Source organism: Hordeum vulgare, chromosome 2H (assembly GCF_904849725.1).
Source record: "Hordeum vulgare subsp. vulgare chromosome 2H, MorexV3_pseudomolecules_assembly, whole genome shotgun sequence".
NCBI classification, from domain to species: Eukaryota; Viridiplantae; Streptophyta; class Magnoliopsida; order Poales; family Poaceae; genus Hordeum; species Hordeum vulgare.
Window position 1 is genome coordinate 24879614 of NC_058519.1, and position 72089 is coordinate 24951702.

General features: G+C 43.1%; 2 protein-coding genes across 3 annotated transcripts; both read right to left on the minus strand.

The window, feature by feature from the left end:
* Nucleotides 1-30880: 30880 nt before the first annotated feature.
* On the minus strand, nt 30881-40199 carry LOC123424570 (NAD-dependent protein deacetylase SRT1). Of its 2 annotated transcripts, none has more exons than XM_045108202.1 (15): nt 40054-40199; nt 38813-38960; nt 37877-37906; nt 37689-37781; nt 37127-37246; nt 36572-36672; nt 36230-36338; nt 35664-35743; nt 34134-34212; nt 33347-33400; nt 33179-33272; nt 32720-32799; nt 32343-32410; nt 32116-32218; nt 30881-31467 (listed from the first exon to the last, which is right to left on the minus strand). In XM_045108202.1, exons 2-15 carry the CDS (start codon nt 38909-38911, stop codon nt 31165-31167), a joined length of 1413 nt encoding a protein of 470 aa, XP_044964137.1. In that variant the 5' UTR covers nt 38912-38960; nt 40054-40199; the 3' UTR covers nt 30881-31164. The 2 variants fall into 2 exon arrangements, with proteins under 2 accessions (XP_044964137.1, XP_044964136.1); XM_045108201.1 differs by lacking the exon at nt 40054-40199 and adding an exon at nt 39243-39850.
* Nucleotides 40200-46554: 6355 nt separating this feature from the next.
* Nucleotides 46555-50701, minus strand: LOC123425106. The gene is made up of 6 exons (XM_045108775.1): nt 50514-50701; nt 49081-49461; nt 48479-48562; nt 47650-47923; nt 47356-47566; nt 46555-46679 (listed from the first exon to the last, which is right to left on the minus strand). Exons 1-6 carry the CDS (start codon nt 50699-50701, stop codon nt 46555-46557), a joined length of 1263 nt encoding a protein of 420 aa, XP_044964710.1.
* Between the last annotated feature and the right edge of the window lie 21388 nt (nt 50702-72089).

The window sequence follows — 72089 nt, forward strand, 5'->3', positions numbered from 1 at the left end:
ATGCTGCGCTAGGAGATGAACCACCCGCTACGGCTGATCAGGATGTTAAGAACGCTTGGTTAGCACGTAAGGAGGACTACTCAATAGTTCAATGTGCAGTCTTGTATGGCTTAGAACCGGGACTTCAACGTTGCTTTGAGCGTCATGGAGCATTTGAGATGTTCCAGGAGTTGAAGTTTATCTTTCAGAAGAACGCCCGGATCGAGAGGTATGAGACCTCTGATAAATTCTATGCTTGCAAGATGGAGGAAAACTCGTCTGTCAGTGAACATGTGCTCAAAATGTCTGGGTACTCAAACCGTCTAGCTGAGCTGGGGATTGAACTCCCGCAAGAGGCTATCACTGACAGAATCCTTCAATCACTGCCGCCAAGCTATAAAGGCTTTGTGTTGAACTACAACATGCAAGGGATGAACAAGTCTCCCGGCGAGTTGTTTGCGATGCTGAAAGTCGCAGAGTCTGAACTCCGTAAAGAGCATCAAGTGTTGATGGTGAATAAGACCACTAGTTTCAAGAGAAACGGCAAAGGCAAGAAGGGCAATTCGAAGAAGAGCGGCAAGCATGTTGCCAATCCGTCGAAGAAACCCAAAGCTGGACCTAAGCCTGAAACGGAGTGTTACTATTGCAAGGGTATGGGTCACTGGAAGCGCAATTGCCCCAAGTATCTGGCAGATAAGAAGGCGGGCAAAGAAAAATCAGGTATATTTGATATACATGTTATTGATGTGTACTTAACCGGCTCTCGTAGTAGTGCCTGGGTATTCGATACCGGTTCTGTTGCTCATATTTGCAACTCGAAACAGGAACTGCGGAATAGACGAAGGCTGGCGAAAGATGAAGTGACGATGCGCGTAGGAAATGGTTCCAAGGTTGATGCAATCGCCGTCAGCACAGTGTCACTTCAGCTACCGTCGGGATTAGTGATGAACTTAAATCATTGTTATTTAGTGCCTGCGTTGAGCATGAACATTATATCTGGATCTTGTTTATTGCGAGACGGTTACTCTTTTAAGTGAGAGAATAATGGTTGTTCTATTTCTATGAGTAACATCTTTTATGGTCATGCACCGAATGTGAGAGGATTGTTCATATTGAATCTTGATAGCGATACGCATATACATAACATTGAGACCAAAAGAGTTAGAGTAAACAATGATAGCGCCATATTTTTGTGGCACTGCCGCTTAGGTCATATTGGTGTAAAGCGCATGAAGAAACTCCATGCTGATGGACTTTTGGAGTCACTTGACTTTGATTCACTTGACACGTGCGAACCATGCCTCATGGGCAAGATGACTAAAACTCCGTTCTCCGGAACAATGGAGCGTGCAAGTGACTTATTGGAAATCATACATACCGATGTGTGTGGTCCGATGAGCGTGGAGGCACGAGGCGGATATCGTTATTTTCTCACCTTCACTGACGATTTGAGTAGGTATGGCTATGTCTACTTGATGAAGCACAAGTCTGAAACATTTGAAAAGTTCAAGCAATATCAGAGTGAAGTGGAAAATCATCGTAACAAGAAGATCAAGTTCCTACGGTCTGATCGTGGGGGTGAATATCTGAGTTTCGAGTTTGGTGATCACTTAAGAAAATGTGAAATTATTTCACAGTTGACACCGCCTGGAACACCACAGCGTAATGGTGTGTCCGAACGTCGTAATCGTACTCTATTAGAGATGGTGCGATCTATGATGTCTCTTACTGATTTGCCGTTATCATTTTGGGGTATGCATTAGAAACAGCTGCATTCACTTTAAATAGGGCACCATCAAAATCCGTTGAGACGACACCATACGAACTGTGGTATGGCAAAAGGCCAAAATTGTCGTTTCTTAAAGTTTGGGGATGTGATGCTTATGTCAAAAAGCTTCAGCCTGAAAAGCTGGAACCCAAAGCGGAAAAGTGCGTCTTCATAGGTTACCCAAAAGAGACAGTTGGGTACACCTTCTATCTCAAATCCGAGGGCAAAGTGTTTGTTGCTAAGAACGGAACTTTTCTCGAGAAGGAGTTTCTCTCGAGAGAATTGAGTGGGAGGAAGATAGAACTTGACAAGGTTGTCGAACCTCTAATCCCTCTGGATGGTGGCGCAGGGCAAGGGGAAACCTCTGTCGTTGCGACGCCGGTTGAGGAGGAAGTTAATGATGATGATCATGAAACTCCAGTTCAAGTTTCTATTGAACCACGCAGGTCGACGAGATCACGTGCTGCTCCAGAGTGGTACGGTAATCCCGTCCTATCAATCATGTTGTTAGACAACAATGAACCTGCAAATTATGAAGAAGCAATGGTGGGCCCAGATTCCAACAAATGGCTAGAAGCCATGAAGTCCGAGATAGGATCCATGTATGAGAACAAAGTGTGGACTTTGGAGATACTACCTGAGGGCCGCAAGGCTATTCAGAACAAATGGATCTTTAAGAAGAAGACGGACGCTGACGGCAATGTGACCGTTTATAAAGCTCGACTTGTGGCAAAGGGTTTTTCACAAGTTCCAGGAGTTGACTACGATGAGACTTTCTCACCCGTAGCGATGCTTAAGTCCGTCAGAATCATGTTAGCAATAGCTGCATTTTTCGATTATGAAATCTGGCAGATGGATGTCAAAACGGCGTTCCTTAACGGTTTCCTTAAGGAAGAGTTGTATATGATGCAACCCGAAGGTTTTGTCGATCCTAAGAATGCTAACAAGGTGTGCAAGCTCCAGCGATCCATTTATGGACTGGTGCAAGCATCTCGGAGTTGGAACAAACGCTTTGATGAGGTGATCAAAGCATTTGGGTTTATACAAGTGGTTGGAGAATCTTGTATTTACAAGAAAGTGAGTGGGAGCTCCGTGGCGTTTCTAATATTATATGTGGATGACATATTACTGATTGGAAAAAACGTAGAGCTTTTGGAGAGCATAAAAGGTTACTTGAATAAAAGTTTCTCTATGAAGGACCTAGGAGAAGCTGCTTACATTCTAGGCATTAAGATCTATAGGGATAGATCAAAACGCCTGATAGGACTTTCACAAAGCACATACCTTGATAAAGTTTTGAAGAGGTTCAAAATGGAACAGTCCAAGAAAGGGTTCTTGCCAGTTTTACAAGGTACGAGATTGAGTAAGACTCAGTGCCCAGCAACTGATGAAGATGGAGAGCATATGCGCTCCGTCCCCTATGCTTCAGCCATAGGTTCTATCATGTATGCAATGTTGTGCACTAGACCGGATGTTAGCCTGGCCATAAGTATGGCAGGTAGGTTCTAGAGTAATCCAGGAGTGGATCACTGGACAGCGGTCAAGAATATCCTGAAGTACCTGAAAAGGACTAAGGAGATGTTTCTCGTATATGGAGGTGACGAAGAGCTCGCCGTAAAAGGTTACGTCGATGCAAGCTTTGACACAGATCCGGACGACTCTAAGTCGCAAACCGGATACGTATTTATTCTTAATGGGGGTGCAGTAAGCTGGTGCAGTTCCAAGCAAAGCGCCGTAGCAGATTCTACATGTGAAGCGGAGTACATGGCTGCCTCGGAAGCGGCTAAGGAGGGTGTCTGGATGAAGCAGTTCATGACGGATCTTGGAGTGGTGCCAAGCGCACTGAATCCAATAACCTTGTTCTGTGACAACACGGGTGCCATTGCCTTAGCAAAGGAACCACGGTTTCACAAGAAGACCAGACACATCAAACGACGCTTCAACCTCATCCGCGACTACGTCGAGGAAGAGGACGTAAATATATGCAAAGTGCACACGGATCTGAATGTAGCAGACCCGCTGACTAAACCTCTTCCACGGCCAAAACATGATCGACACCAGAACTGTATGGGTGTTAGATTTATTACAATGTAATTCACATGGTGATGTGAGGGCTAGATTATTGACTCTAGTGCAAGTGGGAGACTGTTGGAATTGTGCCCTAGAGGCAATAATAAATATAGTTATTATTATAATTCCTGTATCAAGATAATCGTTTATTATCCATGCTATAATTGTATTGAATGAAGACTCATTTACATGTGTGGATACATAGACAAAACATCGTCCCTAGCATGCCTCTAGTTGGCTAGCCAGTTGATCAATGATAGTCAGTGTCTTCTGATTATGAACAAGGTGTTGTTGCTTGATAACTGGATCACGTCATTAGGAGAATCACGTGATGGACTAGACCCAAACTAATAGACATAGCATGTTGATCGTGTCATTTTGTTGCTACTGTTTTCTGCGTGTCAAGTATTTATTCCTATGACCATGAGATCATATAACTCACTGACACCGGAGGAATGCTTTGTGTGTATCAAACGTCGCAACGTAACTGGGTGACTATAAAGGTGCTCTACAGGTATCTCCAAAGGTGTTAGTTGAGTTAGTATGGATCAAGACTGGGATTTGTCACTCCGTGTGACGGAGAGGTATCTCGGGGCCCACTCGGTAATACAAAATCCACACAAGCCTTGCAAGCAATGTAACTTAGTGTAAGTTGCGGGATCTTGTATTACGAAACGAGTAAAGAGACTTGCCGGTAAACGAGATTGAAATAGGTATACGGATACTGACGATCGAATCTCGGGCAAGTAACATACCGAAGGACGAAGGGAATGACATACGGGATTATATGAATCCTTGGCACTGAGGTTCAAACGATAAGATCTTCGTAGAATATGTAGGATCCAATATGGGCATCCAGGTCCCGCTATTGGATATTGACCAAGGAGTCTCTCGGGTCATGTCTACATAGTTCTCGAACCCGCAGGGTCTGCACACTTAAGGTTCGACGTTGTTTTATGTGTATTTGAGTTATATGGTTGGTTACCGAATGTTGTTCGGAGTCCCGGATGAGATCACGGACGTCACAAGGGTTTCTGGAATAGTCCAGAAACGAAGATTGATATATAGGATGACCTCATTTGCTTACCGGAAGGTTTTCGGAGTTACCGGGAATGTACCGGGAATGACGAATGGGTTCCGGGAGTTCACCGGGGGGGGCAACCCACCCCGGGGAAGCCCATAGGCCTTGGGGGTGACACACCAGCCCTTAGTGGGCTGGTGGGACAGCCCAAAAGGGTCTATGCGCCAAGGAGAAGAAAATCAAGAGAGAAAAAAAAAGGAGGAAGTGGGAAGGAAGGGGGACTCCCTCCCACCAAACCTAGTCCAACTCGGTTTGGGGGGGAGAGTCCTCCCCCTTGGACTCGGCCGACCCCCTTGGGGCTCCTTGAGCCCCAAGGCAAGGTCCCCTCCCTCCCACCTATATATACGGAGGTTTTAGGGCTGATTTGAGACGACTTTTCCACGGCAGCCCGACCACATACCTCCACGGTTTTTCCTCTAGATCGCGTTTCTGCGGAGCTCGGGCGGAGCCCTGCTGAGACAAGGTCATCACCAACCTCCGGAGCGCCGTCACGCTGCCGGAGAACTCTTCTACCTCTCCATCTCTCTTGCTGGATCAAGAAGGCCGAGATCATCGTCGAGCTGTACGTGTGCTGAACGCGGAGGTGCCGTCCGTTCGGTACTAGATCGTGTGACTGATCGCGGGATTGTTCGCGGGGCGGATCGGGGGACGTGAGGACGTTCCACTACATCAACCGCGTTCTCTAACGCTTCTGCTGTACGGTCTACGAGGGTACGTAGATCACTCATCCCCTCTCGTAGATGGACATCACCATGATAGGTCTTCGTGCGCGTAGGAAAATTTTTGTTTCCCATGCGACGTTCCCCAACATTTTCTATGCAGCATCTCCTCTTTTTTTCTTTCTTAAACATTCTTAGCACCTTGCACTGCTAGTATTCAAATATGAGGTAAACGGCGACTGCTTTGTACCTGCAGATGATTGATGGTAAATTTCTTATCTTCCCGGCTTATGTTTGTACATGGAATGTTTTGGTATTTCTGCAGATGAGCGACAAAAATCACACTGTCACTGACGTTTTTTTTTCACGCTTCCACATAGCATGTAGCAGTTGCATGCATTATCAGGTTTACTATTGAGGCCGTAAGGCTGAGTCCTTTATCTTATAAAACAAGCTCATTTAGTTCAGTTCATTCAGCTTCACTGGTGGTATCTGTAAAATGTGAGAGTGTACAATTTTGTTGTACATGCATTATACATGCATGTCTATTCAGTCAAATTAGATTGTTGTTTTCTTTGTAGCAAATGCCTGGATATTATATTTGGAATTAGGCACTTTCTATGCACCATCTCCTCTTTTTTTCTTTCTTAAACATTCTTAGCACCTTGCACTACTCGTATTCAAATATGAGGTAAATGGTGACTGCTTTGTATCTGCAGATGATTGATGGTAAACTTCTTATCTTTCTGGCCCATGTTTGTACATGGAGTGTTTTGGTATTTCTGCAGATGAGAGACAAAAATCACAAAGTCACTGACGTTTTTTTTTCTACGCTTCCACATAGCATGTAGCAGTTGCATGCATTATCAGGTTTACTATTCAGGCCGTAAGGCTGAGTCCTTTTTCTTATACAACAAGCTCATTTAGTTCAGTTCATTCAGCTTTAGTGGTGGTATCTGTAAAATATGGAAGTGTATAATTTTGTTGTACATGCATTATACATGCATGTCTATTCAATCAAATTAGATTGTTGTTTTTCTTTGTAGCGAATCCATGTATATTCTATTTGGAATTAGGCATTTTCTATGCACCATCTCCTCTTTTTTTCCTTCTTAAACATTCTCAGCACCTTGCACTGCTGGTATTCAAATATGTGATAAACAGTGACTGCTTTGTACCTGCAGATGATTGATGGTAAATTTCTTATCTTTCTGGCTCATGTTTGTACATGGAGTGTTTTGGTATTTCTGCAGATGAGAGACAAAAATCACACTGTCACTGACGTTTTTTTTCTGCGCTTCCACATAGCATGTAGCAGTTGCATGCATTATCAGGTTTACTATTGAGGCCGTAAGGCTAAGTCCTTTTTCTTATACAAAAAGCTCATTTAGTTCAGTTCATTCAGCTTCAGTGGTGGTATCTGTAAAATGTGGAAGGGTACAATTTTGTTGTACATGCATTATACGTGCATGTCTATAAGTCTATTTAGTCAAATTATATTGTTGTTTTTCTTTGTAGCAAATCCCTGGATATTCTATTTGGAATTAGGCATTTTCTGTGCACCATCTCCATCTCCTCTTTTTTTTCTTCCTTAAACATTCTTAGCACCTTGCACTGCTGGTATTCAAATACGAGGTAAACGGTGACTGCTTTGTACCTGCAGATGATTGATGTTAAATTTCTTATCTTTCTGGCTCATGTTTGTAGATGGAGTGTTTTGATATTTCTGCAGATGAGAGGCAAAAATCCCGATGTCACTGACATTTTTTTTCTGCGCTCCTACATAGCATGTAGCAGTTGCCTGCATTATCAGGTTTACTATTGAGGTCGTAAGGCTGAGTCCTTTTTTATACAACAAGCTCATTTAGTTCAGTTCGTTCAGCTTCATTGGTGGTATCTGTAAAATGTGGAAGTGTACAGTTTTGTTGTGCATGCATTATACATGCATGTTATTCAGTCAAATTAGATTGTTGTTTTTCTTTGTAGTGAATCCCTGGATATTCTATTTGGAATTAGGCATTTTCTGTGCACCATCTCCTCTTTTTTTCTGTCTTAAACATTCTTAGTACATTGCACTGCTGGTATTCAAACATGAGGTAAATGGTGACTACTTTATACCTGCAGATAATTGATGGTAATTTTTTTTATCTTTCTGGCTCATGCTTGTACATGGAGTGTTTTGGTACTTCAGCAGATCAGAGACAAAAATCACACTGTTACTGACTTTTTTTTCTCCGCTCCTACATAACATGTAGCAGTTGCCTACATTATCAGGTTTACTATTGAGGCCGTAAGGCTGAGTCCTTTTTCTTATACAACAAGCTCATTTAGTTCAGTTCATTCGGCTTTAGTGGTAGTATCTGTAAAATGTGGAAGTGTACAGTTTTGTTGTACATGCATTATACATTCATGTCTATTCAGTCAATTTAAATTGTTGTTTTTCTTTGTAGCGAATCCTTGGATATTCTATTTGGAATTAGGCATTTTTTGTGCACCATCTCCTCTTTTTTTCTTTCTTAAACATTCTTGCACATTGCACTGCTGGTATTCAAATATGAGGTAAACGATGACCGCTTTGTACCTGCAGATGATTGATGGTAAATTTCTTATCTTTTTGGCTCATGTTTGTACATGGAGTGTTTTAGTACTTCAGCAGATCAGAGACAAAAATCACACTGTCACTGACTCACTATATAACATGTCCGAAGAAATACTTGACCAACAGATTTGGCTCATGTCGGTAACATTATGTCAAGCTTACAAAGGGACTCTCTATGAGAATTAGGTTTTGGACCTCTACTTGCATAATATTATATGCTTCCAGGTAGATCAACAAACATGTTGTCCATCGGCTATCGTTTTCTTTTTTACTTATATGCAACTGAATTTTGTACTTTTTAATATATTTTGTTGCAATATAAAGGGAGTTTCATCAATTATAAAACCATGGTGCAATATATTTTGTACTTTTTAATATATTTTGTTCCATCATATATCCCTCCCCATCATCATTTGTGTTCATGGTGTGTTGTGTTTTTTAGGTATGGGGGATGATGATGCGCCGCGGCGATGGCAGGAACGGCGGGATGTTCGTCGTAGGAAACGTCATGTAGATTCGTCGTTTGGTTGGTATTAGGTGTGCTTCTTTTTTGTCCGTGTTGTGTGGTTGCCTTATTTTTGCACCCTTTTGGTTTAGCTTTTTCTGATTTTTATAATTGACTTTTTGCTTTTTGTAGATGGAAGGAATGTTTGGGCTGCGCTTAAAGAATTGGTTGATCCTTGTCATGTTGTTGTTAGAGTTGCATCTGATGTGGAAGTTCTTTACCGTCCGTATTTTACTACTGGTTGGTTGTATGGTTCGTCACATGGACCAACCCCTTCTGATGTGTTTGTTTATTCCGTTTTTTGCTAGCATTATTCATACGTGTGATGTAGTTGTTTGATTTATTTATTTTTCCTGTTTGTTTTGTATAGTTCTTCCTACACATGTTGTTAGTCGTGTTGATGCTGCTTGGAATCATCGGAAGCGAAGGATTCTTCGAGATTATTACACTGGTAAATATAAAGGTGTGTATTTCTTATTTTCCTTTGTTATGATCTCAAATGTTGATTGTTTTGTTGGCTGTTGGTTTAAGATTGCAAGTATTTGTTGTGTTGTAGTTTGTGCCATGGAGCCATCGTTCGCTAAGGACAATATGTTACTTTGTAAAGGTAGTTAGTTTTATATGTTATTTTTCTTTGGATCCCCTGGTTGCTTTTGGCTCACTTACTATTGTTTTTTGTTATTCCTCTTAGGCATTTCACGTATTCGCTCTTACGATGGCGGTCGTGAGTATGTTTGCCCAACGTGTGGTGCTTTATTTTGGTTTTCGAAAGGTGTAAGAGTTATGTCACTGGTGGTGGTCGCCTTCTAGTGTATACTGGCTGTTGCAAGGGAGGCAAGGTGTCCTTGCCTTCCTTTCCTGATTGGCCATCTCCTCTCAAGGACTTCATCAAATTTGATGGAGGCCTTCTATCTAGCCGTTTTATGCGTTTGATAGACATTACAATTCTAGTTTTATTTCACGACTCTTGGTGCTCGAGTTGATCAGAGTATTAATATTGGTGGAGGTCCCTATGTTTTCAAGATAAATGGCGTGGTTTGTCATCGTATTGGTCCTCTATTTCCTTATGAGAACAGTGCGCCAAAGTATGCTCAGCTTTATATGGTGGAATCTGCTGATGAAGTACACTGCAAAATTAATGTTTGTGATCGTCAGGGAGCTGATTATCTTGATCTTGATCCAGTTATTGTGGCCTCTCTTACTGCTATGTTAAATACGCATCATAAACTGGTCCATAAGTTTAGAATGGCTAGGGAAAATTTGTGTTCTCTTTGTCCTCCTAAGGTGGCCATACGTTTTATGGGTGATGAAGGTGGTGTTCATGGTAACCTTTTTCTGGCCCTACTTCATGTGAGGTGGCTGCTCTTATTGTTGGGGATTACACACCTGAAAAAGATTTGATGTCATTGCTGAAACTCGGTATGGTTTTCTTCAGCATATTTCTTCGTTGAATTCGAGTCTTATGCCCCTAAGTATCCTCTATTATTTCCGTTTGATGACAAAAGGTTTCATCTCGGTATCAAGTATGTTGCTGCTGGTGGTTTTGGTGAAGATGGGTATCATAATATTGGTGTACGTTTACGTGGTTGCTCTTCACGAGGACAAGTATCTATAATGGAATATTATAATTATTATTTTTACTACAGACGTGGGGAGTCAAATCCTTATACTTGTTGTGGTCGTCTGAGCCAGAAGATAAGTGTGAATTCTTATTTCTGCGTGGAAGCTAATCGTTTGGATTTTTACTTTCAGCAGCAAGATAATTTACGTTCTGAGACGTATCAAGGTATTACTGATGCTATCAGACAAGGTGGATCTACTGGTGAGAGTATAAAGATTCAGTATCTAGACGGACCATCTCCTTACACGTATTTCTTGTATTATATGCCTCTTATCTATGTTTCACTTAGATGAACAATTCCTTTTATGCACTAAGTCTTAACGGCTACTCGCCTGTGCATGGACTAAAAATGTATTGTTTTTACATATAAGCTACTTTGTTCTAAGCAAAACCTCAAATAAACTTATCACACATTATAAGACGCACTAAATAGTTAACTGATCTACGTTGATCCCTTTTCCTACCGTTAGGAACCTTGGTGATATGTTGTTATACCCTACCGCAAGGGACCTCGGTGGTAGGAAAATGATAAGATCCCGAATTTTTTGCAAACAAAGGTAAGAAATCGATTAACTTCACTAAAAAGGTCAAAACACGAAATTTTACCGGCATACACTAGTAGAAAACGGGCCTTTGGCCGGGACCATTTAGTCCCGGCATGCCTCTGGGCCGGGACTAAAGGCCCGGCCACGTCGCCCCAATTCTCATATCCTCCCTCGAGGCTTTAGTCCCGGTCCGTAAGGAGCCTTTAGTCCCGGTTCGTGTCCCAAACCGGGACTAAAGGGCTACGCGGTGGGCAGCCCGCATGTGCGCCACCTTTAGTCCCGGTTTGTGTCTCAAACCGGGACTAAAGTCCTCTGCCTATATATAGCACAGCCCCCTCTCCCCTCTTCGTTGCATTTTTCTTGGATGGAGGATTGTGGGTGGGTGCTTGCCCTCCACTTTTTTTGATGCACTAGAGGTGTTTGTTGAAATGTGTGTTAGAGCGATGCCGCTTCAGTTCACCGAACACAACTACGATATGAGATGCCCGAGCCACGCTTAAACCTCTTCCTCTTTATTTCTACTTATTCTAAAAGGTTAGCAACTATATTTCCTCGTTTAGACCGTGCGGTACTAATTTTTAGGATCGTGATTGTATTTGATATACTATCGTATAACGCAGATGAGCCATCCATGGATGTACGGTGATCGACCCACGGCCGCTTACAGAGAAGGCGTGCATTCTTTTTTAGATGCAGCCGATGCGAACAAGCATGGTGGTGGCTATATGTTTTGTCCATGTGTTGAATGTCGGAATGAGAAGGATTACACTTCCTCAAGAGTCATTCAGAGCCACCTGCTTCGGTCCGGTTTTATGTCAGGCTATAATGTTTGGACCAAGCACGGAGAAAGAGGGGTTATGATGGAAGACGACTATGAAGAAGAAGAGAATGATGATGACAGCTACCGATCTATGTTCCCTGAGTATGCTGATACCGCAATGGAAGACAATGAAGAAGAAGATCAGGATGAAGAACGGGAACCAGATGAGCCCGCTGATGATCTTGGCCGGGTCATTTCTGATGCACGGCGAGGTTGCGACACAGAAAAGGAGAGGTTGTAGTTCGAGCAGATGTTACAGGACCACAACAAATTGTTGTACCCAACTTGTGAAGATGGCCAGAAGAAGCTGGGTAGCACACTGGAATTGCTGAAGTGGAAGGCAGAGACCGGTGTGACTGACTCGTCATTCGAAAAGTTGCTGGTACTGATGAAGAAGATGCTTCCAAGAAAGAACGAATTGCCCGCCAGCACGTACGAAGCAAAGAAGCTTGTCTGCCCTCTAGGATTAGACGTGCAGAAGATACATGCATGCCCTAATGACTGCATCCTCTACCGCGGTGAGAAGTACGAGAATATGGATAAATGCCCGGTATGCACTGCATTGCGGTATAAGATCAGAAAAGATGACCCTGGTGATATTGAGGGCGAGCCACCCAGGAAGAGGGTTCCTGCCAAGGTGATGTGGTATGCTCCTATAATACCACGGTTGAAACGTCTGTTCAGAAATAAAGATCATGTGAAGTTGTTGCGATGGCACATGGAAGATCGTATGAAAGACGATAAGTTGAGGCACACCGCTGATGGTCGGCAGTGGAGAAAAATCGAGAGAGAGTTCCCGAGATTTGCAGCTAACGCAAGAAACTTATGGTTAGGTCTGAGTACAGATGGCATGAATCCTTTTGGGGAGCAGAGTTGCAGTCACAGCACCTGGCCCGTTACTCTATGTATCTACAACCTTCCTCCTTGGTTGTGCATGAAGCGGAAGTTCATTATGATGCCAATGCTTATACAAGGTCCAAAGCAACCCGGCAACGATATTGATGTGTACCTAAGGCCATTAGTTGATGAACTTTTACAGTTGTGGGCCGAACCAGGTGTACGTGTGTGGGACGAGCACAAACAAGAGGAATTTTACCTTCAAGCGTTGCTTTTCGTAACCATCAATGATTGGCCTGCTCTTAGTAACATTTCAGGACAGTCAAACAAGGGATACAATGCATGCACACACTGTTTGGATCAGACAGAAAGTATATATCTCGACAACTATAGGAAGAATGTGTATCCGTACAATCGTCGTTTTCTTCCGCCTAAGCATCCCTTAAAGAAAAAAGGCAAGCATTTCAATGGCAAGGAAGAATCCCGGGGGAAGCCTGTAATCCGTACTGGTGTTGAAGTATTTGATATGGTTAAAGATTTAAAAGTAATCTTTGGAAAGGGTCCTGGCAGCCAACCTGTTCCTAACGGCCCTGATAAGCGCGTACCCATGTGGAAGAAGAAATCTATATTTTGGGAGCTACCCTACTGGGAAGTCCATGAGGTCCGCTCGGCAATCGACGCGATGCACCTGACGAAGAATCTCTGTGTGAATATTCTAGGCTTCCTGGGCTTGTATGGGAAGTCAAAAGATACACCGGAAGCACGGGAGGACCAGGAACGTCATAAAGGAAGAGATGGCATGCATCCAGGGTAGTTTCAAGGGCGTGCCAGCTACGCTCTTACGAAGGAAGAGAAGGAAATCTTCTTTGAAGTCCTGTTCAATATCAAGGTCCCGACTAGCTTCTCGTCGAATATAAAGGGAATCGTAAATATGAAAGACAAAAAATTCCAAAACCTAAAGTCTCATGACTGCCACGTGTTTATGACGCAATTGCTTCCGGTTGCATTGAGGGGAATTCTACCGGAAAATGTTCGCCTGGCAATTGTGAAGGTATGTGCATTCCTCAATGCAATTCCTCACAAGGTAATCGATCGAGAAAGTCTATCAGGGTTACAGATTGATGTGGTCCAATGTCTGGTCAGCTTTGAGCTGTTGTTCCCGCCATCCTTCTTCAATATAATGACACACCTCCTAGTTCACCTAGTCGAAGAGATTAGAATTCTCGGTCCTGTGTTTCTACACAATATGTTCCCCTTCGAGAGGTTCATGGGAGTCTTAAAGAAATATGTCCGTAACCGTGCTAGGCCAGAAGGAAGCATCTCCAAGGGCTATGGAACAGAGGAGGTCATTGAGTTTTGTGTGGACTTTCTTCCTGACCTTAAGCCGATTGGTGTTCCTGAATTTCGGTATGAGGGTAGGCTGACAGGAAAAGGCACACTAGGAAGGAAAGCAAAAGTATGTATGGACGAGCATTCTTTCTCTCAAGCACACTACACAGTTCTACACAATTCCACCGTGGTGGCTCCGTATATCGTGAGACACAAGAATATTCTACGCTCCGAAAACCCGGGGAAGGCTGACTCTTGGATTAAAGGGGAACACGAGAAGACTTTCGGCAGTTGGTTGCAGACACATTTCATGAATGACGACACCGTTGAAGATGAGCTGTACTGTTTGGCCAGGCCACCATCTTCGACTATATGTACTTTCCAAGGGTATGAGATAAATGGGAATACATTTTACACGGTTGCCCAAGATAAAAAGAGCACCAACCAAAATAGTGGTGTCCGCTTTGATGCAACAGACGAGAATGGGCACTGTTTGGAAACATATTACGGGTACATAGAGGAGATATGGGAACTTGACTATGGATCTACCTTTAAGATCCCTTTATTTCGGTGCAAATGGGTGAAGCTGACAGGAGGCGGGGTAGTTGTAGACCAAAAGTACGGCATGACAACAGTGGATCTCAACAATCTTGCATACATGGACGAACCATTTGTCCTAGCCAATGATGTCGCTCAGGTTTTCTATGTGAAGGACATGTCTACAGTAACGAGAAAAAGAAATCAGCAAAAGAAGATATTGTCCGATGAGCCAAAACGCCACATAGTTCTTTCACGGAAAAGAAACATCATGGGAGTAGATGACAAGACAGACATGTCAGAAGATTATAATAAGTTTCATGAAATTCCGCCCTTCAAAGTGAAAACTGACCCAAGCATCCTACTGAATGATGAAGATTCTCCATGGCTACGACCCAGAAGAAAACAGAAATAATAGATAGGAATATTGGTGTAATAATGTAATAATGTATTAAACCTTTTATGTAATGCATGTATGGAATGTACTAAATTTCAAACACTTTTCATTTTCATAGTATCCATGTAAGAGATGAGTTCTCGTTCGAAACCCTGATACTTCGAGAGAGATTGTCCGTTTTGTACACGAAGTGCATCCAGTTTTTGACGTAGCCCTCTCAACTTTTTAACACATGCTATGTGGGTGAAATGATGATAGCATGCCAACTTTCAACATTTTCAGAGTTCATTTGTAGTGTTTTTCAATTTCAGGGTCAACTAGCTCAAAAAAAATAAGTAAATCCACGAAATATATCAAATGAAGTCAGAAATTGTTGTAATTTTTTGGTGTGCCTTTGAATGGTGCATTTTGAACACACAAAAAGTATGGAGTTCAAATAAGTTCAAAAAAGTGAAATCCCTTTGTAAGAGATGAGTTCTCGTTCGAAACCCTAATACTTCGAGAGAGATTGTCCGTTTTGTACACGAAGTGCATCTAGTTTTTGTCGTAGCCCTCTCAACTTTTTAACACATGCTATGTGGGTTAAATGATGATAGCATGCCAACTTTCAACATTTTCAGAGTTCATTTGTAGTGCTTTTCAATTTCAGGGTCAACTAGCTCAAAAAAAAAAGTAAATCCATGAAATATATCAAATGAAGTCAGAAATTGTTGAAATTTTGTGCTGTGCCTTTGAATGGTGCATTTTAAACACACAAAAGTATGTAGTTCAAATAAGTTCAAAAAAATGAAATCCCTTTGTAAGAGATAAGTTCTCGTTCGAAACTGTGATACTTCGAGAGAGATTGTCCGTTTTGTCCACGAAGTGCATCCAGTTTTTGTCGTAGCCCTCTCAACTTTTTAACACATACTATGTGGGTGAAATGATGATAGCATGCCAACTTTCAACATTTTCAGAGTTCATTTGTAGTTCTTTTCAATTTCAGGGTCAACTAGCTCAAAAAAAAAAAGTAAATCCACGAAATATATCAAATGAAGTCAGAAATTGTTGAAACTTTGTGGTGTGCCTTTGAATGGTGCATTTTGAACACACAAAAAGTATGGAGTTCAAATAAGTTCAAAAAAATGAAATCCCTTTGTAAGAGATGAGTTCTCGTTCGAAACCCTGATACTTCGAGAGAGATTGTCCGTTTTGTCCATGAAGTGCATCCAGTTTTTGTCGTAGCCCTCTCAACTTTTTAACACATGCTATGTGGGTGAAATGATGATAGCATGCCAACTTTCAACATTTTCAGAGTTCATTTGTAGTGCTTTTCAATTTCAGGGTCAACTAGCTCAAAAAAAATAAGTAAATCCACGAAATATATCAAATGAAGTCAGAAATTGTTGAAATTTTGTGTTGTGCCTTTGAATGGTGCATTTTGAACACACAAAAAGTATGAAGTTCAAATAAGTTCAAAAAAATGAAATCCCTTTGTAAGAGATGAGTTCTCGTTCGAAACCCTGATACTTCGAGAGAGATTGTCCGTTTTGTATACGAAGTGCATCCAGTTTTTGTCGTAGCCCTCTCAACTTTTTAACACATGCTATGTGGGTGAAATGATGATAGCATGCCAACTTTCAACATTTTCAGAGTTCATTTGTAGTGCTTTTCAATTTCAGGGTCAACTAGCTCAAAAAAAATAAGTAAATGCACGAAATATACCAAATGAAGTCAGAAATTGTTGAAATTCTGTGGTGTGCCTTTGAATGGTGCATTTTGAACACACAAAAAGTATGGAGTTCAAATAAGTTCAAAAAATCATTGCAGAACATATGACCAAATTAATACAAGTTCATCATCACATTAAAACCGAAGAATAGTAGTGATCAAATGTTATTATTGCAAAAAATAAATACATAAAGTTCTCTCATAAAACAACATACAACTATGTAAAACATTTAAATGCAACAACAAACGCGATCAAAATCGCAACTAAGGTAACAATTGACCCAACAGCATAATGATACCAAGCCTCTTTATCAATGGCATATTTTCTAATATTCCTAATCTTCAAGCGCATTTCATCCATCTTCAAGCGCATTGCATCCATCTTCAACCGCATCGCATCGATCTTCATCTTGCGATCATCGATGACATCGGCGACATGCAACTCCAGTTCCATATTCTTATCCTCAATTATTTTCATTTTTTTCTTCAAATATTTGTTTTCTTTTTCAACCAAATTTAACTTCTCGACAAGAATTTTTATGTGGGTTGGAATTTCCGGTTCACATACCTCCTAGATTAAAAACATATATGTCACATTGGTCGTCATAGTTGTCATAAACACTAAATAAAACAAATAGTTATAAAAGATAATATATACCACATCCGAATCATAGACAGGACGAGGGCCGACGGAGGCGGATACCAAAACCATCGCACTATATAATAACAAAAAATAATGAAAGTGAGTAATTTATACAAGTATGTATCTAAATCATACAAGTAAGATTTTTTTGATTTTAAAAAGAAGATAAGAACAAGAGGCTCACCACGGTGGTGCTCGCAGTTGGTGTGCACGGCCAAACCTAGACAAATATTAAGGAAAATGAAGCTTGGAGGTCGAGTTTGGAGAGGAGAAAGCTTAAGTAGAGTGGCTCGGGCATTTCATCGAACACGTCATGTGCATGAACTAGAGTGGCAAGAGCATGGCATGGTCACACTTCAACAACCAAAAAACAGGGGATATGGCGGGCAGGGGCGGGGGTTTATATAGGCAAAACTTTAGTCCCGGTTCTTGCCACGCACTGGGACTAAAGGCCCCTGCTTCCCGCCTTCTTGTCCGCCGAAAAAGGGCCTTTAGTCCCGGGTCATGGCTCCACCCGGGACTAAAGACCCCCTTTAGTCCCGGTTGGAGCCACGCTCCGGGACTAAAGGCCCCTGCTTCCCGCCTTCTGTTCTGCCCGAAAAAGGGCCTTTAGTCCCGGGTCGTGGCGCCACCCGGGACTAAAGGGGTCTTTAGTCCCGGATCGAGCCCCGAGCCGGGACTAAAGATCCACCTGTATAAGCGGGAGTTAGAAAACTTCGAACCCAAATCGTCCATTTTCTCTTCTTCTTCCTCTCGTTATCCTGCCCGGCGCGGCAAGCGACGAACTCGATGACGCCGTCAGGCTGCCCGCCGTCCTGCTCGCCGCCGCCTGCCGTCCTCCTCGCCGTCGCCATCGTCCTGCTCGTCGCCGTCGTCCTGCTCGCCGCGCGCCGCCCTCCTCGCCGCGCGCCGCCCTCCTCCTTGCCGCGCGCCGTCGACACCCCCGGCCGGTAAGCCCCACGCCCCCTCCTCCCCAACACTCCGGCCAGCACAAGCAAAATCTGAAAAAGGAGAAGAAAGGAAGAAAAAGGAGAAGAAAGGAAGAAAACGGAGAAGAAAGGAAGAAAACGGAGAAGAAAGGAAGAAAAAGGAGAAGAAACGAAGAAAAAGGAGAAGAAAGGAAGAAAAAGGAGAAGAAAGGAAGAAAAGGGGAAGAAAGAAAGAAAAAGGAGAAGAAGAGGAAAAATAGAAGAAGAGGAGAGGAGACGAAGTAGTAGAAGAATAGGAGAAGTAGAAGTAGAAGTAGAAGAATAGGAGAAGTAGAAGTAGAAATATAATTTTGCTATTGTATATGCTTAAGTGTTAATAGTTTAATTTTTCTATTGTATATGCTTAAGTGTTAATAGTTTATTTTTAGCAAGAAAATTAATAGAACTAGTTTAATTTTGCTATTGTATATGCTTAAGTGTCCGGGACTGGGCTCCGCCAGGCTGGTATTTTAGAGTTTAGGTTCTAGCCAAGACCCGGGACTAAAGGTCCTCCTATATAAAACGAGCCTTCGAAGTTTCCAACCCCTCTTATATAGTTTGTTAGTTTATTAGTTAATCAAATGTCCGTTTTTTGCAGAACTATGGATCCACATATCAGGAACCTCGAAGAGGAAGAACTTCTCGAAGATATAATCAAAGACGGCCCCGACGTTGAACCAGCCGAATCTCCGACGTCATATCTAAACGACTCCGGATATGGAATGGAGGTCAAGCGACATGAAGATGAAGCCGATGGGGCAGGAGATAGGTCCAATGACGGAGAAGGTGATGATAGATCCACTAATGGAGAAGCCGGTGAAGAAATAATAAAGTCCGGCGAGGTATACATATGAAGTTCGACAATCACTTGTAATATGTGAAAAATATTGGAGATAGCTCTATATTGTATACATATACATTCATTTGATGAATGTTTCTCCCTCTTAGGCCTCCACATCGAGCAAATCTACGAAACGATGCCCGACTAGAAAGTTGGATGCACGGACGCATTACACCTTTGAGGTGATAATGCCTACGGGCGAACCCAAGCTTCCTAAGAATGCTGCTGACACATTCAAGAAGCAATGCGGAGTTCTCGTTAGGGATCACGTCCCGATCAGCGTTCGGGAGTGGAACAAGCGCAAAGGGGCAGCCGATAGTGACTATGTCGCCGAAAGGTACAAAGATAATCTTTGGAATGATCTCATGTCACATTTCAACCCGCCAGAATGTGAGAATGAAGACGCCGCAGACAAACTGAGGGACAAAGTCAAGCAGTGTACTCTAAAGAAGATGGCCGAACTGTTCCATAGCTGAAAGAAGAAGCTATGGAAAAACTATCTGGAGACCAAGAAAGTGCCAGTATTCGAGGGGTATCTAGCCAATCAGGCGAATCACTGGAAGGAATTTCAAGAGTACAAGGAGTCAGAAGATGCCCAGGCATTATCAGAAAAGAACAAGATAAATGCCGACAAGAAGAAATATCACCACAAGCTGGGGCCAGGGGGCTATGAGACTGCCATCCCAAAGTGAGAAAAGAAAGAGCAAGATCTGATAGATAAAGGCATCGTACCTGAACCACTCCGTGATGAGTGGGAAGTGAAAGCAAAAAATTGGTTCCTTGCGCATGGTGGGTCGTACGACGAAAAAACAGGGGACCTCATCTGCAATGACAATCTTAGGATACCCAGGGAGAATTGGATAAGGATAGTGAAAGAAATTAAGGAGGGACAAAGAAAGTTCACTGCAGATAGAGATAAAGATTTGCTCACACTGGTCTTCAGCAATGACGAACATGGAGGACGAACGCGAGGCTTCGGTCCATCTTACCCGTGGTGGCTTGGGTTTGCCACAGACCAAGACACTTACAGAAGCCGAGAGAGAGCAAAGAAGCGGCAGCAGGATGAGGAGAATGACAAGTTCAACCAGTTGCTTGCCAGGATTAACGAGCAACAGAAGCAGATTGATGAGCTTAGAGGAGTACCGCGCCAGGAAGATCCTGCACTTGATATTACCGACGCCCCATCTAAGCGGAAAAGCAGCGTGGCCGAATCTGAGGCCCCGCCCGACGATGAACGAAGAATAATACAGGGCGGTCCCGGCTACCCCGTGGATGGAATCAAGGAGTCAACATCATGTGAACTCCATCAGAAATTCAAGAACATATCCATGAAGGTGGCTGTTGGACAAGCTTTACCTTCTGGCCCTGATGCACGCTGGCATGGCCGTGAGATTCCAGCTGGCTTTGCTAAAGTCGGGGTGGATGAAATCATGACGGGGTTTAGTGATATGGAGCTCGACATAGCTGGACCCGAAGATGAGAGGACACTCGGAGAAGTACTGGGTGGAGTCATCCTATGGGACAAGAACTACATCAAGCTTCCAGGCTCGGCCCCAAGGACAACACCGCCTCCGAGTCGTCGTAGGGCACCTACACCTCCATTACCTCCAAGCCCTCCACATGACGTCGGCCAGCACAACACGAGTCCATCTCTATCTCCGCCGCCGCCCGCTCCGGATACAAAGCCTGAGCCTGCCATGGATACAAAGCGGGAGCGTGCCACCAAGAACGCTTCGCCGCCGCCCGCTCCGGATACAAAGCCTGAGCCTGCCACGGATACAAAGCGGGAGCGTGCCACCAAGAACGCTCCGCCGCCGCCCGCTCCGGATACAAAGCTTGAGCCTGCCATGGATACAAAGCGGGAGAGTGCCACCAAGAACGCTCCGCCGCCGCCCGCTCCGGATACGCAGCCTGAGCCTGCCACGGATACAAAGCGGGAGCGTGCCACCAAGAACGCTCCGCCGCCGCCCGCTCCGGATACAAAGCCTGAGCCTGCCACGGATATAAAGCGGGAGCGTGCCACCAAGAACGCTCCGCCGCCGCCCGCTCTGGATACAAAGCCTGAGCCTGCCACGGATACAAAGCGGGAGCGTGCCACCAAGAATGCTTCGCCGACGATTCCTAAGCCACAGAGCACCCCAAAGTGCAAACGGTCGCCCCTCCCAAAGGTACGTCATGCTAATCTTCCTATCGGACCTTATGATCGTACCCTCTTCCATCACAGTATGACTTACACCATAAGCCTGATGACTATGCACGCACATTGCCAGCACAACACGAGTCCATCTTGATCACCGTCGCCGGACTTGGGTCATCCGTCTCTGCCGCCGCCCGCTCCGGATACTAAGCGGGAGCGTGCCACCAAGAACGCTCCACCGACGATTCCTAAGCCACAGAGCACCCCAAAGCGCAAACTGTCGCCCCTCCCAAAGGTACGTCATGCTAATCTTCCTATCAGACCTTATGACTTACACCATAAGCCTGATGACTATACACGCACATTGCAGAAGGAAGTGAAAAAGAGCAGATCACGTGCAAGTGCAAGTGGGAGCAAATCAAGTTCAACTACAAGCAAGAAAAGAATCAGACGTTCCTCAGCTTGGACAACAGGCCAAACAGTCGATCCCACCCCTCAAGGTGTTAACCGAGAATGTTCCCCCTTCGATGCAGGGTCTAGCTTTAGAAAGTGCAAAGAAGTTGGCAGCTGCATGTGGTGTCTCAGTTGAAGAATTGTTGTCTTCCCAAGACGACAAGATACCCAAGGCTGTGGTAGCCCCTAAGCCACAGTTTGTCTTGGGTGAGCCTTTGGTCAGCAAAGATGATCTCCCAACAAATATGCGTTACTTGCATCAATGGTACTTAAGTGAATCAAAGAATGGGAGAACGATGATCGTGCTGAGTGTCCCCAAGGAGTACTACGGCCGCCCTGAACAAATCCATATCGACTTTGATGAACTCTTCCAGATGTACAATGGCGACGCCCTCGACAAATCTCTTATGAGTTGCTATTGTCTGTAAGTTTTTCAATTCGTTGTCTACATATATATAACTTGTTTAGTTATTTCAATTCATTGTCTATATATAACTTGTACTCTATTATGCAGAATGAAGATTCTGTATTGTAAAAGTAAGTGCATCCTAAATATTGGGTTTATTGACCCAGATAAAATACATATAGCGACGCTAACTAATTATCCCAAGGAGACGGAGAAAAACCTTCTAAGGTTTCTAATAGATCAAAATTTCTGTGACCACATACTGTTTCCATACAACTTCAGGTGAGGGTCTTTACTCTGTTGTGTCCATTCACTTATAAGTGTAATTGATAAGTTACTGACACTTATATATATATATACATGTGGAGCTTTCATTGGATTCTGTTGGACATTCAAATTGATAAGGGAATAGTTGATGCCTTCGACCCATTATCGAGACCCTTGAAACAGTTCCAAAGCCTGCAGGACATGCTCCAAGGGTAATTTTAATCATTCTTGCGCTCTATCGGTCTCTTTCGATGATTTTCTGATATATCAATTAATGAAAAACTGAGCAAATCATTATCCTTGTCGGGCAGGGTTTGGAAGCGGTTCAAGTGCGTGACTCCCGGTAACTTTCATGAGAAGCTGACCTTTAAAGCGGCTCAGGTAAGTAGTAGTATGATATACTTCTATTAATTTTCAATACATTTATAATGCTAGATTATTATTTTGATTATATATATTCTATTCTCGTAAAGTGCGACCAGCAGCCACGGGGAACGCATCTATGCGGATACTATGTTTGCGAGACCATTCGCATGTTTACCTCTGAGCACAAGGAGCACAGATTCGACGTAAGCAATGAACATTCACACCTCTATTTTTACCCGTCATTCTTTGTTATCATGATTGATATTGATATTCATCTCCTCTTCTTATATAACACGAGGCCATGAGGACGAAGGTCCTACCAGAGCAACGCGCGATTGCTGTTGCAGAGGAGCTTGCGGGATTTCTGAGGACGGAAGCTATAGAAGACAAATGACGATTTAGTGTAGCTAAGGGTCATTACTGATGTTCGTCCATGTAATCGAATAGACGGGCTCTAGTCCCGATAATTCAGATCTCCATATAATTGTATATGATCGCTTGTAAGATGAGTTAATCTTATATATATATATATATATATATATATATATATATATATATATATATGCATAATTATTTCTATTTTAAATTATATGAAAACTAATTCCGGAACACAAAACGAGGCATCACGTTAATCTCCTGAACACCTAAACCCTAAAACCCTAAAACCCAAAAATAATTTCACTCAAAAAAAAAGCCAAAAACCAGCAAAATCTAAAAATCTTGAGTCCCGGTCCGTGTAACGAGCCGGGACTAAAGGGCCTGCCCCTGGGGCGCTACGAGGCGCCCACGTGGAACACCTTTAGTCCCGGCGTGTAAGAGGGCCGGGACGAAAAGGTTAGGCCTTTAGTCCCGTCCCTTTAGTCTCGGTTGGTGAACCGGGACTAAAGCTCCTTACGGGTCGGGGCTATAGGCCCTGTCCCCACTAGTGATAGGTCTTCTTTTCTAGGTATGATGCGGTGCAGACGCCTAACCATATCAGTATATAATCAAATAGCATATCTCATTTATCAGGAGGTTTGCTTGTAGAGGCGCAAAGCAGCGGCAAAACTTCTTCGAGTTTCATTTGTTTGTAATTACAGAAAAATGGAGTTTCCTTTGTTTTTGTAGATACATAAAAATGGAGTTCACTGATGTAACGGAGTTGTTTAATCAATTGACAGGAGGGAATGATATATGCACTAAGCACCGCAAAGTTGTGTAACAAGAAATAGAGGAAAACTGAATGAAGAGGCAAAGAAGGAGCTCTGAATATCTGTAGCTGGAAAAACGGATTGTGAACTCTGAATATTCTCAGCCCAAGACCGCTGCAGCAAGGCTCGTCAGAGCATTTCCGACGGCCGTGCTATATAAAAGCCGCGCTGTAAAAATGAATTTATAGCGCGCGTGCAGCCGCTCCGAGCGCTTCAGCGAAGGCGTAAAAAACCCGCGCGCGCTATAAACGGTCCAGTGCACAGGGCGAAATGGCATCACGCGCCTTATATTTCGTGCCTCTGCTATCGCGCACTGGACAAAGACGGCTTGCGCGACTCGTCCACCCACCACTGGATCCATGCGCTCGCGCCGCCGCCCGTGCCACTCCATTTGCTCCGGTGACCCGACGACGCTTCCCCGTCCTATCCCTGCGCCGCCGCTGCTTCCTCCGTCTCCCTCTAGTCGCCGCCGCCCTTCGCGCACGACTATTCCTCCGACGAAGAGCGCTAGGCCGCCCACCGCCGCTCGGCGCTCACAATGTGTTTGATAAAACGCTTGCAAGGTATGTATTACTTTAACTTCACATTTTGTACATGAATTTGATGCATGTTTTTTGTAGTTTTTTACAAACTAGTTTAAATTTAATATTTTAGATGAGTTCGTCATATATATGATTCTTCTGAAGAAGAATTTGATATTGAAGAGGAGGACCTTGCAATGATCCTAGCTATGCACATCAATAAAAAACCGAAGCACAGTGGTTTGGTTATGGGTCGGCAGAAAATTTGGAGGGATAAGATCGATGCCGACAACAGATTGATGATGCACTATTTTATGAATAATCCCGTGTACCCTGGGTCGTACTTCCGGCACCGGTTTTATATGTTGATGTTGTACGTTTGATGTTGTGGTGTCGAACTATTTGTTTGATCTTAAAACTCGTTGATTTGTATGTTTGATGTTGTACCTTTGATGCCGTGGAATTAATAAACTACGCTATGTATTTTTTTTATGTTTGAAATATCCATACTGTCTTGATGAAAATGATCAAGATGCAAGCTTCGGGCGTGCATCCGTTGAAACGGCTCGCACGCACTATATGTTGGCGCGGCCGCTGGAGCCGGCACACTCCGGCGTGCTAAATTTTCTTATTTCGGCGCTGCATAACAATTTTAACGCGCACGGCGATTGGACGTCCGTTGAAGATGCTCTCATACAGGAAACATAGCTTCTCACCTACAGGTCTTCTTGGGCTTACACCCGAATGCGAGGTAGGCGACGAGGTCCTCATTGGTGAGCGCCCTCCATCAACTTCGTCGCCTCCAGAGGGGCTGGCCGCCACGGCACCGTCATGCCGCCTCCCACGCCGTGCTGACGTGGTACATCTCCACCCCGACCTCACATAAAACGACTAAGAACCACCTCGCCGCCCAAGGCAGGATCTCCGTCGGCACCTCGATGGCATCCCCTTCACCCCCTCCTCCTCTGCAACCATCATGGAGGTCGGGTGGAACGCGAAGATGAGAAGGTTTCGGGGGAGCGGATCTGAGGAGGGCACCTTCTGCGGTTGCCAACGCCGGAGAGTCTGGGATGCGATGATGGGCGGCGGCAACCCTAGCCCACCCAGGGAAGGGAGGAAGGAAAGGGGAGATTTTTTTGACTCGTGCCGGCGGCTTCTTTTTTTCTCTCCCAACGATTTTTTGTGTGTCCTAGCGATTCTATGTGGCATAGCTTAAATAACGCCCATCCTGCGTACTCCCTCTGTTTTTAAATATAAGTCTTTTAAAAGATTTCATTAAATGACTACATATGAATGAAAATGAGTGAATCTACACTCTAAAGTATGTCTATACACATCTGTATGTAGTCCTTTAATAGAATTTTCAGAAAGACTTATATTTAGGAACGAAGAGAGTAGCTTATTGTTATTGATAGATAAGTTTGTCAAAAACGTATGTTCAAATGTTTTTAAGGCTGACACATTTGTTGTGTGCTCTTGCAGCAACCGAGCACAAAGTCTGCTCTCCAAATTTTCATGGCACGCGGTCAGTGTGTTCTTTGTGACCACAGGTATGCATTTTGCCAGATAAAACGATCAACGCTGGGCATGATGCCGAGGTTCTTGGACGACGTACGTGTGCTCAAGGAATCGGTGTTTGGTGTGGTACTTTAATTTACTCAGTGTAGGTTCACAACTGAGGATGTTCTCTGTACCCACAATATACTCGTTTTGAAGCTAGTAGGAATCTAGAAACAACTCAGGTGCCATGACATGTTGAAACCTATAGGGGATAAAATCACGTCGAATCGAAAAAGAAAAGAAAAAAGAACCACAAGAAAATCCTCCACAAACTACAGAGGATGGAACAATGACTATATTCAACGGTCATCGGTCAAGAGATGTAAACTCACTGGGGCTGTTCTCCAATTTATGTTCTTCATCGAGTACCATAAACTTGACCTCCAGTCCTCAATTGGATAACATGATATCAGCATTTCAGGATCGGAGCTTCTGAACTTCTGGAGCTACTCTTACAAAAAGGAAAAGAAAAAACAATACAATCTGGTGCTTCGACCAGCAGTTTCCCTTCGAGATGGACGCTTTCTACGCGCCGAAATTTGTTCTACCTTTTCTTCATCCATATAATTCTCTCCACCTTATTATGTCAGATAACAACTCCTCGAAAACTAAAAGATCAGAAAACTTGACGCGGACAGTTCTAGCACCTTACTTGGCACATTTATTGTTGATTGTTGGTTTTATGGTAGCTCACTAGTCTTTCCGGCCGGTACCTTACTTGGCACATTTGGCAACAACTTTCCCATAATGGCAGAATCTGAAGAGCTATGTTCTTTTAATTTTTTTTCTGGAAAAGGACCATTACAATGTCTTGGTAACCTTTGTCATATATTTGATTCTGCCAAGATATCTTTGCAACATACATATTTTCATGAACAGCATTGAATCGTCCAAAGCCATCTATCGTAATTGTTGATAATAGAGGTTTTAATTGCCTGATGGTAAGATATCGTATCGATCCTATACGAAGCATTCTGCTTTCTCGATCTTTTTATGGCGTCTTCTTTGATCACCGTTTTCTAACACACAAGAAATGCCGCTCGTACTTGTTTCGGCTCAGGGATTGCAGATAACTTGATCATGTCCATCTCTATGAGTAGACGGTTGGTGAGAGCCCTTGACCAACTGTGGACCTAATTAATTGGTTGTTACAGAAGTACCAACGGTGCTAAATTCCCTCCTCTTCCTTGGATCGACAGAAATTAGGCCACGATGTGACGTTGCACAATGAAGGTTGGAAGACTTCTTGTGATGCGAGTCAAGATTTTCATTAGGTTGTAAATGGATCCATTGCAATATAAAAGGACATTGAATGCCCAAGGATAAATTGACGGATTTATATGACTCATGTGTGCACGAGTTCCATCTGAAGTTGTGCATGACGAAGGATGCAACCCTTCACAAAATGATCCTCATAACCAGTATACTCCTTTGGTTTCGATGTACAATGCATGCATATAAGATTTTTCAAGTCAAACTTTGTAAACTTGGATCAAGTTTATAATTTTTTTAGAAACATCTAGAATACCAAGTCAATACCATTTGATTCATCATGAAATATGTTTTCACATGATAGATATTCGGTATTGAATAGATACATATATTTTCTAGATATTTAGCAAAAGTTTGTGTAGATAGACTTTGATGAAAATCAACGTACACTATATTATGAAATGGAAGGAGTCACTCCAAATCTACGCGGTGCTAAGGTACCCGCACGCCCATGGCTTCTAGTCTTCTAGACAAGATGCTTTTACGGCCATCCGATCTTCATTGGAAGATATCAGGGCAGTCGCTATCAGATTGATGTGTAACAAATACGAGTTAACAATATCTCTCTATCAGGTTTTGGTACAAGTTTCCTATGGAAGTGCTAGCCAGATCTGTTAGCTTTGTCCATCGATCAACACAAAGGTGGTGGACACAAGAGAATAACATACACGCAAGATTTTTTGGTGCTCTGTTCTCTGCCGGCGCCTCTTAGCCGGAGCGTTTTATTTCTTCTCTATTTCTCATGCCACACAAATGAACTTGTTGCAAAGGCTTAAACAATTAAACATGCAACACACGCCGGCTTGATCCGTTTTATGCTCTCCAATAACTACACGTAAACACACGTCATGGCTTGTGCAGCATCTCCACAACGGCCGCCTTGGGCAAATGTCAGAGTTTAGAGCATCTCTAGTAGAACCCTCAAACCCTTGAATCTAAAACCAGTTTTAAGGGTTGAGAATTGACCTTTTTGACACTTTTAAGGGTTGAAAAACAGAGACAAAGAATAGAACCCTTCCGTTATAAGGGTTGGGTTTGAGGGTTCTAGTCTTTGCCCCAACCCCAACCCTTAAAACTGTCATTTCATATATCACACATTTCATCACATTTCATCATATGACATATCACAAATTCAATCACATTTGACATAAAACAATAATCATTCTAGTTATTATTACACCACCGAATAAAACAATAATCATTCAAATTATTACAACAATGCTTGAGCAAATTACAATAATTGTTCGAATCAAATAGGACATAAAAAAGTAAAACAAAGATACATCATGGGCCAATGCGGTGCCCATCCAACTGCCAGTGGTGCTTTACTAGATCATGGGCCAATGCGCCGCCCAAGTCTGGTATGTGCATCATTTGCTACTGAGTATGATAATAATTTGTTCAACAGAAAAGAAGAATACACACTAATCAACTTGCTATAGCTGAAAGAATAGCATATCATCATAGGGAAATGTGGGTGAGGCAGGAGGGAAAAGAGTTGTGCCTTCTTTATTTACATTCTCATCTCTTTATGGTCAAACAAAATTATCCATTAAAACATGTTGAGTGCCTGATTGCTTGTTTCTCTTTTTTTTTACCCAGCATAAGAAAATTCAGGAAAACAGAGGATATGGATTTACATACATGATTCATGGCCATAACATGGAAACTTGTCTTTTGATTTGCCAAATCATGTGCGAATTTTACAGAGCCACATGACTCTGAAACTAATATTCGAACTGAAGTTGCATGAACAGAAAGAGGTGGGAAGGAAAGAACGGACAGGAACCAGGTCCAAAAATTCAGAGCCAATCTTGCAACGCAACGAACAGAGAAAAGTGAGGTCAAATCCCTGTTGTGGATGGGATCAGGGCCATTGGGCACCCTCCTCGCGCTGTCCTGGAACGCGGCCGGCCCTCTCATAGCACCACCAACCAGGCACGCGCTCTCCTCTGTTTCTTCTTTCTCCGGCGGGGGTGTGGGCTACGACGACGCTGGCTGGCTGGCTGGCTGCTGCGGCGGGGCGCGCGGAGGGGCGGCGGACGGGCCGGCTGAGATGCGGAGGGGCGGCGGCCGGAGCGCGGAGGGGCGGCGGACCGGCGGCGGCGGCGGCGGATTCGGGGGAAGAGACGAGCGCGGGGAAGCAACTTCCTCCAGCACGAATGTGGAAATGGAGTGCGGGTTGGGGGGGGGGGGAGTTTTTCCTCCCAACCCTCACTTCTACAGGCTGGAAAGGCGTTTGAGGGTTGGACCTTTAATTTTTTTTACAGGTTTAAAGGTTTAAGGGTTTTAGTCTACGTCGTTTTTTCGACGAAAACTGTAAAAAAATACTATTATTTTTAAGGTTTGAGAGTTTGATGGTTCTACTAAAGATGCTTTTATAAGTTTAAGTTGACATGCCAATGCGCTACCCGTACCAAATGAAACAGAAGTACTTAATAACTTGTCGTTTTATTGTCCAACTTGACGCCATAGAGCGCGGCGTCTCCTTATGGATCGAGGCACAACCAAACTGTCGACAACCATAACGAGTCATAGAGTTTGGCTGCAGCGACAAAAATACACTCGGCAAAAATGTGGAGACTCAGATAAAGAGCATGATTCAAATAGTGGATGTTATGCGCTCATTGGTTACACTACAAACGCGAAGCCGCTCATGATCATAGCGACGATGTTACGTTCGCGTGGTTGAGTTAGCGAGCGTACGTCGTGCCGGAGAAGTTCTACGTGAACGTTCTTATTCAAGTGCACAAAATAATTTAGGCTGATAAACTTGAAGTCTTCTGTACATGAGAGAAGTCACACTCGTTCGATTGGACAAGGGAGAGAACCCCGGTCACCTTGGCAACGAATTCAAGACAACAAACATGTAAAACAAATATACTCAGTATAATACTCCTAAACACATGAACACAAAATATTTCTTCATGCCCCTTCATAATAAAGAAATAGACTTTTTAAAGAATATGTCGCCCATGCTGATACATGGCCTGTGTACGTACCGCCTATGCACTACGTGATGTACGTTTCATACCCAAATCCTATTTGGTGACTTTGTCATTTTTTTCTTCTTTGTAATCTTCAAAAAATGTGTGACGCGGGAGATTCAAACTCAACTCTTAAGGTTTACTTCAAGTTCAAGTAACCAACCGGGACAAGTTACTTAGTGTGTCCACTTGCTTCCTTTTATGCTTCTTATGTACGCATTTATAAATTCGTGAATGTTCAGACCAGTTTTTTTTTTTTTGCGTGTTTTTGCAAATCGGGTTTAATTTTTTTTAAGCTGTTTCATTATTTTACGTTCCTCATTTTCATTTTTTTTCTGTTTTTTCAAATGTGTGAACTTTTTAAAATTAAAAATAATAAGTTAGTGATTGTTTCTCAAATTTATGAATCTTTTTCACTTTGTAGGAAATTGATTGCAACATTTTTAGTGAAATTTTATTGTAAATCCTTCCAAAAAATTAAATATGTTAACATTTTTTAAATTTCATACTACTTTTTTTCAAATACGCGAAGGCTTGGGCTGGCCCTACAAGCGCGTTCCGCTCCGTGGAGTGTTGCCGAACAGGGCCTAAGACACCGAAGTTTGCAAAACCACAACAGGCTTGTTTAAAAGCCATCAAGGAATTAAAAACACAGTAATACAGTGCCATGAGACATGTTGGAACCTATAGGAGATAAACCACAAGAATTCCCCCAAACACTACAGGGGCAGCAGTGACTAGTTAATGGCCAATGATCAGCTAATGTATGCACACTGAGGCTGTTCTGCAAATTCTTCTCCCGTTCGGTATCATGACATGAACGCCAGTTCCAATTGGATACCATGATGTCAACATTTCACAAGTCTCTCGACTTCGAAGAAGCTTTACAAGAAAATAAAAGGAAAAGGATACAACCAAGACTCAACCAGTTTCCATTTTTGGTCGCATCGCTATCAACGAAAAGATGTTCCACCTTCCCTTCACACATTCGTCTAACTCTCTGCGCCATACTCTTGCTACTGTAAGCTTCTCACGCATGTACCAAGTCAGATAACTACGACAAACAAAAAGATCAGAAAACCTGATGCAGCCGGTTCTAGCACTTTAGCTTCTTTGCTGGCGCGGGGTAGCCACTAGCGCCCTTCACCAGCCGTTTGGTAAGGTTGTTGCTAGTACTGCTGCTGCTGTTAATCCAATTACCCTTGGGATCAGCCACCTTGAGATCTTCAGCGTCGTACCTGACAATGTTGGTCACAAACGCATGTATAGATGTCTCTGCTCTAGGGAGGCTCTCCCTTTCAAGAATTGACTGCTGCCCGGCACGAGACTGGCGCTCTGCAGTACACTTCATCTCCTGCAGGACTAGGATTCTATCCCTAACAAAGCTCTCCTTTTGCTTCTGCATGGATCACATTGAAATTGTATGGTAAGCAAAACGTGTAGACCTACTCAATGTTAGCCAACGTGTTCACACGGCATTATGCAAAATGACCAATCTGTAAAAGAACGATATAGAGAAAGGTACCAAGTAGTCAAGAAAATTAGGTCACACCACAGAAAATGGGCGAAGGGGGTGTTTTCCACAAATTTAGCTCTCTGGAGTAGCTATGATCGGTCATGTACAATTGCGATGGTATTTCTTAAATTACACCTCTTTATAGCACCAGCCTCTATGTTTCATGTGTTTATATGTGTAGTTCGCACATGCAAGATAAGAACAGTAGGAACCAGCTAGTTTCTGCCTGTTACTGGTCCTCCTGATCTGAGCGAGATGCAGTACAAAAGGGATGGGAGCTAATATGGAGAAAGAAGAGTTTTCAGTTTCCCTGAACACAACTCCACACGTAAGTGAGGATAAAGGATGGCTGTCCATAAGTTTTGAAAACCCATGTTGCATCAGAAGTTCAGAACACACAAACACACCCCAAAAAAAAACGGAACCATCATGTTAACCACCTACCACCTCCTAGTTCGTTGCAAAAGTTTTAAACTATAGTCAACTTTGGTCAGCAAAGTTCGAAGATAAAGGTTTCCAGTAGCTGCTAACCTGGAAATTAACATGGCATTCAACTGACGAGCTTGAGCAGCCATAACCATCACTGAAGTTCAATGTCAGCAACATGGAAAATATGCTAGTCATTGATGTTTCCCTACAGAAGTAGGCAATTTCCTGATTTGAAGCATGGCACATAATATTTGAAAATTGAAACATTTATTTCTCTGCATGACCAGTTGGCACATATTGACTGGGAGATTTTGCAATCTCCAATATACCTCTGCAAAGAAAACGGTTGCTCCATAAGCACTACAGGCTTCATGTCAGATCTATCTGGGAAGGAAACCTGTTGATGAATAAGAAATTTTTGACCATATATCAGTAACAGAAGTATAGAAACCATACTTCCATTGTGCAAATCACAGTTTCTGGGTAACTGTAGTGATTATTTAGTTAGTCCACACAAACTGTGATCCAGATCTTGCAAATATATACTAGATTACAGGCAATGGTAACACTATAACTTTGATTCAATTGATTTTTAACAAAATAGTATTTGAAAAAAATGCAATATCCTTAGTCTTACAGGAGCATTTAATGGCATGAAATAAGCACACTAGTACACAAACAATGTGGATATATCGTTTTTCATAACCTCGATTGACCGAAGAAATGACAATGGTGCTCGCATGCCATGAACACTTGTTACTCGCAGAGTCCATCTTACACATTTCTCTAAACAGAAGAAAGAGATAATGCAGTATGAGAGGCAAGTGATTAAAGATATTTTCATACAAAGCCAGTTAAAGCACTTAGCTCTCCCAGGATAGTTGCACAGGAGGAACTTAATAACAAATTAAAATTCATTTCCAACTTGTAAAGGAAACATACAGAAATTTATATACAACACTTGGTAGTTTCACTGTTTATATGGTGACCATAGGGTTTGCAAAGAGTTTTATCATCTTCAGTTGCTCAAAATCTTGTTAATGGGGCAGTTTTGAAGATGACAGCATTCAGTTTTGTCACTAACCTTGACTGGTTGTATGTAACTACAAGAATTTTAAAGAACTAGGTAAGGATGAAGATTTAAGAAATGGTGAGACGACCCTACTTTTGACTGTGTGCCGAAGAAGAAGTTGAATGAAGTCAATACGTATATATGGAGGAATGCGTAGACTCAGAATGTACATAACTCCAGCAATGACCTGTGTTGACATGGTTAAATTACAATAGCAAGGAAAAATAATAGCAACAAAGGAAACTGAACAGAAACAGACACCTTATCCACCAGCCCATGGATGACAAGGCTTGCTTTTTTATCTTTCGGAGTTGCCTGAAAGAGAAGATTTTGTAAAGCAATCAGAATGCATACTTATCGCGGGTTTATCAAATGCCATGAGAGAGTTGCAGTATTTTGGATTTACTATCCCAAAGATGTATATATTGCGCTGGTGTTCTTTATATGCCAAAGCAAACAGTGTTTCATTATATTCCATCTAGAGCATTATTTATTAAACTCTAAATCAGATAAATATCCTTTGTTCAATTTTACATATTTAATCGGCATATTACAATCTGTTAAGGCTGCAAAAACCAGTTCCTAGGAAATCATAAACATGGAAAGTCATCTCCTTCAGTTTACACCTTTGGACTGAATCTGGAATCCAAGTTCAAAATGCCATGTCCCAAAAATAAATTTGAGTCAAACTTGAATTCAAATTTCAAAACCTCAATTTTTGAATTGTTCAGATTTTATATTTAAGTGGCTTGAATCAAAAAAATTATTAAGGCCTAACAAAACAGCCAAATAAACAACACATGGAATTTCTAAAATGGTCTGACGGAGTTTCAGTCATTTACAGAGGTAAACAGTATATGGTGGCATATAAGAGTTGAAACATAGTTTGGTGCTACTTCAAACATCCCAACTTAAAAAATAACAGACGTAGCATTATTATTTTTGACTGATTTGTAACAAAATTTGCATATAAAACAGACGAGTTGGTGCTTCTCTTTGGTCCATACTTAAGAAAGACAACAATATGTTTGTATTTAGTTGTGCACACCTGAAGATTAACAATAGCAACCTTTCCCCCGTTCTTGATTGACAACAAAGGCATATTACATGCAGGAGTAATCTGCAAGCTGCACATTACTGGATATTAGAAAAGAAACAAGAACAGAATCATGGCTAATTATTATCATAAAAAATGTTCAACCTGCTACCCCGAAATTAACAATGAACTAACACAAAGCAACAATGGTCAGATTGATCAAATGAGAGGGAGATAGGACACAATGCCTCTCACTGGATCATAGGCAAAAACAACAAGTATATAGCAATAGCCGTAGCACAGTCCATGCACAGAAAGGGAGGAGATAGAGGATCTCAAATTCTTGACTACTGTATATGCTAAACATGCACTGAAGACTGTTGAGACTCAATCATGTATTTATCTTTTAATGCACCAAAAGTGACTGGAAAATATTAGTCGGAGTATAGTTTCATCCAGATCAAAGCTCCATTCTTTAAAGGAGCAAGGACTAGATCACTCATTGAAGTAGAACTATGCACAGACTGGTATCCGTCGATCTCATGCAGCAGCTTAGGTCACTGACCATTATTATATCTAAATTTAGGATGTTTTTTTGGTGCAGCTTCAACATACAACGGCCTGATGAAAAGCTTTGCATTCTTGAAAGATGTGTGTATTTCATTCTGGTTGTTGCCCATCTTGGTCTTTTAAATAACTTTTCTTACCTATCTATGCATCGAGACACAAAGCTTTTTGCGCTTTCTCAAGAGGGAGAAAAACATGTATCGTTGGCAAGCATTTTCGACACAGTTTGGACAGGCTACAACCATGCCCACTGAATTGCTGTTTTTCTCACTTCCAATCTTTCTTGGCGCCAGACACTTTGGTGATGGTAGTTGGGGGTGCTTATTTAGCAGTGCCAAATGACTGGATCATCTTTGCAACTTAGTAAATGATGGTGCTTGTTGTACATGTGACCGTTTGCTCAAGCGAATAGTCTTGCACCATCATCAGGATCAAAACTAGCGTCAGATTTACACGAAAGGAGGAACTACACAAATCCACTCTTCCAAGGCTCCAAGCACGTCGGCAAAGAAACAGGGATCATAAATTATAACTATGATATACTAAATTTGCAGTTTCTGGCAAGGTTAATCATACATGTATATAACTAATAGTGCATTCAAATTTTGATGCATCTATATAGACTTTTGTATAACTATTAATCGAACAATCGATTTTCCTAGATTAAAGATGAGAATCATGCTTACTAAAAACTGTTTGTTGGCGTATTGGAAAACAGTTTGAAGCAAATGGCACCTGGACAGTTTCCCAAACTAAAAAAAAAAGTACAGCAACTAGCTACAGTAAGTATGCAGCCCTCGTTATTTGCCTCCATGATATGTACAATAATGTGGCAAAGAGCTCGGAGGGTTGATCATTAAATAAACGAGTAACATTAGTTGGCAAGTGACAGTGTTTGTAACCATTTAATTTCAGTGATGAAGAAGGAAACTGTGAAGAAAACTGCATCTATTGCGTGAAGGTAGTATGACAAACCTAGTTCCTAGACATAGAACAAGATCAGCTGTTCGACACTGCTCCTCGGCAGAATACATCTCCTCAGGGGGTAACGCATCCTGGAAATCAATGGAATTATTAATGAACTGAGCCAACTTCAAAGAAGATACACAACAGTTCATGTCTCTCTTTTCATTGTTAAAACATTTTACCTGGAGAGCATGACATAAATACCTTTCCACTGTTAAACATTTTATTTTGAGATCACAACACCTAAAAAAGTATTTCTAGCAAACATATTATAATAATCAAGTAAATTCACCTAGTATCATCCTAGCTGTGAATCTTGAAGTTAATTTTGAGGTAATACTGTCTTTAGTGATTGATTTCAAAATGGGATATTTGTGGGCATGGAGGCAAATTATAACCATTTTGGAATAGAGACAGACAAATTTTGGATCGGAGGGAGTAGCACAGATTAAGCAAGTGCAACACTAAAATAGTAATATCATGTATCGTCTAACAGAATTTTTAGTTCAAAAAGAAGCATTTTCTTGGTAAAACACGTCGAGATAAAAAAGACATTGTAGCTCTTAAGTGTGTACCTCCCAATCAAGAACTGTATCTTTTAATCTAGCTCCACAGTTCTTGTCAGCACAACGCCTTGGAGTATCCTTCAGTCCTATTGTCTCTATTTCAAAATCACGAAGGTACCTTCATAAAGAGGAGGGATTCAGGAAGAGCTATCTAAATAAACCAACAGAAGAAAAAGGAACTAATTTGGTGTTTCCCTAAAAAAAATACTCCCTCCGTCCGGGATTACTTGTCACAAAAATGGATACAAATGGATGTATCTAAAATTAAAATACATCTAGATACATCCATTCCTACGACAAGTATTTCCGGACGGAGAGAGTATAATATAAGCAGGGCAAGATAAATCGTACTCCGTTTTACAGCATGGGCAGACCTCCTTGAAAGAATTCCCATGCAATTCAGACAGCTTCTCCCTTGGGAAGCCAGAACGCAGATGTAGGCTGTCAACATTCTAGCAAACACAACCTCCATAAGCCTTGTACAAGCTCAAATTAAATGGATAGCATAAATACGATTGTGGTAAATGCAATTTGTTCACGAACAAAAATAATATTGTAACAGAGGACATGCTTAGCAGTAAAATCTGTGAAACACAAAACATGAGCTCGAATATTCAAACTGGTATGTTACAAGTCTACTTTTAGTACGGTAATTAGTAGAACAAGTATCTGCAGCGCATATAAACTAATTTTGCAACAGAGCAAAAGTTTCCTAAGAGTTAACATTGCAATAGTGAATCGGAGGAAAGTTCCCTAAGAGTTAACCTTGTAAAAGTGACTCGGAGCAACAACAAAAAAATTCGATAAGAATTAACCTTATAATGGTTAATAATAGCAAGTCATTGGTAGTGGACACAGATACCAATACAAATCCCCGTATACAGTACATTCAGATGAAATATGCACCTGGCTTATGACAAACTTTAGGAGACCTGCTCTTTCCAATTCAACTAAAGCCATATGAGTCAAGGTTGGAGCAGCTCGGTGAAATGGGAGCGAAGCATCAGGAACACCTTTTCCTGCACGCTACAAAACAAATGTGATATATATACAACTGATTATTCATCCAAATAATGGTTTATCATGAAATGTAGCAACTTCATTATAAGAAATAATATACTCCCTCCGTCTCAAAATAAGTGTCTTAAGCTTAGTACAAATTTGTACTAGAGCTTATACAAAGTTGAGACAGTTATTTTGGGACGGAGGGAGTAACTACTTTATGAATAAGTATTGTTCGCTAACATAGTAAAACTTCATAATTACATAAAGCTTTTGGGGGTAACTAGGTCGGATAACAATACGGGAAACTAACTGATCCATAAATCATGCATTTAAAAATGAATTACAGTGCACTCAAGTAAATTAAAATACATCATGTTTGCAGCCAAGCATCGCAATATAATCTAAAGAGAGACAGATTCAAGCATGGAAGGGAACCATAATAATAAGAAGCAACAGAGCCTACCTGCATAGTCCACACACCCTTTGGGCCTCGGAAATCAGGTATGCCTGATGAAGTTGATATTCCTGCTCCAGTAAACACCACTAGATGCTTACTCTGAAACAATCAGAGCTAGTTTATTGATAGTGCTACATATAAAACCCGAGTAGAAATTTAATTGCCATCCATTCATGGTAAGTTGGTAACCCAACCTTTTGCACCATAACTGCAAGCTCTTCTATCTGCACCATTAATCCAGCAAAAGGAACATTTAAACAGTGTTTTCTTCAGAGAAGAATATTGAGTAGTAAGATAATAACTTAATATCATAAAACGGAGTTTGACAAGTGAATAGGACAAAATCACCCCCCCTCCCCGACCCCAAAAAACATTTGTCATAATTTTGATTGTTGACAGTAATGGTATCAATCTGGTGGCGTGTCCTCAACATCAGAAAACACCCTTGTAAAAATAACAATGCGATCTTAAGTTAGTTTTCCCTGTTCTCTAAACACTTTATGCCCTTCAGTAGCTAATAATTAGACTCCTGGATTGGACTACAAACAATTCCTCAGCATGAGGGGATGGTATTATGCACTACAAACCATACTGAAGGGTGTGCAGGTGGCATGTTCTGCCTGAAATTATCACACAAGGTTAGAAACCATGCAACCAACGATAGGCCAGGCAAGTTTCACAAAACCGCAATATCTGTTTCCTTCATTTATTCAACTATATAACCAATGTAATGGTAACGGGATATAATTTGAAATGCAGTAGCTACTCATTCCCCAAAACACTGGTTCTTTCATGCATAATTGTTCCAAATTTGATATTATTTTATAGAACTTATCTAACCACAACTTCTCCAACACTACTAATTTTATAGCGGTGGCACACATGGGTCTTGATTGCACAAAACACCCAAAAAACGCTAAGGTAAAAGGAGAGGAAACAAATATTTCTCTCTTTTGAGACCCATGTGCGGTATACATTTTTAGCTAATCATAACTGATCACAACACCAAAAAAGTTACGCATGCAATAATTAGCCTAACAAAAGGGAAGCATAAAGCCATAAAGACATGTCACTTACAGCCTGAGCAAACAAAGCGAAAAAAGGATTTGGGAGTAGGCAAAACAATCAACCTTCCCTTGGAGGAGTTTGGGGGAGTCGAACTTCTCAGGCATGCCCACGGTGCCCACATCCTCTCGGTAAGACAGCTTCTCTGCATAGCCTAGCGACATCTCTCGGCTCTTCTTGAGCTTCTCCAAACCCGTTGCTGTCTTGTTCGATCTAAAAGAAGCAAAATGATTGTTCATTACAGTAATTATTCTGTGGACAACAGTATTTGATAGGGGAATTTGATTGTATATCACTTTCTACTTCAGCACTTGATCTATACCACCTTGTACATTGTAATTAGTAAAGTAGCACTTACCACTTAGCTAAAACCACATTTGCACGCTTGAGCAGTTTTAAGCACAATGAGTAACTAGTCACAAAAGTGAAAAGATCACGTTGCCCTTATGGCAATTCATCAAACTGGGCAACTTAGAGCAAAAAAACATGACTCACCCCTCACCCTGCCCGAGCTGAGCAGGGCCCATCTCCTCCAACACGGCAAAAGCCGCCCGCCGTCGCACCTCCCCTGCCACGGCCGCATTCCGCCTCGCCGCCATTGTGAATCTCCTTACTCCATCACATTCCATCCCACCGCCACCACGCCTCTCCCACACACAGTCAGGCACGTAGAGGTCAGTACCATCGAGGTCACTCATCTCCCTCTCATCCGCCTCCTCGACACACGACTCATGCCGACGTACCGAGCCCCCAAGAAGGAATGTCACCTCCTTGAAATTGCCCAGTGGTCGGCGGCGTGATTCCAAGGCCGCCTCGCGCTTCTTCCGCAGGATGGCGGCCTCCAATTTGGAATTGGCCTCAGCGACCTCGCGCTCCTGCGCTCTCACGGCGTCGAGGTCAGCAAGCACGGCCTTTAGTGCGGCCTTGTCCTTGGCGAGCTTGCGGTTGCGCGCATCAAGGACGCGCGACGGCCTCAAAGTCGGCCCTGAGGCAGGAGTTGGCGAGGTGGGCCACGAGCTCCCTGCCAGAGAGGAGAGCAAGCTCGTCCTGGGAGACGAAGGCCATCCTGTCCTGCGGCCGGAAGGCGGTATGCGGCTGCAGGAGCTTGGCTGAAAAAGGCCCTAACAAGTAGGGGATTGGGTCAAACAATTGTTCCCCCAAAAATTCCATCTTTGCATAGGCGAGGTGATCCATCCCCCCTCCCCCCCACCCCACCGGCAGGTTCATGACACTACATCAACGCCGCCTACATAATTCTCCCCAAATGTCGAAACCCCATGAATTTCTACTTGGCCGGGGAGCTTACCGACCAGATAGGCGAATCAAGTGCAGATCTCAAGTCCAGTCTGCCCCGGCAGCGGAGGGTGCGGTATCGGACCAGCGAGCGGCGGGGGGAGAGGAGGGACGGTGGGGGAATGGAGACGGCGGGCAGGCAGAGCGGCGGCGGTGGGGTGAGGGGAGGGGGGGGGGGGGTGTGGAGTGGGAGGGGGGCAAGACGAAGGCGACGAGAGCGAGAGGATGGCTGGGTTTTTTTTTTTTTCTTGAGGGGTGAGGATGGCTGGCTTTTTTTTTTGAGCTAAGAGAGATACCTGGCCAAACGCGTCGGCCCGGCCCGCCGCAATCGTGCCAGACACGGCACGGCCCGCTTGGGCCCGATTAATATACGGGCCGTGCCGTGCCGGCCCGCGTGTCCGGGGTCCAGGCCCAAGCACGACACGTGGCCTAATCGGGCCGGCCCGCGGCACGCTGGCTGATTTTATTGAAAAAAAAATCCCGCCAATCCCGTCCAGATCGCGCCCCTCTCACGCCCAGATCCCGCCAGCTGGCCGCGTTGCGCTGCGCGCCCTGCCCAAATCCTGCCGCATTGACCGCAGATCCCGCCCTTTCCCGCCCCCGCTCCCGTCCTTTCCCGCCTCTCGCGGCTCGCGCCAGTTGGTCGCGTCGCGCCGCACGCCTGTAGGCCCGGTACGGCCGCTCCCCCACTCGGCTCCCCCATCGCTCCCTAATCGTGCCGGCACGCGGGCTCGGGGTGGTAGCCCGGGAACGGCCCACGGCGTGCTCGTGCCTGGCCCGAGCACGATTAGCCCGTGTCGTGCCTGGCTTGCGGGCAGTCGGGCCGGCCCGGCAGGCACGACCCGTTTGCCCAGGTTTGTAAGAGAGGCATACCTGGCCAAACGGGCCGGCCCGGCATGGCCCGCTATATTCGTGCATGGCACGCCATGGCCCGCCAGGGCACGTTTATTAAACGGGTCGTGCCCTGCCGGCCCGTGTGCCCGGGTTCAGGCCCAAGCACGGCCCGCGGCATAAACGTGTCGGCCCGCGGCACGCTAATCTCCCGTGCCTCCACGCTCCCCTCCCTCACGAAAAAATCCTGAAAAAACTCCTAATCTTCCGCGCCCCCTCCCTCCCGCCCGCCAGCTGGCCGCCTCGAGCCCTGCGCCCCTGTCCCGCGCCCCCACATCGCTGACACGCCCGGGGTCCCCTGCTGCGCTGACCGCTCTGCCAATGGTCGGCCCCATCGCCCAAGAGCCAAGCGTGCCGCTCCGCCCGCCCCGCCTCGCTGAATCAATGAATCGCTGGTCGCTCGACTCGCTCCCTCCTAATCGTGCCGTGCCGGGATGGCACGCGGGCTCGGGGTGGCGGCTCGGGCACGGCCCATAGCGTGCTCGTGCCTGGCCCGGGCACGATTAGCCCGTGCCGAGCCGGGCCCGTCTCGTGCCTGGTCTGCGGACAGCCGTGCCGGCCCGTTTTGATTAGAGCCTGTTTGTACTAAAAAATATGGAGCCTGTTTAGAATATGGCAAGGCCCTTGTTGGTAAAAATTGGGGATTTTCATGTAAAAGAACAGAGTACCCCTCAAAACAAATGTAAAAGAACAAAGTAACCCCTAAAAAAATGTAAAAGAACAAAGTAACCCCTCAAAAACAAATGTAAAAGAACAAAAGTTCGGGTATTCACTTCAATACTGGACTTCCTCGACAAATATTCAGAACTAGACGCGCGCAAAAATGAGTTCAAAAAAGTACTACAAAACAATCATACCTCCAATCCAAGAAAGCAATATCTGGTAATATAAGTTTTTCATTATTTTTTTGTAATCTTGGGCAAGACTGTTCCCAAGAGGACTTCCTCTTGTTGCAAAGATTAATAATTTATTCCTAATAGCGGGTGGTGATTCTTTGTGTTCATCACTCCACCTGGCAATTAATTTCCCTAGTCTTCGCTTCGAGTATAGGCACTTTGTATGACGCGGGAGGAAACATGGAAATAATCTACTTGAACACCATGGCCGTTTAGACTTCGTATTGTGCATTATCCATGATGTGTGTCCTGATTACAAGCCCATTCTCAACTCGTAAACATGGGGTCCAATATTCTTTTGTCCCAGTTGTCAGTTCACCTTTGAGTCTCAATTAGGTCCGACCTTTTTTCCGCGATTGCAATTCCACTCTCGACTCGCAACCGGTCCCCGACATTTTTTTGTCCTAATTGCAATTCCACTCTCGACTCATAAATGGGGTCGGACCTTTTTCTTCTGTCCAAGTTGCAAGTCCACCCTCGACTCGCAACTAGGATCTAATATTTTTTGTTCGAGTTGCGAGCCTACTCTAGACTCGTAACTAAGGCCCAATCTTTTTTTCCGAGTTGCATGGCCATCCTCGACTCGCAACTGGGCCCCGAGTTTTTTGGTCCCAATTGCAGGTCCATCATCGATTCGCAACTCAGGCTCGACTTTTTTTTTGTCCTAGTTGCAAGTCCACGGACGACTCGCAACTCGGGCTTGACCTTTTCTTGTCCCAGTTGTAAGTCCATCCACGACTCGCAACTTGGGTCCAACTTTTTTTGTCCCAGTTGCGACTCCTGCCTTGACTCGTCACCGGGGGTCCGAATTTGAGTGTGTTAGTTGCAAGTCCACTCCTTGACAACGAACAAACCGTAGATGAGTCGGCCCAAGTAGCTAGAATACTTTTTCTTTTTTGTTATGTTTATTTTCTTCATGATTTTTTTATTTTCTTTTATTATATATTTTTTCTTCATATTTATTTCCTTTCGTTTTAATCCGAGTTGCAAGTCCATCATTTACTCGCAACTAGGATCATAGTTTGTTTCATCCCAGTTGTAAGTCAACCCTTGACTCGTAATTGGGCTCGTACTTTCGTAGTTGTTCCAGTTACAAGTTCATCCTTGACTCGCCTCGTAGTTATCTGAGTCCTAAGCCCATCACAACTCACAATCGGGCTCGTAGTTTCATAATTGTCCCTGTTGCAAGTTCACCCTCGGCTTGCAAATGGTTCGTAGTTGTCCCAATTGCAAGTCCATCTTCGACTCGCAACTAGGCTCGTAATTTGTTGTTCTTTCAGTTGCAAGTTCATCCTCAACTCACAAATGTCATCCTAGTTTTGTGTAGTTTTTTTAGTTGCAAGTCCACCTTCAACTCACAATTAGGCGTATAGTTTATTTTCATCTAAGTTGCAAGTTTACCCTCTACTCGTAGATAGGCTCGTACACAGGACCGAAAGCATGCCCTCACATCAGTACATGCACATCAGTACATGCGTTAGCTGATCCCTCGATGAGTTTTGCATTTGCATGCGTATCAAAGGACGTACTAGCACATGCATATATCCAATGACAGGGTATAAAAGGCATGCACGACAATCGACGCATAAAAACACGCACTAAAAGATTAAAAAGGTTCACCGAACACTAAAAAAAGTTTAGTTTGTTCAAGAAAATGTTCATTGTATATTAAAATAGTTAATCCTACACTAAGAAAGTTCATTTTGTATATAAGAAATGTTTGAAATGTTCAAAACATGCTCCCGTTTTCAAAGAGTGTTCGAAATTTGAAAGAGTGTTCATGTATTCGTAAAACAATTCATCCATTTGAGAAAATGCTTGGGAATTTCAAAAAGTGTGCCCAATTATACAAATTTTGTTCGTGTCTTCAAAAATGTTCAGAATTTTCTAATTGTTTGCATTAAAAAGATAGGATTTAAAAAATTGTTCACATTTTCCCAAAAACTTATTGCGCTTTCAAAAAATAAAAAAAAATACAGAATTGGATATTTTTTTTCACACTTTTTCAAGAATACATTTGGAGTTCCAAAAACTCTTTGCGTTTAAAAAATATTCGACATTCACATTTTTTAATAAATGTTCAAAAATATTTCAGATCTGACATGACATTCAGTTCTTAAGTACTCGCGATCTTTAGCAACAAACATTCATTAGTTCCACTGGCTATAAGTACTTGTTTAGGTGCTGGAGGTTGGGAGTTTGATTCTTATTTCTCAAAAACTATGATGGCCAATCTCTTCCTAATAATAATAAAGCAAATTCGGTTTCTGGTTATCCGTCTTGAAAATTACCCCTAAAGTTTGCATAAATTACCCATCATGCCACCGGTAAGTAATAAAAAACGTTTCACAAAGCGAAAAATCTTAGAATGGGCCGGCCCATGTAAAAACCTCCTATATTCCGCTCTGCACGCCGGGAGAATATCCAGCACACCGTATGGGCCGGCCCATGCACAGGCGCCTGCTTTTAGTTCCGTTTATTTATTTATTTTCAGTTCCGTTTTTTTTAAATAATTTAGAACTTTAAATAATCTTTAACATTTTAATAAACTGAAAATTATAAATCAACATATTTAAAAAATTAAAATGTTTGTGACTTCAAAAACTGCTCGGAGTTTTGTAAAAAATGCTCGCATATACAATAAAATGTTTGCAATTTTATAAAAATGTTTGTACAATAAGAATAGTCCATGATCTCAAATACAATTCCATGTATTAAAAACAACCTCCTATATTACGCTCTGCATGCTGGAAGAATATCCAGCACATCGTATGGGCCGGCGCATGCACAGGCGCCTGCTTTTAGTTCCGTTTATTTATTTATTTTCAGTTCTGTTTTATTTTTTATTTTAAATAATTTAGAACTTTAAATAATCTTTAAAATTTTAATAAACTGAAAATTATAAATCAACATATTTAAGAAATTAAAATGTTTGTGACTTCAAAAACTGCTCGGAGTTTTGTAAAAAATGCTCGCATATACAATAAAATGTTTGCAATTTTATAAAAATATTTGTACAATAAGAATAGTCCATGATCTCAAATACAATTCCATGTATTAAAAATTATTAAATGCATTTAACAAAATGCTTTCTAATTCAAAATATGTCCTAAAATTTGAAAAATAGCTAATGCCTGTTTTGATAGTTTCTTTTTTTTATTTAAAATTTTCCGTTCCATTTTTGTTTATTTATAATTTAAATAATTTAGAGTTACAAAAACTTTTGCATATTAAAAAATAGGAAAATTTGGATTAAAATGCTGACGAATTTTTATTTCGAATTAAAAATAGGATTAAAAAAAAGCGCCGGATTTTTATATTTTTTTGCAAATTCCAAAACAATGTTCATGAATTTAGGAAATATATTACTGATTTATAAAAATGTTTGTTTATTCAGAAAAACTTCATGCATTTCAAAAAATGTTTGTGAATTTAAAATAAAATCCTCCAACATCGAAAATTATGTTCATCTTTTCTTGAATTGGTGGCCAATTCAAAAGAAAATATTTAAACCCGTTCGAAATATAAAAATATTCACGATTTTTAGTAAATGTTTGTGAATTGTAAAAAATGTTCTCGATTTTAAAATCGTTCCCATATTTGTAAAATTGTTCACGAAAGATCTAATGTATATAGTTAAACATTAATGCTTTTAAGTCTTTGTGACAATATACCTATGTGAATTTTTAAAAATAACTGTTGGATGGATTGGATTATTATTGTATGTTTTCTAAAAAAATTCTTGAAATTCAGAATAAATCTTTGAGTTACCAAGATTTTTGACAACCATGATATATATTTTTTGAAAATGTAAAGATTGCTTCAACTTGTGAATAAATTTAAAAGAAAAAACATTTTCTTGCGTTTGTGCACAAAACTTTTAAATCAAACGATGATATATGAACATAATGTGGTCACCATCATTGGAGATTATGTTTTTTTTTCTTCCGTGGCAACGCACGAGCCATTTTGCTAGTAAAGATAAAACAACAGCGGTTGGGCTGGACAATAGAAAAAACAAGGATGACTGGACAAATAAAAAATATAATCATTTTTGGAAAACTGGACTGAACAATTTTAAAAAAGCAACAAATAGCGGTTGGGCTGGACAATAAAAAAGCGAGACTGGCTGGACAAGTTATAACATATATGAATGATGTCATGTTAGATGTGAGGTAGTATTATCTCACATCTAGATGTGACATAATCGGACCCATATAATAATGTGAGGTGAAAGCCTTTTTCGGTGAGTCATAATGTAGGAGTCAAGGGTTCACGATGTAAACTCACATTTAAGACTTCTTTTACAGGGGAGTAACACTGACGTTCTTCAACAAAGAACAACATAATTACGAGTATCTCAAACACTTACATGCAGGAACACGGATAAATTCACTGAGATAAAAGAAGTTGAAAAGGAGTTTGCAAGGGTAAGCAAGCAGCAAGAGCAAAATATGACATCATCTCATAGCACACAGCATACGACGAAAACTCGGATTTCACTTTCCATCTGCACAGTTAACTTTTATTTCCAACAACAAAAACAATCAACAACTCGCTGAAAATATACCCCCCCCCCCCTAAAAGATATTTAAGAACGATATTAACCACCAAAAGTACATTTATCTTGGCATGAAGAGCTAAGACAGAACACATTGGAAGATTAGCCATGCATGCAAGGCAAATCCAACCACCGATCAAGCTAAACCATTGGAAGATTTTGTGTATTAATCACTCTCCGAGCTTCCGTCTGAACCAGCAAAATCAATGCAAGTACTACTACCACCACCATATGCTTGGCTGCTGGGGTGAACAACGGTCGGCTTGAAGCCTTCGCAGCCGTAGCAATGCCCTAGAAAACGGACACACACACAAAAAAAGAGTCAGACAAGTATTAATAACATGAATAAATAAATTAGAATATTGCAGCTAACGCAAACCTTACGATTACTCCCTCCGTTCCTAAATATAAGTCTTTTAAACGATTTCACTAAGGGACTACATACAAAGCAAAATGAGTGAATCTACACTCTAAAGCATGTCTATATACATCCGTATGTAGTTTTTTAGTGATATCTCTAAAAAGACTTATATCATGGAACGGAGGGAGTACATGCTACTCTGGAGATACAGATAGCATGCATACAACTAACTGGAAGCCTAACAAAGCAGGATTGAGCATCTCACAAAAAAAAATGCCACTTTTGCTTAACTGCTTCTTCGTGTATATTTAGATGCATCCATTAAGCAGCAGGGCATATGATCTAGAGGAATAAAGGTTCATATTTTTTGCAGGATGTTCAATTGGCAAAGGTGACACTATCTATGCAGCAGGAAGGGCATGCAAAATCACAAGGGTTGTTAATTAGTTTCTATGAGCATACGGCATGGACATCTTATGTCCAGGATTTGGTCTGCAAAAAGCACTCTTTAGGAATTGCACATACGTAAGGCAGGACAAAGAAACAGAAGGAAATGCACGTATATGCAAAAATTAGAAAACAGCAATCTCTCTGGCAAGTACGTACCATTATCATGTTCTCCAACGATACAGCACAGGACCACATCAGTCTCGCCATGGAAAGCGGAGTTGACCTCAGAGAAGAAGAGCTTGGTGCTGTCGGCATCGGCAGAATGATGATGATGATCCTCTGCTGGCTTAGCTGTGAAGTTGTAATGGATGCAGCCCCCTCCAAACTCCCAAAACTCACGGATCACTGGTACCTCCACCAGCTCAAACTGAAAAACAATATGGAAAAGTACAGTTAGAATAGAGCACTGGGTTAACACATACACACACACTTATAGAGAGAGAGAGAGACCTTGGTGTTGTTTGCTCTGTTGTACTTACGCAGGGCTACCTCTGCATGGTGCCGCCCAGTCTTTTGCCTAAACGCGACTCTCTTCTCACGGAGTGCATTCCTTACCTGCGGAGGTTTCCTCTGCCTTGGTACATACTCCTCTTCCTCACCGAAATCGGCGCCGTACTCACCATAATCGGGTTGAGGGAAAGTGAATCGAAACCTAAATCCATGTTCCGCCATGTTGACACCTTCTGGGGTGCCCCTCTCCTTGGAAGCACAGCCAGCTCGGCTCCTGATGCATGGGGTACTCCTGACCTTGGAAGCCCACCCAGCTCGACTCCTAATGCATCCGACAAAATTATGATCATGTCATAGAAATGATTAAAGACCATATAGCACGCTATAGCACTCAAAAATAAAGATGCAGTGTCCTGAAGTGTGGCGTGTCTCTCTGAGGGATGCGTGCAGAGTTTGTTACAAACCGGTTACAAGAGATGAAAAACTTGAATAGTTTATCTCAGATTCGGATTTGACATTGCGAATTGAACAAGTGCCAGGCGTGGATGACAGCTGCTACAGTCAATCAGAGCTTATAGCGGCTCACATATTATTATTATTATTATTATTCCGGAACGGATAGGTTGGGTACAATTCTTAGCCCATGGTCGATGCAGCTAGCAGCGCAAGAAGAAAAATCCGCTTAATAATACTGGCAGCCTGAGGGGTTTTAAGCTATAGATCTCGCAATCACGCCCAAAATCAAAATGTTATTCAACAGAGATCAATCAATCAAAAAAAAAAAGAGAGAGAGAGGAGAGGCTAGTCTTTTCTTGTTTACCTTGCGTACCTCCCCCTGGAAGCAGCGGATGATACAGCAGCAGGTTGAGCAGGATGGTGGTGCTTTGGCCCCTCTGGCAGATTCTCCTTGTGCCTGCACCACAACATGCCAGTAATAATTCAGAATTACTCACTACGCACAGTGAAGGGAAGCAGCATAATCTATCTGCCTATCTATGAACCCAGTGATTAATTCTACTTTGGCAAAATTTTCCACCCAGAGCCGTACGAGATCGATTGTTGGAATTCGAAACGAATGTAAGAGAATGAATGAAGCAGGGTAATATATATGATGGCTAAACCGAAGAGGAGGGCGCGCGTGACGTACTGGGACGGCTCCGAGAGCCTGGGCAGCGGGAGGTGGAGAAGGTGGGCGAACGAAGCTACGGTTTGTTTAATTGGGGAATTTGTGAGGAACGAATTTCCAATTTTCTCGCCTAGGGGTCCAACTAGTACAAGTCCCAATCCCAATCAAACCCGTAATTTTTTTGTATTTTACAGTTTAGATAAAAAAAGTCCAGAACAGAAACCGTAAAACTGAGGCACGGAAAAGCCACACCCGAAACCCTTATATTTGAATGTTGGAAGGCCGAACCGAGGGGGCCCGTGTACCAGTCAAATCTCGCCGGAGCAAGCACGCCGCCGTGGAGTTTGCCGGAATTCGTCCTAAACTCGTCGGAATTCATCACCGCACGCCGGAAAGGCCGATGGACGGTGCGCCGCCGGTTTGAATTGGACGAGTTCGACCTCGTCGTGGCCTCGCATGACCTCAATCTAGCTGCCGGAATCCTCCCGGCAAGGTTGGCAAAGGGGCATGACTCGGCCGGCGCGGCTGGTAACAGAGCAGGACAGTGCCGGCGAGTGACGAGGCATGGCCGGCGGGCGACAAGACGTGGTCGGCGAGGCTGGGTGCGGCCGGCGTGGTGATGGGGCGCGGCCGACACGGCCGGCTGGAGGAAGAGGCGGCGGTCGCTTGGACCGGAGGAGGGAGCTCTTTATCCCATTTTTTTTAGTTTCTGTTCGGCTGTAGTAGCTAAAATGGATCCTTAAAATGCCTTCTTTCAATCCGTATTCCAATTTTACAGTTTACGTTTTTACGGGGTTTGCTAGAGTTGCTCTAAGTCTTCTAGGATAATACACCTTCTATAGCTAAATAATTATAGTTGGAAAGAGCTACAGAAGGAGTATTTTGTAAAACTACTACAAGTCCAAATAGTAGCATAAATATTATCTATTCCCTCCTTTCTTAAATATATAAAGATTTCAATACATATTATATATACGGATGTATAAAGACATATTTTGAATTATAGATTCATTCATTTAACTACAAATCTTTGAATAAAAATTTATAAACAGAGGGTGTATTCTCTACTCTCTCTGTAAAGAAATATAGAAGGGAGTACATGTTTAGTTAAGAACCATCATGATCCCTATGTATTCCCTCCGTATCTAAACAATCGTACAGTTATTCAGGTACAGAAAGCTGACGGAGGGAGTACATTTTTTGAACATAATGAGGCGCCGGTCAAAAAAAAGAGAAACCGCCCTCGAATCCCAACGAAACTGCATGCCTACTCCACGGCTGATGGATTATAATGAGAGTAGGAAGAAAGAAAACTGCATGCGGTTGGAGGAGCTTGCAAAACAACTTCGACGAATCTCCCGGCTGATCCGCCATGGTACACTGATTCCGCGATCCGGCAGTTCTTTTTTTCTTCTTTTTCTTGCGGGTGAGTTCAAGGTGTGGGATTCATCGTCCAGATCAACAGGTATATATAAAGAGCGACCTCCGATTCGGCTCCAAAACGGATGCGGTTTCGGATCGATTCGTGCGGTCCCTCTTCCACGGGGGTAAATACGGTTTGATGAATCCCGCCGTAATGATTCAGGGACAAGTTCAACCCCCCTTTATTTTTTTTTGGAGTAAAATGCATCAGTCCTCAAACTGTGAAACTACATTAATACAGTCCTAATACTTGTTCCTACAGTGCTCATACGGTCCTCCAATTTGATTCATAGGTCCTGACGTACAAGCAACATACGAATTCGCTGTACAGAGCATATTAGGCTGGCCACGTGAGCGTTCGTAGGCCGAGTTGACTTGGTCTCTAGTGGACAGAAATCCCCAAATCGCTCTTAAATCCCTAACCCTCGCCATATGCTCCTGCAGCGCCCAAATCCCTCCATCCGCTGTCGCACTCATGTAGCTGCCACGCATGTTGCCGGCCATCGCTCGACAGCCCGTCGTCAGCCGTGGTTCCCGTCTCCATGGTGCCGTAGAGAGCCTTTCCTCCGACCGGAGACCAGCCACATTATCCTCTTGCGGACGACTTCCATAGATGAGCTCTATGCACTGTATCACAGTCACTTGCTACTCGCGATGGCTGTGGGCGACGATAGCTCAGGCTGACGCCCAGCACGCTTCTCACGGCCATGAAGAAGAAGTGCAGTGTCCAGTGCAGTGTCCAGTACACCACATTAAAATAAACAATGCATTATTTAAAATGTGAAGCATTTGTTGAATGAATATAAAGTTTTGAAGTTGAGAAACAATAGATTTGCACAAATTAAGCACACATAAGCATTATATTTGCACTTGAACAATCTGGTCAATTAAGTTGCACAGTACAAATAACACAAAGTCTGTAATAGTTGTTTCCTAATCAAAAGACAGCTCTTCCACTTCATGATCAACGCAATGATCATAAAAAAAAATTGCCATTACAAGTTTTGCGCCTGATCATAAGCAGAAACACAAAAAGAGATGAGGATTGTTCCAAACTTCACGTCCCTTTACCTAAATTCATCGAACATGTTAACCTTTCTAGGTTTCTTAAAACATGTCATTTTCTGATTGGTAGGTGCAAATTTTTTCTTTGTATTGTTTCCTTGAATAGGGCATGGATTAAATCTTGCCTCCTCGGCCCTTGAACTAGTTGCTGCAGCTCTTTGTTTTATTTGTTCATCCAAGGCAGCTTGCTTCCTTGCTTGACCTGCCATCTTGTCATCCATTGCTTTCTTGTTTGTTTCTTCAGCTCTCCTCTTTCTCAGCTCCCATTCTTCATTCCTTGTTGTGTCTTGTTGATTGTTCTGTTGCTCCCAAGCATTTTGCCTTGCAGCCTCCTCATCCTCCTTGAATTTTCTCCAACTCTCGTGCCTCTCAAACTCCTCTGCTTGATGTATTAGAAAAGCTGCCTCCTCCTGCTGGTATTTTTTATTTGTAATCATTTTCTTTTCCTCTGCAATCCTTCTCTTCTCAGCAGCCTTCTTTTGTTTTTCCATCTCTGCAGTTCTTTTCCTCTCATCCATCATTTTCCTTTTCTTCTCTGCCATTTGAAGTTTCTCCTCTTGGGCTTTTCTCTTTTTTTCCTCAGTAGCTCTTCTCTTCTCTTCTGCAGCAAGTCTCTTTTCCTCTAGAATAGTTTTCTTCTTTTCCTCAGCTGCTTGTTTCTTAGCTTTCAACTCTTCCTTTCTCTTTTGAGCTGCAAACTTAATTTTGTCCTCTTCTTCTTTCAACTTTGCCATAGCTGCTTCAAACTTTGCAAGGTCTGCAACTTCTCTTTTCTCAGCTGCAGCTCTTAGCTTTGCCAATGCTAAAACCTCTCTTTTCCTGTGAATATTTCCCTCCTTTGTTGCTGTAGTAGGGATAACTGGGGGCTGAGACATGACATGCTCCTCTATGAAAACAAAATTTGGCAACGGGCCTTGATGGACTGCTTCCCTATGGCTTGCTTCCCTCTCGCTTGCTTCTCTCTGAAACAGAATTCAATTTTACGATCATAGATGAAACATTTGTACATGAACTTATTATGTGAAATGAAAACAAATGATATGTAAGTACCTCATGTGTTAAAATATTAATTATGTCAGGCTGATACACATGTAGTGGCTCTTGAATTAAACCTTCTGTCTGCTGGTTCTGTTCCTACAAACAGTAAAAGCGGGACATTTTTTACATGTTGAAGCATATAATTACTAACATAATGAAGTCCATGTAGCTAGATATAGGGACTCACATGAGTTAGAACTGCTTCTTCCTCATCCGAGGAGGAGGAAACATCAGGCTCTGCTCTCACTCTGACCCTTTCAGACTTTTTCTTTGGTTTTAAACCTAACTTGAAGTCCGTACAACCACCAATGTTATGGCCAGCAACTCCACAATAGGTGCAATGGATTATTGCCCCTGCCCTTGTAATTTTTACTCCTTTTTTTCCCTGTTTCTCTTCTGGTTGTTTTCTCCTATTCTTCCTCCTCCTTCCTTTTTGCTTTATGAATGGTGGTGGTGCGATAGTTCTGCCATTCATTTTGCTCCACTCACTAATATCTCTACATGGCATAATAATGTTTTCATATGCCTTGCAATATGTTGCAATAGAATAACATGAGTTGACATAATCCTCTGGATTGATTTTGTCATATCTGAGAGCAGCTACTCCATGACTGCATGGAATGCCAGACAAATCCCATCTCCTACAGCTGCACTTCCTCAAGTGGTAATCAACCCCGTAGTCCACGCCTCTATCATTCACATTAAAGATTCCCATTCCAGCTGGTGAAGCATAGCAAGTTCTAGCAAATTCCACATTCTTGTCCAATTTTTTCCTTATCTTTGGACATATAGTACCTGGCCACTTCAAGGCCTCTTGCAACTTGCTATGATTTCTTCCCATTAGTTGTCCTTTAATCCTCTCGCACATGCTGATTATAGGCATCTCTCTTGCATCCAATATATACTTGTTGAACACCTCAGAATTATTGTTCAACAAGACATCGCACTTTGGGAATTCATTTTGAAATGCCCTAACCCATGTTGTAGGATCCAACTCCTCTAGCCAATCATGTGCCTCTTTGTTTAGAACTAACATTTCATTCATGCTCTGTCTAAATTTCCCTCCAGTACTACTTCTAGCACATTTCAAGAGTTGGTTTTTGAGGGCCTTGCCTTTAAAATTTTTGTTGAAATTCTGCCAAAGATGCCTAACACAAAATCTATGTGGGGAACCACTAAACAATTCTTTCACTGCCTTTATTAGACCCTGCCATAAGTAAATTAATAAAGCAAGTGTTAACAATATTTAAATGCAGCCCTGTACAGTAAGGAAATGTTGAAAAAAAGGTAAGACACACTCACCTTTTGCTTGGCAGACATGATAGTCCAAAGAGCACTATTCACAATACCAAGATCTTTCTTTAAAGTTGCCAAGAACCACCTCCAGGCCTTTGTATCTTCTCTCGGAACCACTGCATGTGCAATAGGAATTATGCAATCGTTTGGATCCATTCCTACTGCACTAAGTAGGATGCCTCCATATTGTGTCTTCAAATGACAACCATCGAGGAAAAGAATAGGCCTACAAGATGATAGGAAGCCCCTCTTACAAGCATCAAAGGAAAAGTAGCATTTCTCAAACTGGACATCTTCAGCAAGGTCTAAAATAAAATGTACTTCCTGGATTGGATCTCCTCAACTCATTTGCATAGTCCCACAACTTGTTGTATTGTGCTATTTCATCTCCATATATAATATTGAAGGCTAGTCCTCTGGCCCTCCCTAGCTTCCCTATTTTAATTGTCATGTTGAAATCTTCCTGCACAAGTGTTGCCAATCCCTTGAGGGTCATCTTCTCATTAGCTCTTATTTTCTCCACATACTTGTTAGCAATGTACTTGGCAGTAAATGCCCTCACTTGCCACTTCTTGCTACAATGATGCACATCATTGAAGGTTTTCACCATAACTGAATCTGTCCTTTTGTCCAATGAGGCATAAAGATACCATGGACATCCATCCTCACACTTAGCTCCAATCCTACATTTATCATTCTTGGGAAATGTGATGCTCACTCTCGCTTTCACACTATACTCCCTGATTGCTCTTCGTAGCAAATCAACAGATGAGAATAGCTGCCCCACATGGAACTTTGGATCATGCATATCTTCTGCTGTAAAAGATTTGAAATTGAACTTCATCTCATCCTCGTCCGACTGTGGAGCTTCTAATTTCTCATCTTCAGAGTTACAATCCTCAACCACTTGCTTCCCTTTCCTATCACTAATAGTATGTAGTTGATCCTGCACCAAGTCCCCATCACCATCCTCCAATTCATAATCACTGTCTACAATCTCGAGAACATAATCACTATCTTCACTATCATCATCATCATCATCATCATCATCATCATCATCATCATCATCATCGTCACAATCTTCTTCATCGACATTTCCTCGCTTTGCTCTTGGCCTCAACCTAACAACTTCCTCATTGCTTGCAAATTTATTGGCCTCACACATGGTGTTGTCGTCAACATAACTGCCATCAATTGTGCTTTGCTCCTCACCACTAACAACATCCGTGATTTTCTTCTTAGGACTGATAACATGAGGTAAATATACTAGTGGAGTGGCAAGCACATCATCCCATGTTGATCCTCCTCCACCATTGTAGTTGTTTTCATGATCCAGAAAAATCATCAAGTATCGGTGCCCTCTTTTTATCATTCTCACAATGTCAATACAAACTTCGTCTTCCTTCGATAACAACCTTGCACCATCTTCATTCAGTTGAGAGCCAGGTAGCAACCAATACATGGAAACCCTACCAGCCGTCTCATACCCAATATGCTCTACCAAATCTTCAAACATCTTCATGCATACACACTCAGTTTCACAAAAATCGTAGCAAGTCTTTTTCCCATTCAGATAGGCTCTGTTTCTTCCATTGCCATGGAAAAATCCTCCATGAACAAATTCCAAAGTGAAAAATTTACTGTCTTTCACTGCAAAAAGAGCAAAATTTAATTAATTCAGTCATTCAGTTTGAGATAAACCCTACAAATACCTAAACCCTAGCCTAATATGAGTCAGATGCCACCAAATTAGTGCATAAATCATGGGGGATCGCTAAACAACTGCCTAATCTAGTGGGAAAAACTTTTCATGGGCAAATTTTCACAATCATGTGGGAAATTTGACACTCAACGTACATGGGTTCCACCCCTTTCTCATGGCGTTGTACAGGGCCGACCATTGCTGCCGTGAACCGCCGCTAGTAGTTACGAGAGTGCGGCTCTCCGTTCCTTCACCGTTCCTGGTGCTCGCATGGACCGTCAGAGGTGCCGATCAACCACCCCCTTCCACCGTGTCCCTACTCTCTGTGCTCGTGACTCGAAACAGGGGAAGAAGAGAGTCTCGTCCAGATCAGGGGAAACAGGGGAAGAAGAGAGTCTCGTCCAGATCAGGACAGATGGGGAATTTTGTACGTGTAGCAGGGGCCGAACACAAAGTGCACATCTCTTTACTTCCCCATGCTGACGTGGCTAGTCTATGTACAACCCATTCGTATGTTGCTCGTACGCCAGGACCTATCAACCAAATTGGAGGACCGTATAAACACTGTAGGAACAAGTATTAGGACTGTATTAATGCAGTTTCACAGTTTGAGGATTGTTTTAGTCCTAACCAGCAAGTTTAGGGTGCACTGATGCATTTTACTCATTTTTTTGCATGGATGGAAGTTCAGCCCCCCCTCCTTTCCTTTTTTTTGCAACGAATGCAAGTTCAACCCTGACAACAGCCAGTTTCAATAAGCCTGCCCTTATTTGGCACTAAAACATGCATTACAGACATACTCCCTGTTGGAATTATGCCCTAGAGGCAATAATAAATATAGTTATTATTATAATTCCTGTATCAAGATAATCGTTTATTATCCATGCTATAATTGTATTGAATGAAGACTTATATACATGTCTGGATACATAGACAAAACACTATCCCTAGCAAGCCTCTAGTTGGCTAGCCAGTTGATCAAAGATAGTCAGGGTCTTCTGATTATGAACAAGGTGTTGTTGCTTGATAACTGGATCACGTCATTAGGAGAATCATGTGATGGACTAGACCCAAACTAATAGACGTAGCATATTGATCGTGTCATTTTGTTGCTACTGTTTTCTGCGTGTCAAGTATTTGTTCCTATGACCATGAGATCATATAACTCACTGACACCGGAGGAATGCTTTGTGTGTATCAAACGTCGCAACGTAACTGGATGACTATAAAGATGCTCTACAGGTATCTCCGAAGGTGTTCGTTGAGTTAGTATGGATCGAGACTAGGATTTGTCACTCCGTGTGACGGAGAGGTATCTCGGGGCCCACTCGGTAATACAACATCACACACAAGCCTTGCAAGCAATGTGACTTAGTGTAAGTTGTGGGATCTTGTATTACAGAACGAGTAAAGAGACTTGCCGGTAAACGAGATTGAAATATGTATGCGGATACTGACGATCGAATCTCGGGCAAGTAACATACCGAAGGACAAAGGGAATGACATACGGGATTATATGAATCCTTGGCACTGAGGTTCAAACGATAAGATATTCGTAGAATATGTAGGATCCAATATGGGCATCCAGGTCCCGCTATTGGATATTGACCGAGGAGTCTCTCGGGTCATGTCTACATAGTTCTCGAACCCGCAGGGTCTGCACACTTAAGGTTCGACGTTGTTTTATGCGTATTTGAGTTATATGGTTGGTTACCGAATGTTGTTCGGAGTCCCGTCTGAGATCACGGACGTCACGAGGGTTTCCGGAATGGTCCGGAAACGAAGATTGATATATAGGATGACCTCATTTGATTACCGGAAGGTTTTCGGAGTTACCGGGAATGACGAATGGGTTTCGGGTGTTCACCGGGGGGGGGGGGGGGGGGCAACCCACCCCGGGGAAGCCCATAGACCTTGGGGGTGACGCACCATCCCTTAGTGGGCTGGTGGGACAGCCCAAGAAGGCCCAATGCGCCATAGGAAGAAAATCAAAGAGAAAAGAAAAAAAAGAGGAGGTGGGAAAAGGGGGAAGGACTCCTCCTTCCAAACCTAGTTGGACTCGGTTTGGAAGGGGAGGGTTGCCCCCCTTGGCTCGGTCGAACCCCTTGGGGGTCCTTGGACCCCAAGGCAAGGCTCCCCCTCTTCCCCCTATATATACGAAGGTTTTAGGGCTGATTTGAGACAACTTTGCCACGGCAGTCCGACCACATATCTCCACGGTTTTACCTCTAGATCGCGTTTCTGCGGAGCTCGGGCGGAGCCCTGCTGAGATAAGATCATCACCAACCTCCGGAGCGCCATCACGCTGCCGGAGAACTCATCTACCTCTCCGTCTCTCTTGCTGGATCAAGAAGGCCGAGATCATCGTCGAGCTGTACGTGTGCTGAACGCGGAGGTGCCGTCCGTTCGGCACTAGATCATGGGACTAATCGCGGGACGGTTCGCGGAGCGGATCGAGGGACGTGAGGACGTTCCACTACATCAACCGCGTTCACTAACGCTTCTGTTGTGCGGTCTACAAGGGTACGTAGATCGAATATCCCCTCTCGTAGATGGACATCACCATGATAGGTCTTCGTGCGCGTAGGAAAATTTTTGTTTCCCATGCGACGTTTCCCAACAGTGGCATCATGAGCTAGGTTCATGCGTAGATGTCTTCTCGACTAGAACACAAAAGTTTTTGTGGGCGGTGATGTGCGTTTTGCTGCCCTCCTTAGTCTTTTCTTGATTCTGCGGTATTGTTGGATTGAAGCGGCTTGGACCGACATTACTCATACGCTTACGAGAGACTGGTTTCATCGCTACGAGTAACCCCGTTGCTCAAAGATGACTGGCAAGTGTCAGTTTCTCCAACTTTAGTTGAATCGGATTTGACCGAGGAGGTCCTTGTATAAGGTTAAATAGCAATTCATATATCTCCGTTGTGGTGTTTGCGTAAGTAAGATGCGATCCTACTAGATACCCATGGTCACCACGTAAAACATGCAACAACAAAATTAGAGGACGTCTAACTTGTTTTTGCAGGGTATGCTTGTGATGTGATATGGCCAACAATGTGATGTGATATATTGGATGTATGAGATGATCATGTTGTAATAGATAATATCGACTTGCACGTCGATGGTACGGCAACCAGCAGGAGCCATAGGGTTGTCTTTAAACTAACGTTTGTGCTTGCAGATGCGTTTACTATTTTGCTAGGATGTAGCTTTAGTAGTAATAGCATGAGTAGCACGACAACCCCGATGGCGACACGTTGATGGAGATCATGGTGTGGCGCCGGTGACAAGAAGATCGTGTCGGTGCTTTGGTGATGGAGATCAAGGAGCACGTGATGATGGCCATATCATGTCACTTATGAATTGCATGTGATGTTAATCCTTTTATGCACCTTATTTTGCTTAGAACGACGGTAGCATTATAAGGTGATCTCTCACTAAAATTTCAAGACGAAATTGTGTTCTCCCTGACTGTGCACCGTTGCTACAGTTCGTCGTTTCGAGACACCACGTGATGATCGGGTGTGATAGACTCAACGTTCACATACAACGGGTGCAAAACAGTTGCATATGCGGAACACTCGGGTTAAGCTTGATGAGCCTAGCATGTGCAGACATGGCCTCGGAACACATGAGACCGAAAGGTCGATCATGAATCATATAGATGATATGATTAGCATAGGGATGCTTACCACTGAAACTATACTCAACTCACGTGATGATCGGACTTGAGCTAGTGTAAGTGGATCAAGAACCACTCAAATGACTAGAGAGATGTACTTTTTGAGTGGGAGTTTAGCGAGTAATTTGATTAAGTTAAACTCTAATTATCTTGAACATAGTCTAAGTCCACTTTGAATATATTTGTGTTGCAGATCATGGCTCGCGCGGCAGTCACCCTGAATTTTAATACGTTCCTAGAGAAAGCTAAGTTGAAAGATGATGGAAGCAACTTTGTAGACTGGGCTCGTAATCTTAAGCTAATCTTACAAGCTGGGAAGAAGGATTATGTCCTTAATGCTGCGCTAGGAGATGAACCACCCGCTACGGCTGACCAGGATGTTAAGAACGCTTGGTTAACACGTAAGGAGGACTACTCAGTATGGCTTAGAACCTGGACTTCAACGTCGCTTTGAGCGTCATGGAGCATTTGAGATGTTCCAGGAGTTGAAGTTCATCTTTCAGAAGAACGCCCAGATCGAGAGGTATGAGACCTCCGATAAATTCTATGCTTGCAAGATGGAGGAGAACTCGTCTGTCAGTGAACATGTGCTCAAAATGTCTGGGTACTCAAACCGTCTAGCTGAGCTGGGGATTGAACTCCCGCAAGAGGCTATCACTGACAGAATCCTTCAATCACTACCGCCAAGCTATAAAGGCTTTGTGTTGAACTACAACATGCAAGGGATGAACAAGTCACCCGGCGAGTTGTTTGCGATGCTGAAAGTCGCAGAGTCTGAACTCCGTAAAGAGCATCAAGTGTTGATGGTGAATAAGACCACTAGTTTCAAGAGAAACAGCAAAGGCAAGAAGGGTAATTCAAAGAAGAGCGGCAAACCTGTTGCCAATCCGACGAAGAAACCCAAAGCTGGACCTAAGCCTGAAACAAAGTGTTACTATTGCAAGGGTATGGGTCACTCGAAGCGCAACTGCCCCAAGTATCTGGCTGATAAGAAGGCGGCCAAAGAAAAATCAGGTATATTTGATATACATGTTATTGATGTGTACTTAACCGGCTCTCATAGTAGTGCCTGGGTATTCGATACCGGTTCTGTTGCTCATATTTGCAACTCGAAATAGGAACTGCGGAATAGACGAAGGCTGGCGAAAGATGAAGTGACAATGCGCGTAGGAAATGGTTCCAAGGTTGATGCAATTGCCGTCGGCACAGTTTCACTTCAGTTACCATCAGGATTAGTTATGAACTTGAATCATTTTTATTTAGTGCCTGCGTTGAGCATGAACATTATATCTGGATCTTGTTTATTGCGAGACGGTTACTCTTTTAAGTCAGAGAATAATGGTTGTTCTGTTTCTATGAGTAACATCTTTTATGGTAATGCACCCAATGTGAGAGGATTGTTCATATTGAATCTTGATAGTGATACACACATACATAACATTGAGACCAAAAGAATTAGAGTTAACAATGATAGCGCCATATTTTTGTGGCACTGCCGCTTAGGTCATATTGGTGTAAAGCGCATGCAGAAACTCCATGCCGATGGACTTTTGGAGTCACTTGACTTTGATTCACTTGACACGTGCGAACCATGCCTCATGGGCAAGATGACTAAAACTCCGTTCTCTGGAACAATGGAGCGTGCAAGTGACTTGTTGGAAATCATACATACCGATGTGTGCGGTCCGATGAGCATAGAGGCACGCGGATGATATCGTTATTTTCTCACCTTCACTGACGATTTGAGTAGATATGGTTATGTCTACTTAATGAAGCACAAGTCTGAAACATTTGAAAAGTTCAAGCAATTTCAGAGTGAAGTTGAAAATCATCGTAACAAGAAGATCAAGTTCCTACGGTCTGATCGTGGGGGTGAATATCTGAGTTTCGAGTTTGGTGCTCACTTAAGACAATGTGGAATTGTTTCACAGTTGACACCGCCTGGAACACCACATCGTAATGGTGTGTCCGAACGTCGTAATCGTACTTTATTAGAGATGGTGCGATCTATGATGTCTCTTACCGATTTGCCGTTATCGTTTTGGGGTTATGCATTAGAAACAGCTGCATTCACTTTAAATAGGGCACCATCAAAATCCGTTGAGACGACACCATACGAACTGTGGTATGGCAAAAGGCCAAAGTTGTCGTTTCTTAAAGTTTGGGGATGTGATTCTTATGTCAAAAAGCTTCAGCCTGAAAAGCTGGAACCCAAAGCGGAAAAGTGCATCTTCATAGGTTACCCAAAAGAGACAGTTGGGTACACCTTCTATCTCAAATCCGAGGGCAAAGTATTTGTTGCTAAAAATGGAGCTTTTCTCGAGAAGGAGTTTATCTCGAGAGAATTGAGTGGGAGGAAGATAGAACTTGATGAGGTTGTCGAACCTCTCATCCCTCTAGATGGTGGCGCAGGGCAAGGGGAAACCTCTGTCATTGCGATGCCGGTTGAGGAGGAAGTTAATGATGATGATCATGAAACTCCGGTTCAAGTTCCTGTCGAACCACGCAGGTCGACGAGACCACGTGCTGCTCCAGAGTGGTACGGTAATCCTGTCATGTCAATCATGTTGTTAGACAACAATGAACCTGCAAATTATGAAGAAGCAATGGTGGGCCCAGATTCCAACAAATGGCTAGAGGCCATGAAGTCCGAGATAGGATCCATGTATGAGAACAAAGTATGGACTTTGGAAGTACTACCTGAGGGCCGCAAGGCTATTCAGAACAAATGGATCTTTAAGAAGAAGACGGACGCTCACGGCAATGTGACCGTTTATAAAGCTCGACTTGTGGCAAAGGGTTTTTAACAAGTTCAAAGAGTTGACTACGATGAGACATTCTCACCCGTAGCGATGCTTAAGTCCGTCAGAATCATGTTAGCAATAGCTGCATTTTTCGATTATGAAATCTGGCAGATGGATGTCAAAACGGCGTTCCTTAACGGTTTCCTTAAGGAAGAGTTGTATATGATGCAACCCGAAGGTTTTGTCGATCCTAAGAATGCTAACAAGGTGTGCAAGCTCCAGCGATCCATTTATGGGTTGGTGCAAGCATCTCGGAGTTGGAACAAGCGCTTTGATGAGGTGATCAAAGCATTTGGGTTTATACAAGTGGTTGGAGAATCTTGTATTTACAAGAAAGTGAGTGGGAGCTCTGTGGCGTTTCTAATATTATATGTGGATGACATATTGCTGATTGGAAACAACGTAGAGTTTTTGGAGAGCATAAAGGATTACTTGAATAAAAGTTTCTCTATGAAGGACCTAGGAGAAGCTGCTTACATTCTAGGCATTAAGATCTACAGGGATAGATCGAAACGCCTGATAGGACTTTCACAAAGCACATACCTTGATAAAGTTTTGAAGAGGTTCAAAATGGAACAGTCCAAGAAAGGGTTCTTGCCAGTTTTACAAGGTACGAGATTGAGTAAGACTCAGTGCCCAGCAACTGATGAGGATAGAGAGCATATGAGCACCGTCCCCTATGCTTCAGCCATAGGTTCTATCATGTATGCAATGTTGTGCACTAGACCGGACATTAGCTTGGCCATAAGTATGGCAGGCAGGTTCTAGATTAATCCAGGAGTGGATCACTGGACGGCGGTCAAGAATATCCTGAAGTACCTGAAAAGGACTAAGGAGATGTTTCTCGTGTATGGAGGTGACGAAGAGCTCGCCGTAAAGGGTTACGTCGATGCAAGCTTTGACACAGATCCGGACGACTTTAAGTCGCAGACCAGATACGTATTTATTCTTAATGGGGGTGCGGTAAGCTGGTGCAGTTCCAAGCAAAGCGTCGTAGCAGATTCTACATGTGAAGCGGAGTACATGGCTGCCTCGGAGGCGGCTAAGGAGGGTGTCTGGATGAAGCAGTTCATGAAGGATCTTGGAGTAGTGCCAAGCGCACTGAATCCAATAACCTTGTTCTGTGACAACACGGGTGCCATTGCCTTAGCAAAGGAACCACGGTTTCACAAGAAGTCCAGACACATCAAACGACGCTTCAACCTCATCCGCGACTATGTCGAAGGGGAGGACGTAAATATATGCAAAGTGCACACAGATCTGAATGTAGCAGACCCGCTGACTAAACCTCTTCCACAGGCAAAGCATGATCAACACCAGAACTGTATGGGTGTTAGATTTATTACAATGTAACTCACATGATGATGTGAGGGCTAGATTATTGACTCTAGTGCAAGTGGGAGACTGTTGGAATTATGCCCTAGAGGCAATAATAAATATAGTTATTATTATAATTCCTGTATCAAGATAATCGTTTATTATCCATGCTATAATTGTATTGAATGAAGACTTATATACATGTCTGGATACATAGAAAAAACACTGTCCCTAGCAAGCCTCTAGTTGGCTAGCCAGTTGATCAAAGATAGTCAGAGTCTTCTGATTATGAACAAGGTGTTGTTGCTTGATAACTGGATCACGTCATTAGGAGAATCACGTGATGGACTAGACCCAAACTAATAGACGTAGCATATTGATCGTGTCATTTTGTTGCTACTGTTTTCTGCGTGTCAAGTATTTGTTCCTATGACCATGAGATCATATAACTCACTGACACCGGGGGAATGCTTTGTGTGTATCAAACGTTGCAACGTAACTGGGTGACTATAAAGATGCTCTACAGGTATCTCCGAAGGTGTCCGTTGAGTTAGTATGGATCGAGACTGGGATTTGTCACTCCGTGTGACGGAGAGGTATCTCGGGGCCCACTCGGTAATACAACATCACACACAAGCCTTGCAAGCAATGTGACTTAGTGTAAGTTGCCGGATCTTGTATTACGGAACGAGTAAAGAGACTTGCCGGTAAACGAGATTGAAATAGGTATGCGGATACTGACGATCGAATCTCGGGCAAGTAACATACCGAAGGACAAAGGGAATGACATACGGGATTATATGAATCCTTGGCACTGAGGTTCAAACGATAAGATCTTCGTAGAATATGTAGGATCCAATATGGGCATCCAGGTCCCGCTATTGGATATTGACCGAGGAGTCTCTCGGGTCATGTCTACATAGTTCTCGAACCCGCAGGGTCTGCACACTTAAGGTTCGACGTTGTTTTATGCGTATTTGAGTTATATGGTTGGTTACCGAATGTTGTTCGGAGTCCCGGATGAGATCACGGACGTCACGAGGGTTTCCGGAATGGTCCGGAAACGAAGATTGATATATAGGATGACCTCATTTGATTACCGGAAGGTTTTCGGAGTTACCGGGAATGACAAATGGGATTCGGGTGTTCACCGGGGGGGGGGGGCAACCCACCCCGGGGAAGCCCATAGACCTTGGGGGTGGCGCACCATCCCTTAGTGGGCTGGTGGGACAGCCCAAGAAGGCCCTATGCGCCATAGGAAGAAAATCAAAGAGAAAAGAAAAAAAAGAGGAGGTGGGAAAAGGGGGAAGGACTCCTCCTTCCAAACATAGTTGGACTCGATTTGGAAGGGGAGGGTTGCCTCCCTTGGCTCGGCCGAACCCCTTGGGGGTCCTTGGACCCCAAGGCAAGGCTCCCCCTCTTCCCCCTATATATACGAAGGTTTTAGGGCTGATTTGAGACAACTTTGCCACGGCAGCCCGACCACATATCTCCACGGTTTTACCTCTAGATCGCGTTTCTGCGGAGCTCGGGCGGAGCCCTGCTGAGATAAGATCATCACCAACCTCCGGAGCGTCGTCACGCTGCCGGAGAACTCATCTACCTCTCCGTCTCTCTTGCTGGATCAAGAAGGCCGAGATCATCGTCGAGCTGTACGTGTGCTGAACGCGGAGGTGCCGTCCGTTCGGCACTAGATCGTGGGACTGATCGCGGGACGGTTCGCGGGGCGGATCGAGGGACGTGAGGACGTTCCACTACATCGACCGCGTTCACTAACGCTTCTGCTCTGCGGTCTACAAGGGTACGTAGATCGAATATCCCCTCTCGTAGATGGACATCACCATGATAGGTCTTCGTGCGCGTAGGAATTTTTTTGTTTCCATGCAACGTTTCCCAACACTCCCTCCGTTCCTAGATATAAGACATTTTATTGATTGCACTGTGGACTATATACATATGTATATAGACATATTTTAAAGTGTAGGTTTGTTCATTTTGCTCCATATATAGTCTCTAGTAAAATCTTTAAAAGGTCTTATATTTAGGAATGGAGAGAGTACATCCATACAAATGAGTTTTTTTAAAACAAAACTTGTCATTGAATCCAGAAGAAGTAATTACAGTTCTCAACGGGGCAAATCCTATTTAACACTATAGGCGTCGGTTAACATGTATAGGCAACGAGAGCTCGGTTTTACAAAGGGTCTATCCAATCATGCCTCCCGTCATTTTAGCTTGTACGCCAAGATGGTCTCTTAACACTCGTACGGAGGCTATGGATTTACACATGATCTAAAGGCTCAATTTCAAGCTAAAAAGTACTTAATGTTGGGGAACATCGCATGGGAAACAAAAAAATTCCTACGCACACGCAATATCTATCCATGGTGATGATCATCTATGAGAGAGAAGAGTGCATCTACATACCCTTTGTAGATCGCTAAGCGGAAGCGTATATAACGCGGTTGATGTAGTGGAACATCTTCAGGATCCAAATCACAACCTGTCCCGCGATCTCATCATGATCCATCCCGCGATCCATCACGATCCATCCTGATCTAGTGCCGAACGGATGACACCTCCGCGTTAAGCACACGTACAACTCGATGACGATCTTCGCCTTCTTGATCCAGCAAGAGGGCGTAGAGGTAGATGAGTTCTCCAGCACGACGGCGTGGTGGTGGTGGTGGAACTATTCCAGCAGGGCTTCGCCTAAGCACCGCTGAAACTAGACCAGAGGAGAAACATATCTAGAGAGAGGGCATCACGTGGCTGATTTGTTGTGTCTCAAAAAAATTCTCAAAACCTCTAGTATATATAGGAGGAGAGGAGGCTGCCTTTCCCTCTCCTTCAAGGAGAGGGGTCGGCCGAACCAAGGAGGAGTCCACCTTCCTTGTGGGAAGGTGGACAACTTTGGGAGGACTCCTCCTTTCCCTTCCTTTTAAAGGTTCATTGCCTTTTATCTGTTCTCCTAGCCGCATGGGCCTTTGAGTGAGGCTTTGGCCAGCCCACCATGGGCTGGTCTACCTCTTTTCACAGCCCACAAAGCTCTTGGGTTGTCACACCCCTTCCAGTGGTCCCCCGACATCCTTCTGGCACTCCCTGTACACCAGGGGGCGAACGCAAGATTAAATTTTAGAAGGGGCAAAGATGTGTTAAATGGAGAAAATTCTCTTTGCTAAGTGGGGGCAAACCACTATTTTGCTTGGCATATTCCAAAAAGACTGAAAATTGAGTGGGGGCAGCTGCCCCCATCGCTTACACACTGAAATCGCCCCTGCCGTACACTACCGATGAGCCCGAAACCTTTCCGGTGATCAAAATAGGACTTCCTATATATCAATCTTTACCTTCGGACCATTTCGGAACTCCTCGTGACGTTTAGGATCTCATCCAGGACTCCGAACAACCTTCGGTCACCAACACCTATAACTCAACTATACCGAAAACGTCACCGAACCTTAAGTGTGCAGACCCTGCGGGTACGAGAAATATGCAGACATGACCTGAGACATTCTCCTGTCAATAACCAATAGCGAGACCTAGATGTCCATATTGGCTCCCACATATTCTACGAAGATCTCTATCGGTTGAACCTCTATGTCAAGGATTCAGTAAATCCCGTATGTTGTTCCCTTTGTCCTTCGGTGTGTTACTTGCCCGAGATTTGATCGTCGGTACCTCCATACCTAGTTCAATCTCGTTACCGACAAGTATCTTTACTCGTTCCGTAATACAAGATCACATGACTAAGTCCTTAGTCACATTGCTTGCAAGGCTTGTTGTGATGTTGTATTATCGAGTGGGCCCACTACAAGAAATATGCCCATACATGACGTTTTCAAGATGTCGTTGATGAATTCGTCATAAATCTATGACGATTTCATCCGAGATTGTCGTAAACCGTTGAGGGGATCAAATCTACATATAAATTACGTCGATGTGAGTCAAAAACGTCGTAACCTCATAACATGAGATCATCATAACTTCTACGACGATTATAAAAATGTCGTAACATGTTCTAACTATGTTGACATGTCACTCGCGGGTCCATTCTATCCCACCTCATCTTATGCGGTGATAATCCATGAAATATGATATACCTTGAGTGGAAATTTTAGTGTCATCATTTTACAATACACTCTTGATAGTTGCTTCACAAACACACATATTTTTAACACTTCAAAATTATTTTTAGTGTTACATATCTCAGACCAATCAAAACGCAGAACTATCCTTCCCACGGATGATGCAACAAACACCGTTGGATGCTTCGAGATCCAACGACAAACATCAATCCCACCCCCCTCACCCACGTAGCCCTATCCTCTCGTCCCTTATCCCTCACGCAGCCGCCTCCCCGAACCCTAGCGCCCAGCCACATCCCCATTCCACAAGCAAACCAGAGCGCCCGTCTCCTCCCCCCACACCGCCGCACCCCGAACCCTAGCCATGTCGGCGGACGCCAAGATCCGATGGTTTGAGCTCGAGGAGGACGACGGGGGCGACCTCGACTTCCTGCTGCCGCCGCGGGTCGTCATTAGCTCGGGGGCCAAAACCGGTGTTGGAGCCGTCCGGGAAGCCGTGCGCGCCGGGCGCCACGCTGCGGATGTCGGTGCAGTATGTGCCCGTGGTCAGGCTCACCATGTACGGCCATGGCGTGACGCCGGGCCCCGACTTCCCCGACGTGCCCAACACCTACTTCCCGCTCTGGCGCGGCGGGCGGGTCACGTTGTACGAGGACGCGCACGTGCCCGGCGACGGGCAGTGCCTGCCGGTATCCGGCTCGGGAACGGCGAGTTTGTACCGGCACGGGTCTACGACGCCATGTCGCACGCGATGAAGCACATCTACATCACCGGCTGGTCGGTGTTCCACACGATCCACCTGGTGCGCGAGGGCGACAAGGCGCGTCCGCTGGGCGATCTGCTCAAGAAGAAGTTGTAGGAGGGCGTCAGGGTGCTGCTGCTCGTCTGGGACGACCCCACGTCCAGGAGCGTCCTTGGCATCCAGATGGTAATATTTGTGCCTTTGTTAACTGAATCCAAATATTTGTGTCCTGGCGGCCGAATCGATCAGGTAGTTGTTGACGAGGAAGATGGTGGGCAAGAGCTGGCAGGAGTCGAGGCTGCTGTGGCACATCGCGTTCCCGGCCATCCTCACCGCCGTCTTCCAGTTCTCCATCGGCTTCGTCACCGTCGGCTTTGTGGGACACATCGGCGAGGTCGAGCTCGCCGCCGTCACTGTCGTTGAGAACGTCATCGAGGGCTTCGCCTACCGCGTCCTGGTACGCCCGACGCCAACCCACTTGCATATATGCTAACGCGACACCATTGCTATACTTGTTATATCCATAGATACGCCTATATACGTGCTTAGATAGATGCTTCCATTCCACCCTCTTAATTTGCACCGATTAACCTGCCAAAATTCAGTCGCACGTACGGATGCAGCATGTAACTCTTGATTAACTGGATTATCATGTCTCGATCAATTCAGACTAGCTTTATAAGTTCTTAATTAGATTGCAGAATTTGCGAAACATGTAGATATATACTAAGAGGTCAGTACTCACAATCAGGATGCATGATCAGCGTGGCTAGTAGGTATATACAGCGAAACACGTAGATATATATACCAGGAAGGTGAACTCCACCTTCCTGGTCACAGACGTAATGTCAATTGTCGCATGAAATTGTTATTGGAGACGGTCCGTACTGTACATAAGGGGAACTGAGAACTCTCAACAATTAAACTCTCTTGCATACCAAAGACAATACGTATGTTATTGTGAGCCTGTTCCGTAGGGAAGAGGGAGATTTATATTATGTGGTAGGATGGTTGTTACTATCCAATGGAAAATTAAACTGCTCGTTTGTTCCTTGGCAATAATTTGTTCTACTCGGACAACATTTTGCGGGTGGCTGGGCAGCTTCATTGCTCTCTCTTTTAATCCTATATATGCATCTCACAATGGGAATAATTCCTGTTCTCGCTTATTTGCCTTAGTGTGTACTTGTAACAGCATATATACCACAATTTGTAATAAATAACTAGTTATGCCTCTGTTATATTTGGGTTCTTTCTCCTCACCCTTGAATTTTCTCCATGACAGGGAAGTTGCTCTTGCAGCAAGGCCCTCTAAGAAAATATGTGATGCCTCTGCATCTATTTCCTCACCCTCATCGTGATCTCATGCCGGTGGCGGCGAGCAGGGGACGCCGCAACGACGGACAAGGGAAGGAATTTCACGTATCAACGCATCATCGGTTGTTGGTGATCTGGTAAGCATCTGGGTTTATTAATCCTCTTATAAATAGGGAATATGCTAGGTTGTCTATTCAGCTAACGTAAGCACTCATCCCCTGCTTTTGGACTCTGCAGGCAAGGTTGGTGAACTGCTGCTTCTATACTTTTACCGCTGCGTGATAGTGTGAGTGCACATTCCTGCTGGAAGATGGCAAAGGGACACGAGAGAGACAAGCAAATCGGAGAAGAGGAAGAGGAAGTACAAGAGTATGTCTTGCTAGAGCTGGATGGTTGTCTCTGTTCCAACATTCAACCAAATGCCTCTTATAAACTCTCTGTAAGTTACTTCCACTCCTCTCTGCGTCGACAGCTTACTGGTACAAAGGGATACTAGTCTCTGCTATGAATGTTCTCCTTAGGCACTTTTGCTATCTCTGTGATGTTATTGATATCAAGAACGAGTTCTTCTTGTGGTGCGTTATCAGATTTAGAGTCAGACAAGGATCTTGTTGTGATTATTCGATACTGTTCAAGATTTAGGTGTCCATGCTTGTGTTAATTGAGTCTTGTACCGTACCGTGGATTAGCAGCAGTGCCTGAATATTTATGCTAGTCCTGCCATTCTTCCCCCTACTGATGCATGACACAGGTCGCACACTGATGATCTTCACTCATGGATTTTCAGTTTCAGATACTGCTTCACAAGAACATATGCCACACCACATGAGCTTGAATTATATATACTGCATGTGTTAAACCTGTAAGAAGTAACTGCAAGAAACCCCAATTCGGCATAATTGGCTATGGAAGACGGGTGCATGACACAGCTATATGGACATATCAATTGCACTATGGACTAGTGATTAGGCCATGGATATGGAAGCTCCAATATAGACAGGTAGCGCCTCCTTGACTTCTAGCTAGATGTGAATGCTCTAATGGAAGGACTAGCTCTAAAAATAAAATCCCTTCATTTTTGGTACCTATAAGGATAATATTGGACCATTTACACTAGTCATCAAGCAAACTCAGAATATACTTTTCTGACCATTCAAAAAAAATACTTTACTACTCCTATATAGTACTGTACAACCAATGAGTGATGGCAAAAGGAAATTTTGTTCCTGTTAATTCTTTGTTCTGTTGTGTGATACTTAAAAGTTAAAACTGGTCGTGCAATCTCAATCACCAGTCCCTTTCATAGAGGCAAAACATGTGTTGTAGACTTGCAGTGATATATGGACTCACAACACTGATGTCTTTGGTGTCGCTCTCATGCTACTACTTGTATATCTCCACCACACATACTACTGTTGTGGCTCAGGTTTTATATTATCCCTTAGAGCTACTTGACAACAGTTTATTAATACTAAAAAATTCCCTGAGCATCCATATGGACGTGTGGTTTTGTATAGCTGGTCTAATGAGATTATTTTTGTTGCCATGCAGCTCAATTATTGAATGTTAACGGTGAATCGAAGATAGTACTTATTCCTGTTGTAGTTGATGTAAGTCTCCATCCATTCCTTTTACCTGGGAATTTTTCTCTTCATTGTCTTTGGTATTCTATTCAATGTTCTGAAGTGGATTGATACAAAGATGCATTTCTTAAATTCTTTCTCAATTGCATGTTTTCTCATGATTTTGCCAATCATATTATATTTCATTATAAATGCATTACATAAAACGTATAGTATGTTGCATGTAATGAGTAATGACCCTTGCTCGTTTGTATAGAAAGATAAAAGTGACCAACGACACTCTACGGGGAATGCATGAATATTTGTTATGATTAATAGTTGCATCTTCTTTCATGTGTAGACAATGATTAAATGGCTTGCTCCATTAATCTTGCCAACTAACGTTAATGAGGTTATGACAGGAATAGTTGCATCTTCTTTCATGAGTATGTTTCAGGGATAGATAAGTGTGACAGGAATCAGTACCAAATGAACTACCAAAATGCTTATTTTGATTTCTCTAAGTTGGTCTCATGCGTTGCAATTTAGTTGTCCATCTTATTTTTTTCGATGCATACAGTTGTTCTTCATTTGCTACTAGTATCACATCATTTTTCCTGTTTGTCTTGTATGAGTATTGCAGTACTGCTTGTGATGATGTCGTCAAAGCTCTTGCCGGAGATGGAAGTCGAGGAAACTACAAAGAGGGAACCGTTGTTATCTGGAATAAAAAATCTACCCATGCCTTCTCAAATGGAATTTTGTTTGTTTTTGCTAGTGGAATGAAGTCCATTGTAGTGACAGTAGTAGATGTTTTTGCTATAGTGACAGTAGCAGATGTGCCATTGTTCTATTTCTCAAATGGAATTCTGTTTGTTTTTGCTATATTCCGGTGTACGGAAATGTATTTAGGAGATGGCTTATTGTGTTATGTAAACCTCAGAGATGTATTATGTGATGTTATATGATAGATGATTTTAATTCGACTTGGAGTTTTCTTGATTTGAATATGAAATAGTGTTGGATTTAATATTGGACAAATAATTGGGTTGAAAGGCCCAACAAATAGAAATGAAACCAAGTATTGGAATAAAAAGTTGCTGAATTCAAAAATGGAAAAAGGCCAAAACTAAAACTGGATCAAATGTATTTGGGCATTAAAAGGCCAGGGCCCAAATTATAATGATAAAAAAAATTCAAAAAAATACTAAAGTGGTTGTAAATAGGCTAAGGCCCAAAAAGAAGCCCAATAAGAAAAAACCCAAAAAAATAAAACCAGC

Excerpts from the sequence above, each read along its gene's own strand:
- LOC123425106 (XM_045108775.1), bottom strand. The coding sequence starts at position 50,701 with ATGGCCGGCAACATGCGTGGCAGCTACATGAGTGCGACAGCGGATGGA. Across the intron at positions 48,563-49,080 it reads GCTCCGGCGAGATTTGACTG|GCACAAGGAGAATCTGCCAG; the intron begins GTACACGGGCCC and ends GTTGTGGTGCAG. Across the intron at positions 46,680-47,355 it reads CGTTGGAGAACATGATAATG|GGCATTGCTACGGCTGCGAA; the intron begins GTACGTACTTGC and ends TCCGTTTTCTAG.
- LOC123424570 (XM_045108201.1), bottom strand. The coding sequence starts at position 39,445 with ATGAGTGACCTCGATGGTACTGACCTCTACGTGCCTGACTGTGTGTGG. Across the intron at positions 35,744-36,229 it reads ATACAGTTCTTGATTGGGAG|GATGCGTTACCCCCTGAGGA; the intron begins GTACACACTTAA and ends ATTGATTTCCAG. Across the intron at positions 33,273-33,346 it reads TCCATGGGCTGGTGGATAAG|GTCATTGCTGGAGTTATGTA; the intron begins GTGTCTGTTTCT and ends ATGTCAACACAG.